This window comes from Scyliorhinus canicula, chromosome 8 (assembly GCF_902713615.1).
Source record: "Scyliorhinus canicula chromosome 8, sScyCan1.1, whole genome shotgun sequence".
NCBI lineage: Eukaryota > Metazoa > Chordata > Chondrichthyes > Carcharhiniformes > Scyliorhinidae > Scyliorhinus > Scyliorhinus canicula.
This window is the reverse complement of record NC_052153.1, coordinates 187,238,207-187,310,295: the sequence shown is the minus strand read 5'-3', so window position 1 is coordinate 187,310,295 and position 72,089 is coordinate 187,238,207. Positions and strand designations below refer to the sequence as shown.

General features: G+C 47.8%; 2 protein-coding genes across 3 annotated transcripts in view; one reads left to right on the top strand and one right to left on the bottom strand.

Annotated features, from left to right (window-relative positions):
* Positions 1 to 15,761, bottom strand: part of lrpap1 (low density lipoprotein receptor-related protein associated protein 1) — a 16,761-nt gene extending 1,000 nt beyond the window's left edge. The window contains exons 1-7 of one of the 2 annotated variants that reach the window (XM_038805844.1): positions 15,540 to 15,761; positions 9,570 to 9,714; positions 8,885 to 9,015; positions 4,980 to 5,100; positions 3,211 to 3,366; positions 1,606 to 1,688; positions 500 to 676 (exon numbers count right to left, since the gene is read on the bottom strand). In XM_038805844.1, the coding sequence (XP_038661772.1) occupies positions 500 to 676; positions 1,606 to 1,688; positions 3,211 to 3,366; positions 4,980 to 5,100; positions 8,885 to 9,015; positions 9,570 to 9,714; positions 15,540 to 15,710 (984 nt within the window). In that variant the 5' untranslated portion in view covers positions 15,711 to 15,761. The remainder of the gene's footprint in view (positions 1 to 499; positions 677 to 1,605; positions 1,689 to 3,210; positions 3,367 to 4,979; positions 5,101 to 8,884; positions 9,016 to 9,569; positions 9,715 to 15,539) is intronic. The other variant, XM_038805845.1, reaches the window with a different exon arrangement.
* A 14,546-nt stretch (positions 15,762 to 30,307) lies between these two features.
* LOC119970035 lies at positions 30,308 to 45,825 on the top strand. Its single transcript, XM_038803979.1, has 2 exons — positions 30,308 to 30,750; positions 45,427 to 45,825. The coding sequence occupies exons 1-2, from the start codon at positions 30,514 to 30,516 to the stop codon at positions 45,793 to 45,795; spliced, it is 606 nt and encodes a 201-aa protein (XP_038659907.1). The 5' UTR covers positions 30,308 to 30,513; the 3' UTR covers positions 45,796 to 45,825.
* Positions 45,826 to 72,089: the final 26,264 nt, after the last annotated feature.

Here is a 72,089-nt window from a genome sequence, read left to right as displayed (position 1 = left end):
ATGTAACTGTTGGGACACTAAGGACAATTTAGCATGGCCAATCCACCTAACCTGCGTATCTTTGGACTGTGGGAGGAAACGGGAGCACCCGGAGGAAACCCACGCAGACAGGGGGCGAACGTGCAGACTCCACACAGACAGTCACCAAGGTCGGAACTGAACCCGGGTCCCTGGTGCTGTGAGACAGCAGCACTAACCACTGTGCCGTCTTCAGATGGGACATTAAACTGAGGCCAGATCTGCCTTGCAGGTGGACATAAAAGACCTCATGGCTACTAGTTTGAAGAAGAATGGAGAGTTTTCGCCAGTTATCCCTTAATCAACATCATTAAAGACAGATTGTCTGACCATTATCACATTGCTGATTCTGGGAGATTACCGTGCACATATTGGGCTCCTATCCCCAGCACAGCAAACAAGAAAAGTTACAATTCCTCCCCCCACCAAAAAAAGAGCTGAAGCTCTTAAAAAGGGGCACAGAAAGAGGGCACTCATTTACCTTGTACCCAAGTTCTTTAGTCTTTTCCGTTAGCATTGCATATTTTTCTTTGTTCCTGGACAAATGCTCCTTGTCCCCAATTGTCTCCACATGTTTAAGCTTTTGGTGGGACAAGTCCAGCTGTTCCTTATAATGTTGGTGCTTCTCAATCTTTGTCTCAAAGTGCTTCAGTTCCTCCTGCCATTAGCCAGGTACAAAAACCAAGCACAAAATATAAGGTTAAATATAGAGTAGTTAAATAACAAACAGCATAGTCTAGGACACTGAAAGCAGCAAGTTCCTTGTGATGATGTCAGCACGGATAAAACTGCTTTGTTCAAGAGTTCTGAACATTTCTGGATACTATCTTGCTATCAGCTGCCCCATACCAGGTAAAATAAAACCAATCTTGTTCTTACTGAATTCAAAATGGCCAGAGGAGTTCTAATGGGCTCCAAGATCTTTGTCACCCAGGTCGGTCACCACTCTAGATTTACACTCCATGCAACATCAAAACAATGCGTATTTATACAGAGGCTTTAATGTACTAAAACATCCCAATATGCTGCACAGGAAGGACTCAGTAAAATTTGTTGATTCTGAGCCACATATGAGCTACTAGGACAGATGACCAAAAGCTTGGACAAAGAGGTAGATTTTAAGTATGGCCTTAAAATGAGAGAAGTGGAGAGGTTTATAGAAGAATTTTTAGAGCTTACAGTCTAGGCAGCTGAAGGGGTGACAGTCAAGGGTGAGGCAATGCGAAAAAAAATAAAAAATTTGTTGATGCAGAAGAGGCCAGGATTGGAAGAGTGCAGAGTTCTGGGAAGGCTGTAGGAAGTTACAAGGAAGGTGAAGGATGGGGCCACGGAGGGATCTGAAAAGAGAGTTGAACAAGAGACAATCAGTGAGCACGGATGGGTGAAATGGGACTTGGTCAGATTTAGAATACAGGCAGCAGTTTTGACTGCAACCAAAGTAACACGCGAGTGCCACCTTCAGGGAACTTTTACTTCAGTTTATTTCCCAGAGGATGTGGAGAGAGGTCAGCGGAAATCTCTTTTATGTATAAAGTTTGTTGGAGAGTGAGCGAGTGAACAACCCCACAAGCCTGAGAGAGGGTTTACCTTAATGGAATCCAGTTCATCTGCTGTGAAGTTCGACTGCTTTGCCATATCCCACAGTTCAAGAACTCTTGGCTCAGAAAATTCTGACGAGATCAGGAAATTCAAACAATGTCACTCAAACACAGCAAAGAAAACACTTGTTCTTTTCTACCGATAAAAAGGAAAGTGAAAGTACTGGAAAGGCACAAGAGGCCAGACAGCATCACAGGCAGGTTCTTTATCCAAAACTTTAACTTGGCTTTCTCCCTTTCAGATGCTGACAGGCAAGACGGGTATTTCCACTACATTTTATTCTTATAGCTTCACTAGGTTTTTCACGAATGCAGGACATAAACACCCTGCAAAATTGAAAATAATAAAACTTGCCACGAGATTTTGAATTCTTCTTGAAATCATAGAAACCTGAAGCATAGGAGACGGCCATTTGGCCCATTGCAACTGTGCTGGCGCTTAGCAAGAGCAATCGTGCCGTGGCGGTCAGCACATTCGGGTCCCTGGTCCTGTCAAGTCCTTTGGGCATCTGTGCAATTCGTTTTGAAACCATTTATGGAATCCACTCCCATCCTATTTTCAGGGACAGTGTTCCAGATTGCAACGAGTGAAAATATTCTCCATCACCCCTCTAGATCTTTGACCAGTGATTTCAAAATGATGACCTCTGGTTATTGACCCACTCATCAGAAAGAGTAGAGAGCGGAAACACTGTTCTTATCAAAACTTCGCATCGCTTTCTCTGCTCCAAGGACAGGTTTTTCCAACCTCTCCTCGTATCGGAAATATCTCCTCCCTGGTAACATCCTGGTAAATCTTCCATGTCTTAAAATTCATAAAATAAGATGTACAGGACCTAAAGGAATCCTATCCTGTCCTTTTCCTGCTCAGTAGCCCCCTTGCCTGGATTCTCAGATGAATAGATAGAAATAGTTTCTCTGTACCAATCTTGTTGAATCCTTACACAGTACATATGTAACAGAGCAATGGTAGAATCACAAGCAGTTGGCTCGCGATGGCTCAGCAATAATATAATAAAATGCAAACAGAATACTTCTATGGTCAATTCAAATAGATCTTGCAGACTGGCAGCTGATTGCCAGAGTTGATCAAATCCTGGCTTTCGAAGGGAACACCTGATAACTGGTTTGACATGCATTTTCAGTCAGCACCTTGGAGTAAAACACTAGTAAGGGAGAGATATTCGACATAAATGAAGCAGATGTAAAACCAGTGCATTCCATTAGGACCCTCCAGTCTTACTGCTCGGTTACGTTTGGTCCAATTACATCATTAGCACCGTTTCCATAGAAAACAAACAGACGGTTGTCCTTCCTCTTATGTTATTTTCACGCCCATGGGTCTCCTGGGAGGGATGACTCTCTCCCCCAACTCTTCCCCCGCCCCCCCCTCAAAATCTACCAAGGTGCTGAGATGCCGGCGTTGGACTGGGGTGGGCACAGTAAGACGTCTTACAACACCAGGTTAAAGTCCAACACGGTTGTTTCGAATCACTAGCTTTCGGAGCGCAGCTCCTTCATCTGGTGAGTCACACTGTGCCCAAATCTACCATGGAAACAATGTACTGTTTGATCAAAGGGAAAGGAACATTACCACTGTCCTTGTCATAACCTTGGTTGATGAGTTTGCGCAAACGCTGAAAACTTGCTTCAACATTACGGTGCTTATCCTTAAGCTGCGTGTGCTTGGAGTGTAATAAATCTTCCTTGACATGGGCTTCGGATGGGCTGATCACATTCTGATAAATGTCTGGGGGAAGCAAAGAGTTAAGCTGCATTAAAAAACCCATTCTGCCTGTATGCGAGAACTATATACTTGAGTGCAGAACCATATATTCGAGTACATAAGAAAATAAGAACTAGGAGCAGGAGTAGGCCATCTGGCCCCTCGAGCCTGCTCCGCCATTCAATTAGATCATGGCTGATCTTTTGTGGACTCGGCTCCACTTTCCGGCCCGAACACCATAACCCTTAATCCCTTTATTCTTCCCCCAGAGTACAGAACCATTCAGCCCTCATAATTGGGCCTGCGCTAATTCTATGTTGGAGTCGAACACACAAATCCCATTCCTCTACTCTTTCCCAGCTCTCATTAACGTTTTGGTACTAACCAGAGAGTTTATGTCTGTCACTACAGATCAGACTCGGAAGAGTTATCGTGCACTGAACCAGCTTCATAATTTAAAATTTTCCGTGTTTCTTAATATTTTTATTACGATCCCCTTAACATCTGCCGTTCCAATCTTAGAATTTCAAATCTTATCATAATAAAATTGTAAAATATTCAAAATAGAAGGGCAGGAAATGGCCTGCTGACCCATCAAGTCCCCCACACATGCTACCCTGGGGCAGCAGGGTAGCATGGTGGTTAGCATAAATGCTTCACAGCTCCAGGGTCCCAGGTTCGATTCCCGGCTGGGTCACTGTCTGTGTGGAGTCTGCACGTCCTCCCCCTGTGTGCGTGGGTTTCCTCCGGGTGCTCCGGTTTCCTCCCACAGTCCAAAGATGTGCGGGTTAGGTGGATTGGCCATGCTAAATTGCCCGTAGTGTCCTAATAAGTAAGGTTAGGGGGGGGGGGGGTTGTTGGGTTACGGGTATAGGGTGGATACGTGGGTTTGAGTAGGGTGATCATGGCTCGGCACAACATTGAGGGCCGAAGGGCCTGTTCTGTGCTGTACTGTTCTATGTTCTACATGGCAGTTGGGAGAATCATGACGAGACAGTTCCTATTTCCTCCCCCTGTAGCTGCATAAGCTGCTCACGGACAGGCAAAAACCCCAAGGTCAATAAGGGGATTAGGACAGTACGGTAGTATAGTAATTAGCACTATGGCTTCACAGTGCCAGGGTCCCAGGTTTGATTCCCGGCTTGGGTCACTGTTTGCCGAGTTTGTACGTTCTCCCGTGTCTGCGTGGGTTTCCTCTGGGTGCCGGTACCGGTTTCCTCCCACAAGTCCCTAAAGACGTGCTGTTAGGTACTTTGGGCATTCTGAATTCTCGCACTGTGTACCCGAACAGGCGCTGGAGTGTAGCAACTAGGGGCTTTTCACAGTAACTTCATTGCAGTGTAAATGTAAGACGACATTGTGACAATAAAGATTATAATAAATATTCCTCAAAATTCCTCCACGACTTCCTCAGGGCCAAGTGGTAACTCTGATATTCAAAAGCAACTGCTTTTGTGCCCCCTTAGTGATTACAATTTGCAACGGTTGTCCATTTAACAAATTTTAATTAACTTAGGGCCGTGACGAAGTCCCCGGTAACTCTGAAGTTGTTTGGTGAGCGACAAAATGGAGAACAACTTCCTTTTCTGCAAAAGTCTGATCTGGACTAATTCAGTCAGTGGTTTTAACTGCAATACCTTCATTTCTGCTGACCGTCTCCCTCAGAATGTGATACTCCTGAATTTTATCCTGGTGGTGTTGGAACTCTCGGCGCAGTTTTCGGACCTCATCATTGTTAAATTTCCCAGATGTTGTCGCCTATCAGGAAGTCCAAGTTAAAGGTGCCATTGGTTACAATTGGGTACGACATGTACTTGGAATTTATCTGGAAAATTTTCATATTTGTGTGAGAAGATTGTAACATCAGCTACAAGTAATTGGAAACCTTTCTCCATCAGTTTTTCTAAGCCCGCGTAAATGAAGTACTAATACCCTTCCTGCCATAGCCTATTTCACAACTATCAGGGAGAAATTTAAATCTGTTACCGTGGTTAAAAATAATCCTCAATTTGGCATATAGCTGGTGAAAGTAAAGAACAAACCCAAATTCATCACTACGAACTCTGTATTCATAAAATTTACAGTGCAGAAGGAGGCCATTCGGCACCGGTCCTTGGAAAGAGCATTCTACCCAAGCCTACACCTTCACCCTATCCCCGTAACCCCACCCAACCCAATCTTTTTTGGACACCATGGGCAATTTAGCATGGCCAATCCACCTAACCTGCACATCTTTGGGACTGTGGAAAGAAACCAGAGCACCCGGAGGAAACCCACGCAGACACGGGGAGAAAGTGCAAACTCCGCAAAGACAGTGACCCAAGCTGGGAATCGAACCTGGGATCCTAGAGCTGTGAAGCAACTGTGCTAACAATACCACCTCTTAGGGTGGATGTGACAACATTGGAGGGTATAGAGAAAGTTTATCAGGACGATAAACTTCCAGGGCACCAGGGTAGCACAGTGGTTAGCATAGTTGCTTCACAGCTGCAGGTTCAATTCCCGGCTTGGCTCAATGTCTGTGAGGGCTCTGTACATTCCTCCCGTGTCTGCGTAGGCTTCCTCCGGATGCTCTGGTTTCCTCCCAGTGTGAGGTGATTCATTTTGGTAGGAATAATGTGGAGAGATAGAATGAAATAAAGGGAGAAACTCAAATGAATACACAGGAAGAGGGGGACCTTGGTGTATACGAACATAAGTCACTGAAGATGGCAGGGCAGGTTCGGAGGTTTCAGGCAGGTTCGGAGGTTTAAGGGCAGTACGGCAGCACAGTGGGAGTCTGCACGTCCTCCCCGTGTCTGCGTGGGTTTCCTCCGGGTGCTCCGGTTCTCCCCCCCACAATCCAAAGATGTGCAAGTTAGATGGATTGGCCATGCTAAATTGCCCTTAGTGTCAAAAAAAAAAGTTTAGGTGGGGTCACTGGAATAGAGTGGAAGTCTGGGGTTAAATAGGGTGCTCTTTCCAAGGGCCGGTACAGACTCGATGGGCCGAATGGCCTCCTTCTGCAGTGTAAATTCTATGGAATCTATGGAGAGCAGTGAATAAAGCATATGGTATCCTAGGTTTTATTAACAGGGGCATTGCGTACAAGAATAAGTGGATGAGTACCAGCGCTAATAATTTAAAAATATTTGGTAAAAGAACTACTGGGAGTCTGAAAATAAAACCGAAAAATATTTAAAGCTCAGAAAATCAGACAGCATCTGTGGAGAAAGAAAGAGTTAACATTACACATCTGTGACCTTTCATCAGAACTGGGAAAAGTTAGAGATGCAGGATGTTTTACGAATATACGAATTAGAAGCAGGAGTAGGCCACTCAGCCCCTTGAGCCTGCTCCGCCATTCAATGAGCTAATGGATGATCTGACTGTGGTTTCAACTCCACTTTATGCTTTTAAACAAGGGGTGGGTTGGACAAGTGAAGTGATTGTCTTGAGGACAGGAGAGATTGAATGACAGAAGAGATAGTTTGACTGGGTCAAAAGGGTGATGAGGCAAGAAAATGAACAAAAGATGTGTGCAGAAATGAGGCTGTTAAGAACTGAAGAGTTAGAACATAGAACAGTACAGCACAGAACAGGCCCTTCGGCCCTCAATGTTGTGCCGAGCCATGATCACCCTACTCAAACCCACGTATCCACCCTATACCCGTAACCCAACAACCCCCCCTTAACCTTACTTTTATTAGGACACTACGGGAAATTTAGCATGGCCAATCCACCTAACCCGCACATCTTTGGACTGTGGGAGGAAACCGGAGCACCCGGAGGAAACCCACGCACACAGGGGGAGGATGTGCAGACTCCACACAGACAGTGACCCAGCCGGGAATCGAACCTGGGACCCTGGAGCTGTGAAGCATTTATGCTAACCACCATGCTACCCTGCTGCCCCCAAGTTCTATCTGAAAGAGTTTGTGGATTTGAATCCCATAAGAATGCTCAAAAGGCACGTGTGTTCGCATGAAACTAATTTGCAGGCGCATGGGACTGAATTGAGCCAGCACAGGTGAGCCGGATTGAATGGTCTCCTTCTGTGCAGTATGATTCTATGATATTAAAAAATTGTGTCTGTGTTGAATTGTTAAATGTGCGTGGTTTAGGCTAGACTGGTGGGCAAGAAGAGGGTGGAGCTGAACATGGTCAGTATTTCTGAGGCAGAGATAAACGAGATTAACAAAAATGCAGCTTGTCTAATTGACTGAAATTGTTACATTTAAATTGAAGGCTTTCCGTTCAATAAACTATGTCATTGCTTGACCTAATGTCATTGGAAGATACAATCTCACTGACTTGTTTCGAAAGTCATAGACTCTCCCCGTGACATGGTCAAAGAAGATAAAAACCCAGGCGATTTTGGGGAAAACAATCTGGCGAATTCCTCTCGGACTCATCTAGGTGATTGAAACTAGTCCAGGAGAACACACTGGTGTCAGGATATTGGAGTAAAAGGGAGATTCAAGAACGGAGTAAGATAAAGATTAAAAATAAAATCTGGATAAAATGATGTGAACAATGGAATTGATAAGAGTGCAGCCGTTTGAAGGGGTGTTTTTGATATCTTTTTGCGGAGCAGCAGGAAAACAAGTGTTTACCTAAGTGACCAGGGGATGAACAATGATGTAGAGAAATAAGTGTAAGAAGTGCAGAAGAGGTGATTTCAAAGTGGAGAGAGAATAATACAATTTGCACCTATATGTCAAAAGCCTGGTCCAAGGGATTATCTAGGTAGGGTAACATCAAAGGAGGCAAGCAGTAAATCCATAGCAGGGTAACTGAGTACAGCTGGTGAGCATCCGCAACCATCGCCACACCCAGCTGGAAAGGCAGTGCGTCTCCTGAAACCAAGTTGGTGCCAAAAGCTGCAGTTTTAAGAACTCGCAAGGGAGGAAACGCCACGTTGGATTAAGAAAGGTTTTATAGGCTGGACGTATCTCAGTTATATGATATTGTATGTTGTTTGGGAAAGGGGCATTTCTCGAAGGTTAGGAACATAGGTAGCTGGGAACGGGGTTAACATCATAAAATAATGTGTGTATATAGCTAGCCATTATTATTGTTAAGTGTACTGTTGTAATGTATTGCAGTTGTTATTGTGTGTTTCCTATAAGTTAATAAATATTATTTATTCATAACACGACTGGACTGTTCCTCACTGGTTTACATATCTTTCCTCACATTATACCAAATTGAAAATATACACTACTAAGCACTGGAGTTCCAGGTTACCCTTCTGGGTCTTGGAATACCCTCGCATTTAACATCAACACGGTTCTTAACATCTAGCCCTGAACTCCTAATTTTTGTAATGGCCAATATGTGCCCTCAACACAAAGATGTCCACCTCATAAATCACTCTATGGCAAAAAGCTAATTCATTGTATTGGAAGCACAAAGGTAGTGAGATCTAATGCTAGATTTCTTTGAGGCTGTGTACAAACCTCCTTTTGAGGAGTGATAACTGCCCTCTTGTTTCTGGTTGCTTTGATTAATTGAGGGGGCCGTGTCTTTTGAATCAGAGCCACAAAAGGCAACCACCAACCTTATTCCACAATTTCTCCAGTTTTGGATCATCAAACACATCATTTTCAGAGTCCATCGAATCTTTCAGATAATTTGTGTCCATAGCAGCAGCATCCTTTCTTCCATCAAGTCTGTACTTGGTGAGGATTACTGAATTGAAAACAAAAATAGTGAAGTTTACTGGCTAAAGTTGCTTTATCTTATAACTGTGTCAACCATGGCTCAGTTGGTAACAGAGTCGGAAGGTTGTGGCTTTAAGTCCAGGCCTTGAGCACAAAAATCAAAGAACTTACACTCCACTGTAGTACTAAGAAGTTCTGCAGGGTCAGAGACATTAAATCAAGGCCATGTCTGCCCTGTCAGGTGCATGTAAAAGATTCCATTGTAATTTGAAGAGTGGTGGGGTTATCCTCAGTGTCCTGGCCAATAATTATTCCTCACATCAATATCATCAAATCAGACAATAAAATTATTCACATTGTGGCAGCTTACTATGCACAAAATGGTTGACCCGTTTCCTACATGACCAGGCTTCAAAAGATATTTCACTGGTTCTGAAGCTCTTTGGATTTCCGGAGGTCAGTAAAGTCGCTCTATCAATGCAAGTGTTTCTTTTTCTCTGTTTGCGTGCCTCACTCTGTGCCTGTCAGGGAATCCAGTAATTACAGACCCACTTCAGAGTTTAGAAGACACTAAGAGTTTACCATTGAAGTTACGCCGCATCATGGCTTCCTTCTCACCGTCCTCATCGAGCCCGTCAGCTTTCAACTTTTTCCAGTTCAGCTCGTCCTTCTCCTGGATTTTCAGGTCACTGTGAAGCTCAGCTAGTTTCACAGGAGAGAACTGGAGCTGCAGAAAGAAGCAGAGGGAAACGTACATTGACACGTCTTAACATCTGGTGGAATTGGATGTAGGAGATGGAGGATTCCCTCTGGTGCAAGAGATTGAGAGGGCTGATCAGACCAAAGTGTGCAAAACGTTAAATGGAATCAGTAGGGTAGATACAAATAAATTATTTCATCTGGCCAGGGTGAAATAAGAACAAAGAGGACATCAACTTTTCCACGTGATAGGTAGTGGAAATCTCAAATTCCATCTCCCACAAAAGCATTTTGGAGCATTGGGCAAATAGAGCTTTCAAGACAAGGCCGAAAGTATGGTTTTAGGCAAAGGTATTAAGAGAAATGGAAACAAACACAGTAAGTGGGACTGAAATACTGACCAGCCAAGTACTGTACTTACAACAACAACTTATATTCAGATAGCACCTTTAATGCACAGAAAGAAGGCAACCAAGAGATAAAAACAAAGAGAACTGGATAACTAACTATAAAAGCGAAAATGTAAATAAGATAAAGCTTCAAAGCACACCAACTTACTAACAGCAATAATGGTCAGTGTTGATGTGCAACTGAAAAAGTCAAGACTCCCGTTAATAATAAATACCACTTGAAAAATTTGAAAGATCAGGGCTTAAATGATTAAAAGTCATGGTTAACTAAAATCAGCAATTATTTGAAACAAAGTCAAATATTCATCATTATTTACTAATTAACAGAAAACAGTTGTGATCAAACGGGTCATTTTCAGGTTAGCAAACAGTAACTGGCGGAGTGCCACTGAGATCAGCTATTTACGGCGTATGTTAGTAATTTTGATGAAGGGGCTGTATATATTGTAGCCACATTTATTGATGTTACAAAGACAGGCTGGAGAACCCTGGAATTCTCTTCCCCAGAGAGCAGAGGAGGTCAGTCCATTGAATATATTCAAGGCCGAGTTAGGTTTTTGATCTACAAGGGATCAGGGGGTCAGGCAGAAAAATGGAGTTAAGGCCACTATCAGTTCAGCAGAGTGGACCTCTGGTCCTACTCCGTCTCAATTATCAGCAGGAGCCGCAGTGTTAGCGCTCCCTGGACTACTGCAACACTACAGTGCTCTGTGACCCAGAGGAAGCAATGCTTCAGTTGGCTGGTGAGATTCAGTGGACAGAGCATAACATCGATCTATTTCCCCAAGCTGAGGTGCCTGCAAGTTTCATTTGCAAGAAGCTGACACGCAAAGAAAATTCTAGGGAGTTAACCATTTCAGCAGGGACCCTACAACTGGCTTCACCACATCTGGGCTGGGGAGAAGAGGAATTTTAAAAAAAACTGGATGAGCAATAATTTCTTTCCTTCATGAACTGAATCGCACTGAAATAAACAAATGCAATTGACAAAACCCAAATGTAACAGATATTTACAACTCAGCTTTCTTATCTACAGCCCTTGAGCATGATTTCTTTAAACTCTCCCATTTTGAGTCAGATTTTCTAAAGACATTTGTTGGTTCTACATTTTTTACAATTCATTTATGGGCTCTGGGCGCCATTGGCTAAGCCAGCATTTACTGCCCATCCCTAGTTGCCCTTGGCAGTGGTGAGCTTCCTTCTTAAACCACTGCAGTCCCCAAGGTAGAGGCAAACCCACAGTGCTGTTTGAGAGGATATTCCATGATTTTGACCCAGCGACAGTGAAGGAATGGCGATATATAATAAGTCAGGGTGGTGAATGGCTTGGAGGGGAACTTGCAGGTGGTGGGGTTCCCAGCTATCTGCTTTCCTTGCCATTCTAGATGGTAGCGGTTGTGGGTTTGGAAGGTGCCACATAAGAAACCTTGGTGAGTTCCTGCAGTGCATCTTGTAGATGGTACACGCTGTTCCTTGGTGTGGAGGCATTAAATGTTTGTGGAAGAGGAGCAATCAAGTGAAAGACTGCTTTGTCCTGGATAGCGCGAGCTTGTGTAGTTGAAGCCGCACTCATCCAGGCAAGTGGAAAATATTCCATCACACTCCTCACTTGTGCCTTGTGAACAGGTTTTGGGGAGCCATGGCATTTATATGGCTAGTCTAATTTTGTTTCTGGTAATGGTAACCCCCAGGATGTTAATTGTGGAGGACTCAGCAAGGGTAATGCCATTAAATGTTATGGGGCGTCGGTTAGATTCTGTCATTGAAGGTTTGGCTGTTGTGTGGCATGAATGTTACTTGCCACCTGGAGCCCGAGCCTCGATGTTGTCTCGGTCTTGCTGTATTTGGACATAGACTGCTTCAGTATCTGAGTTGCGAATGGTGCTGAACATGCAGTTATCAGCAGAGACCCTCAATTCTGACCTTATGATGGAAGGAAGGTCATTGATGAAGCTGCTGAAGAGATCACTCTCACCTCACCTCTGGTATTCAGCACTTTTGTCCAAGTTTGGACTAAGGCTGTAATGAGGTCAAGAACTGAATGACCCTGTTGAAACTCAAACTGAGTGTCAGTGAGCAGGTTATTGCTAAATAAATGCCACATGATAGAACTGATGCCCCCTCCCATGACTTTACTGATGATCGAGAGGAGAATGATTGGGCGGTAACTGGCTGGGTTGCATTTGTCCTGTGTCTTGTACAAGACATACCTGGGCAATTTTCCACACTGCCAGGTAGATGCCAGTGTAACTGTACTGGAAGGGCTTGGCTAGGGGCGCGGCAAGTTCTGGAGCACAAGCCTTCAGTACTATTGCCGGAATATTGTGAGGGTCCATAGCTTTTGCAGAATCCAGTGCCTTCAGCTATTTCCCGATATCATGTGGCGAGAATCGAATTGGCTGAAGGCTGACATCTGTGATGCTGTGGATCTCCGGAGGCGACCAAGATGGATCATTCACTAGGAACCTCTGGGTGAAAGTTGTCCCGAATGCTTCAGCCACATCTTCTGCCCTGGGCTCCTCCATCATTAAGGATGGGGATATTTGTGGAGCCTCCTCCTCCAGTGAGTTGTTAAATTGTGCACCACCATTCACGGCGGATGTGGCAGGACTACAGAGCTTAGATCTAATCCGTTGGTTGTGGATTTTCTTAACTCTGTCTATCACTTGCTGCTTATGTTGTTTGGCATGCAAGTAGTTCTGTGTTGTAGCTTTGACACCTTATTTTTAGGTATGCCTGGTGTTGCACCTGGCATGCCCTCCTTCACTCTTCATTCAACAAGGGTTCATCCCCTGGCTTGGTTGGGATGGAAGAGTGGGGGGTATGCAGGAATCAGGTTACAGATTGCGGCTGAGTGCAATTCTGCTGTTGCTGGTGGCCCACTGTGCCTCATAGATGCTCAGTCTTGAGTTGCTAGATCCGTTTGAAGTCAATTTAGCCACGGTGGTGGTGTGAAGTTGGGACTTTGTCTCCACAAGACCTGCATAGCGTTCACTCCTACCAATACTGTCATGCACAGTTGCACCCCTCACCATCTGCCACTGTCCCAGTCTAGCAGCTATGTCCTTTAGGACCCGGCCAGCTCGGTGTGTGGTGGTAATACTGAGACAACTTAGTGATGAACACTGAAGTCCCCCGACCAGAGTACATTCTATGCCCTTGCCACCCTCAGTGCTTCCTCCAAGTATGTACATAGAACAGTACAGCACAGAACAGGCCCTTCGGCCCTCAATGTTGTGCCGAGCCATGATCACCCTACTCAAACCCACGTATCCACCCTATACCCGTAACCCAACAACCCCCTCCTTAACCTTACTTTTTTTATTAGGACACTACGGGCAATTTAGCATGGCCAATCCACCTAACCCGCACATCTTTGGACTGTGGGAGGAAACCGGAGCACCCGGAGGAAACCCACGCACACAGGGGGAGGATGTGCAGACTCCACACAGACAGTGACCCAGCCGGGAATCGAACCTGTGACCCTGGAGCTGTGAAGCATTTATGCTAACCACCATGCTACCCTGCTGCCCCTATGTAGTACTGTAGTACTTATTATCAGCTGAGGGGTGGGGACGGAGTTGATGTTTGAGGACTCCCAGAACAATTCTCTCCCAACCGTTTACCATTGTACCCCCACTGACACTGGACCCCAGCCATCTGGCCCCTCCCCCCAGACACTGGACTCCAGCCCTCTGGCCCCTCCCCCACTGACACTGGACCCCAGTCCACTAGCCCCTCCCCCAGAGACTGGACCCCAGCCCATTGGCCCCTCCCCCCACTGACCCTGGACCCCAGCCCACTGACCCCTCCCCCCACAGACACTGGACCCCAGCCCACTGGCCCCTCCCCCCAGACACTGGACTCCAGCCCACTGGCCCCTCCCCCACAGACACTGGACCCCAATCCACTAGCCCCTCCCCCAGAGACTGGACCCCAGCCCATTGGCCCCTCCCCCCACTGACCCTGGACCCCAGCCCACTGACCCCTCCCCCCACAGACACTGGACCCCAGCCCACTGGCCCCTCCCCCCACAGACACTGGACCCCAGCCCTCTGGCCCCTCCCTCCAGACACTGGACCCCAGCCCATTGGCCCCTCCACCCACTGTCCCTGGACCCTAGCCCACTGGCCCTGGACTACAGCCCACAGGCCCCTCCCCCCACTGAAACTGGACCCCAGCCCACTGGCCCCTCCCCCACAGACACTGGACCCCAGCCCACTGGCCCCACCCCCCACAGACACTGGACCCCAGCCCACTGGCCCCTCCCCCACAGACACTGGACCCCATCCCACTGGCCCCTCCCCCACAGACACTGGACCCCAGCCCACTGGCCCCTCCCCCACTGTCCCTGGACTCCAGCCCACAGGCCACTCCCCCCACTGAAACTGGACCCCAGCCCACTGGCCCCTCCCACACAGACACTGGACCCCAGCCCACTGGCCCCTCCCCCCAGAGACTGGACCCCAGCCCACTGGCCCCTCCCCCACAGACACTGGACCCCAGTCCACTAGCCCCTCCCCCAGAGACTGGACCCCAGCCCCCTCCCCCCACAGACACCGGACCCCAGCCCTCTGGCCCCTCCCCCCAGACACTGGACCCCAGCCCATTGGCCCCTCCACCCACTGTCCCTGGACCCCAGCCCACTGGCTCCTCCCCCTCAGACACTGGGCCCCAGCCCACTGGCTCCTCCCCCACTGTCCCTGGACTCCAGCCCTCTTGCCCCTCCCCCCCAGACACTGGACCCCAGCCCATTGGCCCCTCCCCCCACTGACCCTGGACCCCAGCCCACTGGCCCCTCCCCCACAGACACTGGATCCCAACCCACTGGCCCCTCCCCCCAGACACTGGACCCCAGCCCACTGGCCCTTCCCCCCCACAGACACTGGACCCCAGCCCTCTGGCCCCTCCCCCCACAGACACTGGACCCCAGCCCTCTGGCCCCTCCCCCAGAGACTGGAATCCAACCCACAGACACTGGACTCCAACCCACAGACACTGGACCCCAACCCACTGCCCCCTCCCCCACTGGACCCCAGCCCATTGGCCCCTCCCCCCACTGTCCCTGGATCCCAGCCCACTGGCCCCTCCCCCAGAGAGACTGGACCCCAGCCCTCTGGTCCCTCCCCCAGAGACTGGACCCCAACCCACAGACACTGGACCCCAACCCACAGACACTGGACCCCAACCCACTGCCCCCTCCCCCACTGATACTGGACCCCAGCCCACTGGCCCCTCCCCCCACTGACACTGGACCCCAGCCCACTGGACCCTCCCCCCACTGACACTCGAACCCAGCCCATTGGCCCCTCCACCCAGACACTGGACCCCAACCCACTGTCCCCTCCCCCACTGACACTCGAGCCCAGCCCATTGGCCCCTCCCCCCCACTGACACTGGACCCCAGCCCACTGGCCCCCTCCCCACTCAGTCAGTCACTCACCCGTTGCGCCTTCTCCCAGACCTGGTTGAGTTTAGCCATCCTGAATTCAATCTCCGCCTTCCCGTCTGCGTCCACCTCATTTTTCTCCCGGGAGTATTTGCCGCCCGCCTGGGCCGGGCAGGGCAGCAGACAGACGGTGATGAGCGCCAGCCTCACCCAACAGCCCGCCATCGCTCCGGCCGCGCACTGAGGGAGCCGTCACCCCGGCAACCGGGCCAACACTCCCTGCGCCTGCGCTCGCGCAGGGCATGCTGGGTTCCAAGGCTCCGGCAGAACTGGAACTACAACTCCCGGAGGCCATTGCGGTGCGACGAAGTCTCCAGCGAGCGCCGAGGTGCTGAGAACGGCGCCAACAGGTGGGGCTCGGTATTGCACCACAGAAGCACATGGTGATTGTGGGGATCTAGTCCATTTTAGACCATTAGGGAAGGAAATCTGCCATCCAACATGTGACTCCAGACCCACAGCAATGTGGTTGGCTCTTTACTGCTCTCTGGAATGGCCTAGGGTAATGTCTCAGACCAGTGACCACTCGGAAGTGATGACTGGAGAGAAGTTTTGATTAATTTTCCTTACAAATCTGATCTGTTCCCTGTAAGAACACTATTCACCATGTCCTGTGCTGCTCATGCTTATGTATTTGCTTTGTTTGGCCCCCTTGTACCGCACTGTAACCAATCACTGTCGATGTACCATTTGGCAATCAGTAAGAAGTCTTACAACACCAGGTTAAAGTCCAACAGGTTTGTTTCACACACTAGCTTTCGGAGCACTGCTCCTTCCTCAGGTGAAAGAAGAGGTATGTTCCAGAAACATGGGTCCTCACTGTCCACGGGGATAGTGCCAGAGGACTGGAGAGTGGTGAATGTTGTTCCTCTGTTCAAGAAAGGGAATAGGAATGACCCTGGTAATTATAGGCCGGTTAGTCTTACTTCAGTGGTCGGTAAGTTAATGGAAAAAGTCCTGAAGGATAGGATTTCTGACCATTTGGAAAGATGCAGCTTAATCCGGGATAGTCAACACGGATTCGTGAAGGGTAAGTCTTGCTTCACAAATTTGATTGAATTCTTTGAGGAGGTAACAAAGTGTGCAGATGAAGGTAGAGCAGTTGATGTTGTATACATGGATTTTAGTAAGGCGTTTGATAAGTTTCCCCATGGTCGGCTTATGAAGAAAGTAGGAGGTGTGGGACAGAGGGAAATTTGGCCAATTGGATAAGTAACTGGCTATCACATTGAAGACAGATGGTGGTGGTGGATAGAAAATTTTCAGACTGGAGACCAGGTTACCAGCGGTGTACCACAGGGATCAGTGCTGGGTCCTCTGCTATTTGTGATTTTTATCAATGACTTGGAGGAGGGGGCTGAAGGGTGGGTCAGCAAATTTGCTGATGACACCAAGATTGGTGGAGTAGTGGATGAGGTGGAGGGCTATTGTAGGCTGCAAAGAGACATTGATAGGATGCAGAGCTGGGCTGAAAAATGGCAGATGGAGTTTAACCCTGATAGTGCAAAGTGATTCACTTTGGTAGAAAAAATTTGAATGCGGATTACAGGGTCAACGGCAGGGTTCTGAGGAATGTGGAGGAACAGAGAGATCTTGGGGTTCATGTCCACAGATTTCTGAAGGTTGCCACTCAAGTGGATAGAGCCGTGAAGAAGGCCTATAGTGTGTTAGTGTTAGGCTTGCGTTTAAGAGCTGCGGGATAATGCTGCAACTGTACATGACCCTGGTGAGACCACATTTGGAGTATTGTGTCCAGTTCTGGTCACCTCACTATAGGAATGATGTGGAAGCATTGGGAAGGGTGCAAAGGAGATTTACCAGGATGCTGCCTGGTTTGCAGGATAGGTCTTATGAGGAAAGGTTGAGGGAGCTAGGGCTTTTCTCTTTGGAGTGGAGGAGGATGAGAGGCGACTTAATAGAGGTTTATAAAATGATGAGGGGGATAGATAGAGTGGACGTTCAGAGACTATTTCCTCGGGTGGATGCAGCTGTTACAAGGGGGCATAACTATAAGGTTCAGGGTGGGAGATATAGGAGGGATGTCCGAGGTAGGTTCTTTACTCAGAGAGTGGTTAGGGTGTGGAATGGATGCCTGCTGTGAAAATGAAAAAAAAAAATGAAAATTGCTTATTGTCACAAGTAGGATTCAAATGAAGTTACTGTGAAAAGTCCCTAGTCGCCACATTCTGGCGCCTGTTCGGGGAGGCTGGTACAGGAATTGAACCGTGCTGCTGGCCTGCCTAGTCTGCTTTCAAAGCTAGCTATTTAGCCCAGTGTGCTAAACCAGCCCCATGTGATAGTGGAGTCGGACACTTTAGGAACTTTCAAGCGGTTATTGGATAGGCATATGGAGCACACCAGAATGACAGGGAGTGAGATAGCTTGATCTTGGTTTTGGACAATGCTCGGCACAACATCGAGGGCCTAAGGGCCTGTTTTGTGCTGTACTGTTCTATGTTCTATGTAAACATATATATAGACAAAGTCAAAGATGCAAGACTATGCTATGAATGCAAGCATTTGCAGGTAATTAAGTCTTTAGAGATCCAGAGATAGGGGTAACCCCAGGTTAAAGAGGTATGAATTGTCTCTAGTCAGGACAGTTGGTAGGATTTCGCAAGCCCAGGACGCTCAACAACGCATAATCCCTGAGCAGAAACGTATAGCCAAGTTCCGCACGCATGAGTACGGCCTCAACCGGGACCTTGGATTCATGTTGCATTACATTCACCCCCCATCATCTAGCCTGGGCTTGCGAAATCCTACCAACTGTCCTGGCTTGAGACAATTCACACCTCTTTAACCTGGGGTTACCCCTATCTCTGGATCTGTAAAGACTTAATTACCTGGAAATGCTCGCATTCAAAGCATCGTCTTGCATCTTTGACTTTGTCTATATAGATGTTTCTGGAACCTACCTCTTCATTCACCTGAGGAAGGAGCAGTGCTCCGAAAGCTAGTGTTTGAAACAAACCTGTTGGACTTTAACCTGGTGTTGTAAGACTTCTTATTGTGCTCACCCCAGTCCAACGCCGGCATCTCCACACCATTTGTCAGTGTTCTCTGTTGATTATTCTTTTTTTCTACATATGTACACACTTCACTGTACTTTGGTACATGTGACAATAAATCAAATCAAATTTAAAATCAAATCAAATCAATTTACACCTCCTGCTCCCCGAAAGGTCACCCGTGCCCAGCCCACATCCGGGCCGGGGTATTTATGTCCCAGCAGTCCTAGAAAAGGGAGTAGCCCCCCCCCCCCCCCCCCCTCCACCCCCCTCATCAAGGTAAATCGTACTTTGATGAGGCCACAAGGACTCTGAAGGTGCAGATACCTGAGTCGTCTGTACGGGTATAACACCCCTCCCTTCCAAGTCCAAAACATCGTCCATTTCAACGGGGGGGGGGGGGAAATTCCATCCTCATAAATTCTCAGGCAAATGACCACGAAAGTGATGACCAGAAAAGTTTTTATTCTCCTTACAATTTTCACCTCCTACTCCCCGAAGGGTCTCCCGTGCCCAGCCCACAACCGGGCCGGGGTAGTTATGTCCCAGCAGTCCTAGGAAAAGGGGGTGAGGGTAGCCCTGACCCTGCCCCCTCCAGCCCGCCCCCCCCCCCCCACCCCCTCATCTGGTAAATCGTACTCAGGCGAGGCCACAGGGACTCTGAAGGTGCAGATCCCTGGGTCTCCTGTAGGGTTATGACACCAAACAAACCATTTAATTCAAGCGGCAATTAGGGATGGGCAACAAATGCTGGCCCAGCCAGCGACACCCATAACCCATGAAAGAGTAAAAGAAACTCTCTATTCCCATTTGGCTAACAAAAAAAGCTATCAAACACAGATTTCAAATGAACATTGATCGAGCAACAATTATGTTAAGACGGTTTTGAACCTCCACCTTTTTGTGTATAGAAATGTTTCCCAGTTTCACCATGTCAGCACTCCAGAGCTGCAAATGAACGGTCACACATGATGACCGATCAGTTGTTTTGGGCCCTTCTTTATAATAATAATATCCTTTATTAGTGTCACAAGTAGGCTTACATTAACACTGCAGTGAAGTTACTGTGAAAATCCCCTAGTCGCTGTGGTGATTGTATATCAGTGTAGATGCAATACAACTGAGCAAGCACTAGAGGGAGCACGGGAGAGCTATAAATACAGAGGAACAGGAAGTGAGGACACACTTCACAGAAGGGGGAATTGGTAGCAGGACATAGGCAAGCAGCATCGAGGTAACTGTAAGTTAAGCACTGAAGACAGAACAAACTCACAATAAAGCATCTACTTCAACTTTGAGACTACGAGCTTTATTAAGACACAAGGATCAACACATGGTACCAGCACTGGCTTCAGACGCTTACTACAAGATTACACCAGCTGCAGACACAGAAAGACCAAAATGGCATGGAAACCTCCTACCGGACATTCGACTTGGGAAGACCTCGCTTATTCGATGAGGTGGGTTGGAACCCCACCTCAGCTGAACATAACCGGTAATGTAAGTAATGTCTGGAAAAGATTTAAACAAGTGTTTGATATATATATCATAGCTAATGATTTAGCAGCAGCCTCAGACGAAATGAAAATAGCACTGCTCATTGCAGGACATGAAGCTAGAGAAGTATATAATGGCTTTAAATACTCGAAAGATGAAGACAGCAACAACTTAGAAATAATACTAAAAAACTTTGAAGAGTACTGTATGAAATGTGAACAGTACTGTATGCTCAAAGACCAAACTGCACAGGGACTGAGTGATGCAAAACTCAAACAATCACTATTAGAACAGAAAGGGTTCAGTCTAGAAATCGAGAGTGAAAAGTCCAGATCGAAAGGAAAAAGTAACTTGAACTTTTCACAAAGACAAAACGCTGAAATGCAGTCCAGATCGAATGGAAAAGGTAACTTGAACTTTTAAAAACAAAGAAACGCTGAAATCCGCTGTAAAATGGCGTCTGAGCACATTTCACGGTCCCTGGGGAACAAAGAACGAAAATCTGTGTCTGCGCATGCGCAGGAGACTGAAGCCGCGCATGCGCAGTTAAAATCAGCCGTTTTGCGTTCTGCGCATGTGCAAGCCGCGTATGCCCAGTTGCAAGGAACGATTGCACCATTTGAAGATGGTTATGCGTATGCGCAGTGGACACAAAACTGCACAGTAAAGGAAGGTCGATTTGCGCATGCGCAATCGATTCCTACGCATGACGTCACGAGCATCATGACGCTTGAGGATCCGGACCACGGCCACTTAAAAGGGAAATGCCCGAAAATTAAAAACAAGATACTTAAAGCTGTAAAACCCAATTTTCTTACCTCAAAAGACAGAAAATCGCCTGAACTTACACCAGCAGTTGGAAATAACTCTCACAACACCCTGGAACAAGCAGTCTGCACCACCCAAAGTGAAGAGAACAAAAACAATTCCGAAACAAAAAAAATGAAGAAAACGATACCAAATCCGAAACAAAAAAAGATGATTTGTTTTTCGAACAATACTACTCCGACATGGCTGAGTTATCAGGATATGCTGATCACAGCATCAGCAACACGGTCGCAAAGCTCAACACGACTCTACTCGTGGTAGATGAATCCAACACCATGGTGCCAAGGCAGATCGCCGATACATTGGATGACAGCAATACCCAAGACGAAGACGACGCCACACAGAGAGCACAGAAAGACTCCACAGAGAGAGCGATGGCAGTCTCCACAGTGAGAGTGATGAAAGACTCCACAAAGAGAGTGACGCGAGCCTCCACAGACAGCTCGTTGAAAGACTCCAAAATGGAAGCAAGCAAACACTCCCTGGCGAACACCATGCATGAACAAGACCATGAAGGTCAGCCCATCGTCTCTGAGCAACCGCAAGCAGACTATGAAAGTCGACCAAGCTCACATAATCAAGAAGAAGACAATGTAAATCTACCCACTGCATGCGAAAACAGTGACAAGGTGATCACACTCGACATACAGGAGGTGCAGTATCACAGTGAGACTGACAGTTCTCAGCTCGTATGTTCAGAAGCACAGAGTAGGGCCACCCAAGAGTCCAGAGAGACCACGTCAATAGAAACCATGAAGATTTTGACTCCAGAAGAGGAGCACCAAGAGTCCAGAGAGACCACGTCAATAGAAACCATGAAGATTTTGACTCCAGAAGAGGAGCACCAAGAGTCCAAAGAGACCATGTCAATAGAAATCATGAAGCATTTGACTCCACAAGAGGAGCACCAAGGAAGCAAAGAAGAGGAATCAAATCCACCACAAATGACTGATGTCACCAGCACCAATGCAACATCAGATCATTCTCTAGACAAAACGTTCAATGTAACAGATACCACAAAGGACACTCGCACCAATAACTGTGACAATGACTCAAATTATCCATACGGAACACTCATTGAGCACAACAAGAAAAACAAAAGCCACAAGAAGCACAGCAGAAACAAGAACAACAGCAACAACAAAAGCAACATGAAGCGCGATAAGAACAACAAAAATCGCAAGAAGCACAGCAGAAACAAGAACAACAGCAACAACAAAAACTACAAGCACAACAACAAAAACTACAAGAAGAACAACAAAGACAACAAGAAGCATAACAAAGACAACAACAAGCACGACAAGAACCAAGACAGAAACGCCAAAAACAGCAACAAGAACGACAATGAAAACAACAAAGACAGAAACAACAACAATGAAACTACGACTTGTACAAAATGGTACAACTTTGCACATGAAGGACAATGCCACAGCACACAGCAAAACAATGACAAGACTACAAACATGCCATGGGATGACAATGAATCTCACAAACTCACATCTGCTCCAGAACAAGCAAGCACACCAGCTTTCAAGGCAGATGACATAATAAATCGATACCACAAGCACAGAAAAAAGTCCATGTCAGTCAACATCAGTGGTTCGACCATTCAAACACCTCGGGATGACGTATTGGTTACTTAAAATAACAAGAACACCGACAACATTCACAACGGAGTTGCAATAGCAATATCACCACGTCAACAACGAAAAAGACAAAAACTCAATGAACAAATTCATCAAGTTTGGACTCCTAAATGTTTTTATGAAGATTAGACTCATCAATATAAATTGGCTTTGTAAAATATGCAATAGCACCATCACTTGTATAGATACACATATCGTAAGTAATCTAACTGTTTTGTACAATTTTCTTTAACAATGTACAGAAAATATGTAAAGAAAAAAGGGGGGTGTGGTGATTGTATATCAGTGTAGATGCAATACAACTGAGCAAGCACTAGAGGGAGCACGGGAGAGCTATAAATACAGAGGAACAGGAAGTGAGGACACACTTCACGGAAGGGGGAATTGGTATCAGGACATAGGCAAGCAGCATCGAGGTAACTGTAAGTTAAGCACTGAAGACAGAACAAACTCACAATAAAGCATCTACTTCAACTTTGAGACTACGAGCTTTATTAAGACACAAGGATCAACACAGTCGTCACATTCCGGCGCCTGTTCGGATACACGGAGGGAAAATTCAGAATGTCCAATTCACCCAACAAGCACGTCTTTCGGGACTTGTGGGAGGAAACCCACGCAGACACGGGGAGAACATGCAGACTCCGCACAGGCAGTGACCCAAGCCGGGAATCGAACCCGGGACCCTGGCGCTGAGAAGCAACAGTGCTAACCACCGTGCCACCCTGCCGTCCCTACACAGAGCGTCGTGAGACTGTGGAATGCACCATCCTTGTTTGTGATTGAAGCAGTGATCATATCAATGAGCTAACCCTGATGAAATAGGCATCAGCAATCTACTCCAGTGTCCCATGGTAACACGAAAACACCATGAGGAAAGCCAGCCCCCTTTTAAAGATATCTCAGGGCTCCTGCTGCAAGTAAAAAGAAGAAAGTAGGTTTCCTCCGGGTGCTCCGGTTTCCTCCCACAGTCCAAAGATGTGCGGGTTAGGTGGATTGGCCATGATAAATTGCCCGTAGTGTCCTAAAAAGTAAGGTTCGGGGGGGGGGGGGGGGGGGGGTTGTTGGGTTACGGGTATAGGGTGGATACGTGGGTTTGAGTAGGGTGATCATTGCTCGGCACAACATCGAGGGCCGAAGGGCCTGTTCTGTGCTGTACTGTTCTATGTTCTAAAGTCTCTCAATTTCTTTTTACTACTTTAATATATCCTCAGGATGTGCCACGGTATCTGGTGCATTACTCTGTGAAGTGCATTAATGGTTCTTGTAGATCAATGTGACAGCCACTATGTGCAATGCAAAGGCCCAGGAAAAGCAATGACTTGTTTTTGGTTGGCTGAGGGAGGAACGTGCATGAAGGACTCTCTTTGTTCCTTGAGCAGCCCACACCACAGATCACTGCGGCAGTGTTTGATGGTGGCATGGAGGTAACATCACCGATTTAGTAACCTCGTGGCCCAGGTTAATCACAAGTAGATTATTGTCACAAGGCTTACATTAACACTGCAATGAAGTTACTGTGAAAAGCCCCTAGTCGCCACACTCCGGCACCTGTTTGGGTACACTGAGGGGGAATTCAGAATGTCCGATTCACCTAACGGGCACGTCTTTTGGGACTTGTGGGAGGAAACCGGAGCACCCGGAGGAAACCCACGCAGACACGGGGAGAACGTGCAGACTCCGCACAGACAGTGACCCAAGCCGGGAATCAAACCTGGGACCCTGGAGCTCTGAGGCAACAGTGATAACCCCTAATCAATGGACTTAAATCCCCTTATGGTAGCTGGTCGAGTTTAAATTAAATTAATATCTGGGAAATAAAGGTGTCAGTAATAGAAACATACATATCAAGACACAGAAAAAATAGAAGCACTCCCTCCATAGCAAGAACACCCTTCCTCAGATAAGGACACCAAAGCTACACACAGTACTCCAGGTGTGGCCTCACCAATGCCCTATAGAAGCGCGGCACGGCGGCACAGTGGTTAGCACTGCTGCTTCACAGCTCCAGGGTCCCGGGTTCAATTCCGGCCTCGGGTGACTGTCTGAGTGGAGTCAGCACTTTCTCCCGTATCTGCATGGGTTTCCTCCGGGTGCTCTGGTTTCCTCCCACGTTCCAACGATGTGCAGGTTAGGTGGATTGGTCATGCTAAATTGCCCCTTAGTGTCCAAAAGGTTAGGCGGGGTTACCACGTTATGGAGATAGGGTGGACGCATGGGTTTACGTGGGGTGCCCTTTCCAAGGGCCAGTGCAGACTTGATGGGCCGAATGGCCTCCTTCTGCACTGTAAATTCTATGATTCTATGAGTCTGCCCTTCGAGCATGCTCAGCCATTCATTGTGATCAAGGCTGATCATGTTCAATATCCTGATCCCGCCTTACCCCCAAATCCCTGGATTCCTGTGGCCCCAAGAGCTACAGCTAATTCCTTCTTGAAATTACACAATGGTTTGGCATCAACTACTTTCTGTGGTCGTGAATTCCACAGATTCACCACTCTCTGTGTGAAGAGATTTCTCCTCACCCCAGTCCTTAAACGATGACCCCTAGTTCTGGGCCCCCACCATCGGGAACATTCTTTCTGAATCTACTCTGTCTGATTCTGTTAGAATTCTATGAGCTTCTATGAGATTCCCTCTCACTCTTCTAAACGCCAATGAATATTATCCTAACTGACTTAGTCTCTTTTCCTATGACAGTCCTGCCATCCCAGGAATCAGCCTGGTAAACCTTTGCTGCACTCCCTCCATAGCTAGAACATCCTTCCTCAGATAAGGACACCAAAACTGCACACAATACCCCAGGTGTGGCCTTACTAATTCCTACACTCAAATCCTCTCACTATGAAGGCCAACACACCATTTACCTTCTTTACTGCCTGCTGTACCTGCGCGCTTACTTTCTAATGGTTAATGGTTACCACAAACCCACTATCCATGGCCTTAAAAACCATTCACGTTTACTAATGCCCTTTACAGAAGGAAATCTGCCAACCTTACCTGGCCTGGCCTACATGTGACTCCAGACCCACAGCAATGTGGTTGTTTCTTAACTCCCCTCTGAACAGACGGGGTGTAGAAGGATACAGGCGGTTGGTCTAGAAAGGACACATGATCAGCGCAGGTTTGGAGGATCCGAAGGGCCTGGTCCTGTGCTGTGTTGGTCTTTATTCTTTGTTCTTTGAAATGGCCCAGCAAGCCACTCAATTCAAGGACAATTAGGGATGGGCAACACATGCTGGCCTTGCCAGTGACGTTCATATACCATGAAAGAATAAAGGGAAAGGAAAGTAAAAACAAAGCAATCCCAACAAAGAGAGTTGGGAGGAGGCTGTCTAGAGCACAGACACCAGCACAGACAAACAGTACTGTAGGTTGTACAAAATTCCATGTCATATTCAATGGTAATGTGGGGTCTTATAGTTTACACATTGTAATTTTAATACATTAATGGGGTGCCCCTGAACACCATTTGATACTAACTTATTTTTTTCCAAGCCCGTAGTTCTGAAGTGAACAAAGACCAAAAACAATACTGCACAGGAACAGGCCCTTCGGCCCTCCAAGCCTGTGCTGATCACGTGTCCTATTTAGACCAACCGCCTGTATCCTTCTATACCCCCCCCTGTTCATGTGTCTATCCAGATAAGTCTTAAAGGTTGCTAACCTCAACCTCTGCCTCAACCATCTCATTTCAGGCCACCACCACCCTCTGTGTAAAAAGCTTCCTCAGCACATCTCCACTGAACCTTTCTCCCTCACCTTGAACTTGTTGCCCGCTTGTAACAGTAATTTCCCCCTCTGGCAAAAAGTCTACAACTGTTCACCCTATCTATACACCTAATAATTTTATAAACTTCTATCAGGTTGCCCCTCAGCCTCCGTCTCTACAGGGAGAACAATCCCATTATATTCAATCTCTCTTCATAGCTAATACCCTCCATACCAGGCAACATCCTGGTAAACCTTTTCTGTACTCTCTCCAAAGCCTCCACATCCTTCTGGTAGTGCGGTGACCAGAATTGGACACAGTATTCCAAATATGGCCTAACCAACATTCTATATAACTGTAACATAATCTTTCAGCTTTTATAATTAATACCCCGTCCTATGAAGGCAAGCATGCCATATGCTTTCTTTACCACCATTTCCACCTGTGCTGCCATGTTTAAGGATCTGTGGACCTGCACGCCCAGATCTCTCTGTGTGTCTATGCTCCTGATGGTTCTGCACATTTATTTTATAGCTCCCATCTGAACTGGATCTACCAAAATGCATCACCTTGCATTTGTCCAGGTTAAATTCCATCTGCCATTTCTCTGCCCAATTTTGCAGCCTATCTATATCCTGTTGTATTCTCTGACAATCTTCATCACTGTTCGCAACTCCTACAATCTTAGTATCCTTCCCGCAAGCTTCGGGTCTCGTAGTTCTCTGTGGGACATCGCTGTATGTTAGACGGCTGCCATGACCTCTTTATGTAACAGTATACATGCGAAACAAAAGCGGAGAATGCTGGAAATACTCAGCTGCCTGGAGGCATAGATGGAGCAGAATTTGTACGGAGCACCCAGGAGAGTTTTTTTAGAGCAGTACATAAAAAGTCCAACTCGGGAAGGGGCCATACCGGACCTGGTATTGGGGAATGATCCCGGCCAGGTGGCTGAAGTTTCAGTCGGTGATTACTTTGGGAATAGCGATCACAATTCCGTACATTTTTGAATACTCATGGACAAGGACGAGAGTGGTCCGAAAGGAAGAGTGCTGAATTGGAGAAAGGCCAAGTATAACAAAATTCGGCAGGAGCTCGGGAATGTGGATTGGGAGCAGTTGTTTAAGGGTAAATCCACATTTGAAATGTGGGAGTCTTTTAAGGAAAGATTGATTAGAGTGCAAGACAGACATGTCCCTGTGAAAATGAGGGATAGAAATGGCAAGATTACGGAACCATGGATGACGGGTGGAATTGTGAGACTAGCTAAAATGAAAAAGGAAGCCTACATAAGATCTAGGCGACTTAAAACTGCTGAAGCTTTGGAGGAATATCGGGAAAGTCGGACAAATCTCAAACGCGCAATAAAGAGGGCTAAAAGGGGTCATGAAATATCTTTGGCTAACAGGGTTAAGGAAAATCCCAAAGCCTTTTATTCGTATATAAGGAGCAAGAGGGTAACTAGAGAAAGGATTGGCCCACTCAAAGACAAAAGAGGGAATTTATGCGTGGAGTCAAAGGAAATGGGAGAGATTCTTAATGAGTACTTTACATCGGTATTCACCAAGGAGAGGGACATGATGGATGTCTAGGTCAAGTCAAAATAAGGAAGGGGGAAGTTTTGGGTATGCTAAAAGGCATTAAGGTGGACCAAGTTCCCAGGTCCGGATGGGATCTATCCCAGGTTACTGAGGGAAGCGAGGGACAAAATAGCTGCGGCCTTAACAGATATCTTTGCAGTATCCTTGAGCACGGGTGAGGTCCCGGAGGACTGGAGAATTGCTAATGTTGTCCCTTTGTTTAAGAAGGGTAGCAGGGATATTCCAGGGAATTATAGACCCATTTCAGAAGATCTAATTCAAGAGCGGACTATATGGTCAATGGAAGAGTCCTGGGGAAAATTGATGTACAGAGAGATATAGACATAGACATAGAACAATATCTGGAAGTTCAGGTCCATTGTACCCTGAAGGTGGCAACGCAGGTCGATAGAGTGGGCAGGAAGGCATACAGCATGCTTGCCTTCATTGGACGGGGTATTGAGTACAAGAGTTGGCAGGTCATGTTACAGTTGTATATGACTTTGGTTAGGCCATATTTGGAATACTGCATGCAGTTCTGGTCGCCACATTACCAGAAGGATGTGGATGCTTTAGAGAGGATGCAGAGGAGGTTCACCAGGATGTTGCCTGGTATGGAGGGTGCTAGCTATGAAGAAAGGTTGAGTAGATTAGGATTGTTTTCGTTGGAAAGACGGAGGTTGAGGGGGGACCTGAGTGAGGTCTACAAAATTATGAGAGGTATGGACAGGGTGGATAGCAACAAGCTTTTTCCAAGAGTGGGGGTGTCAATTACAAGGGGTCATGATTTCAAGGTGAGAGGGGGAAAGTTTAAGGGAGATGTGCGTGGAAAGTTTTTTATGCAGAGGGTGGTGGGTGCCTGGAATGCTTTGCCAGCAGAGGTGGTAGAGGCGGGCACGATAGCATCATTTAAGATGCATCTTGACAGATATATGAACGGGCGGGGAACAGAGGGAAGTAGACCGTTGGAAAATAGGCGACAGGTTTAGATAAAGGATCTAGATTGGCGCAGGCTGGGAGGGCCGAAGGGCCTGTTCCTGTGCTGTAATTTTCTTTGTTCTTTGTTTTGTTTGACTCGGATACGTTTGCTGCTATTCCACGCTCAGTTCAGCGTTGATTGGCAACGGGTGGCAATTCCGTCCGCCCTTGGACAGAAGCCCCGACTCGGAGAGCTGTCGGTCAATCAGATTGGCCGCCAGCTTCCCAGACCCTCCAGGCACAGCGCTGCAGTGGCCAGATCTCAGGTAAGTACCAGAGGTCCTGGGGGGGGTGGGGAGGGGAGGGGGAGGGGGGATAGGTGATGCCCTGGGATAGTCGGGATGAATTTAGGGGTGGATTTGGTGTTGGCCTGTTGGCCGACGATGGGGGTGGGGGGGGTGGGGAGGTGAGGGAGGATTGGGGATGCCCTCGGATGGTTGGGGGTGGGGTGGGGGTGGGGGGTATCCTGGTGTTGGACTGAATGGGAGGGAGCGTTGGAACTGCCAGGTTCCTGAGGAGGCACCCCAAATCCGTGGCCACTTTAGGTTATTAATAGGGGTGTAGGTTGGCTCCTGGTCCGAAGCCCTGTCTGCCTTACCATGAAACTGCCACTGGGTTGGGGGTGGGCACCACGTCCATGCAATGTTACACTCACCCCCCCCCCCCACCCCCTGCTTCCCCCACCCCGGCTTGGGAACCCATCTGGGGAGTTGGGGAGGGGGGGGTGGCGCGAGCGTTCAATTCTGGCCAGCAGGCCTGGGGGGAGAGAGAGAGGCAGAGTTAACATTTCAGAAGTGGGAAAAAGTTTGTGATTCAACTGGTCCTTGGCAAATAGGGAAAGAGGGGGGCAACCGAGGCGGGTGGGGGGGGGGGGGGGGGGGGGGGGAGCAGAAAGTTAGGTCTGTGATAGGGTGGAAGTAAGAAGAGATGAAACGGATAAAGGGATGATGGTGGGAGGCGAAAGGAGGTGGAAAGGAGACAAGTGAAGGTACAGTAGACACGTGCGGAGGAGTTGTGAAATGGGAAGAGAATACAGGCCAATTTGTCAAAACACATGGTTAGAAAGCCGGTTCAGTCCGTGATAAATGTGAACAGCAATAGTATAAAAGGGGGCTTCAGAACCGTAATAGATACACGCAGAATCCCTCCACCTGCACTGACAAGAGAGCTCGCATTTACAATGCGTGTCTCACATTCTCAGGACATTGCCAAGCACTTTGCAGCCAAGTAAGTACTTTTGAAGAGCGGTTACCATTGTAATGTCGAGAAACACGGCGACCAGTGTTTATCCATTTGCCCCCGACAGGAGAAGCTCATTTTGTTTGATAGGGCTTGGAGTGAGAAAGTTAGTCTGTGCAATAATTAACAAGGAATCGTCCCCAAATTTCTGTTGACGAGTGCAGATTTGATTTAATTCCTGTTGCCATAGCGTCGGAACACGGCCGAAACTGTTGTGCAGAATTGAGAATGCTGCTGTTTCAGGGCAGGTTCCAGCAGCAGGGCACAGAACCAGGTGTAAAAAAACTCTGTCACATTCATAAAAGGCATCTTACATCTGCGGCACTGGGTTGACAGTCAACGTTGAGAGTGGAGCAACAGCAATAATTAGGGCGACGAACCCTTCGGACAGATTTATTTTCAAGTATATCCCTCAGGGAAAGGGCGACCAGGCACCCAAGGCTTCCAGGTCAAGCGCCAGCCGTTCCCCGAGGCGAGATGGACAGTCTGGCGAATGATGCTGCTCCTGCTTGTTTGGTTCGAGATGGCCGGCTGCTCCAGGATGAAGACACCGCTTACTCAGTCTCCACCGCCTCGGAGTGCGGGGACAGGGAGGAGTTGAAGACGGGCAGGAGGAGCCTCAACAAGCAGGCGAACAAAGGGAAACCCTGGCGCAAACACGACGCTGCGTACGGTGACGGCGACGGGGTGAAACTCACCAAGGGCAAGAGCAAAGTAAGATCCCACACTGCAGCCCACCATCAAAGTAATATCAGAAGGAAGATCTTGCATTGATACCACTGCATTCCATAAGGCTACATTTTGATCTTTCTATTTGCATAGCATCATAGAATTTAGAGCGCAGAAGGAGGCCCACTTAAGCCCACACCTCCACCCCATCCCCGCAACCCCACCTAACCTTTTTACAGATTAATGCTCTTTTACAGTCACCATCGCATTGAATAAGTGGTTTTGGATGCGTATGAATGCAACATGTGGCTGTATAACTGGGCCCTGCACTGGCATTCAGAAAAAAGAATTTCCATTTATACATCACCGTTTATGACCTCAGGACATCCCAAAGTGCTTCCCATCCAATGAAGTGTAGTCTCTGTTATAATGGGGTGAGGCAGTGGTGTAGTGGTATTATCACTGGACTAGCAATCCAGAGACCCAGGATAATTCTCTGGGGCCCAGGGTTCGAATCCCACCAGGGCCGACGAAACCATTGTCAATTGATGTAAAAGCCCATCTGCTTCACAAGTGCCCTCCTGTCCTCCTGTCCGTACTTTGGCCTGGCCTACACAGCACTTAAATGGTCCACCCTCACTTCTAATGCAATTAGGGGTGGACAATATCATAGCATCATAGAAGTTAGAGCGCAGAAGGAGGCCTACTGAAGCCCACACCTCCACCCCATCCCCGTAACCCCACCTAATCTTTTTCGGACACGAAGGGTAATTTAGCATGGCCAATCCACCTCACCTGCACATCTTTGTGGGATTTCGGGAGGAAACCGGAGCACCCGGAGGAAACCCACGCAGACACGGGGAGAACGTGCAGACTCCACACAGACAGTGACCCGAGCCGGGAATCGAACCTGGGATCCTGGCGCTGCGAAGCAACAGTGCTAAACATTGTACTACTGTGCCGCCCTATTAACATTTTTTAAATGTATTTTTGTGAGGCCCCCAAAGCAACCTCCAAACCCTTCCCGCCCCTGGGAAAGGGCACCATCGACCCGACCGCACACACATAAAAAATTCCAGTTTGGCACCCTGGCAGTGCCATCTGGGTGCCAACAGACTGGCACCCAGGTGGCACGGCCAGGGCCCCAGGAAGGCATTGCCAGGGTGCACAGGTGGCACCAGCAGTGTCAGGGTGTCACCCTGGCCAAAGGGTATGCAGCTGAGGGCCTTCAATCCCCTGGGACACCCCCACAAGTGCCATTCTATCTGATCCCCGTCTGTGGCGACCAGGGCTGAGCGGCACTCGCCTGAAGCCTCCAAGGCCGAACACTCACATTAAATTAATTTTTTTTTAAATGTAGGAAAGGTACAGACCAATTTCTGCCCGGACCACCTCACCTCATCCCTTCGAAATGTTTGCTTGTGTTGGTGAGGAGATAAATATTGTCCAGGGCTGCGTTCTTTGGCTGGCGCTGTGGGATTATTACGACCATCCAGAGTTTTAATGTCTCATCGCAAAGGTGACAGGGAGTTCTCCCGCCATGCTGCAATGGACTGTCAGCCTAGATTGTGTGCTCTCGTGTCCGGCACCGAGCTATGGATCCGCCACATTCTGACAGAGTTATGAGCTATGGCTGACACCCGGTGTATGAAAGCCAATGGGACCCCATTGCAATATTCGGGTTTGGCATAGGTGCAGAATCACAAAGTCATAGAATGGTTCTCAATGGTGAGGTCAGAGTGACTGCCCTTGATGTCAAGGCAGCATTTGACCGATTATGGCATCAAGGAGCCAATGGGAATCAGGGGGAAACCTCCACTGGTTGGAGTCATGCCTGGCACAAAGGAAAATGGTCGTGGTGGTTGGAGATCAGTCATCTCAGTCCCCGGCCATCACTGCAGGGGTACCTGAGGGTAGTGTCCTAGGCCCAACAATCTGTAGCTACTTTGTCAGTGACCTTCCTTCCATCATCAGGTCAGAATTGGGGATGTTCCCAGATGACTGCACAATGCTCAGCACCATTCGCGACTCCTCAGATACTGAAGCAGTCCATGTCCAAATGCAGCAAGACTGGGACAATATCTAGGTTTGGGCTGACAAGTGGCAAGTAACATTCACACCACACAAGTGCCAATAAATGACTATCTCCAACAAGAGAAAATCAAACCTTGCTGATCAATGGCCTTACCATCACTGAATCCCCCACTATTAACATCCTGGGGGTTACCATTGACCAGAAAATGAACTTGACCCAGCCACATAAATACTGTGGCTACCAGGGCAGGTCGGAGGCTGGGAATCCTGCAGGGATTAACTCACCTCCTGACCCCCTCAAAGTCTATCCACCTTCTGCAAGGCACAAGCCAGGAGTGTGATGGAATACTCCCCACTTGCCTGGCTGAGTGCTGCTCCAACAACACTCAAGAAGCTCGGCACAATCCAGGACGAAGTAGCCCATTTGATTGGCACCTCTTCCACAAGCATTCACTCCCTCCACCACTGACGCACAGCAGCAGCCGTGTGCACCATCTACAACAGGGATGGGCAAACTTTTCCATGCAAGGGCCACATTCAGAAATTCACAATTCACAAAGAGCCGCATAGTATATTAAGTAAAATAATTACTTCACCCGGTTATGATTCTGGGCGCCTCATATAGAACATAGAACAGTACAGCACAGAACAGGCCCTTCGGCCCTCGACGTTGTGCCGAGCAATGATCACCCTACTCAAGTCAACGTATCCACCCTATACCAGTAAGTAACCCAACAGCCCCCCCCATTAACCTTAAAAATTTTTTAAAAAAAAAAAAATAATTTTTTTTAAAGAAAATTATTATTTTTTTTAATGACTTGGTGGGCCGCAGAAATACCTTTGGCGGGCCGCATGCGGCCCGTGGGCCGTAGTTTGCCCACCCCTGGTCTACAAGATGTACTGCAGGGACTCACCAAGGTTCCTTAGACAGTGCTTTCCAAATCCAAGATTGCTACCATCTAGAAGGGCAAGGGCAGCAGATACCTGGGAACCCCACCACCTGGAGGTTCCCCTCCAAGTTACTCACCACCCTGACTTGGAAATATAGAACATACAGTGCAAAAGGAGTGAATTTTGCAGCTTGCCACAGGCGCATTTGAAGGCAGGTGGGTTCGTAAAATAAAACAGGCGGTTAGCCAGCCACCTACCCACCCACTGCCCAACTGTGGGCCTATTGAAACCTTTGTGTGGCCAACTAATGATCATTTGAAGGCCTCGTTCTGCTTCAGCCACTAAATAACCTGTGGCAGGGGAAGACATTTAGGGGAGTGGTAGCGTAGTGGTATTGACTGGACCAGAAACCCCGGGTAATGCTCTGGGGACAAGGGTTCAAATCCCGCCACTGCAGATGGTGAAATTTGAATTCAATAAAAATCTGGGATTAAAAGTTTAATGATCACCAGGAAACCATAGCCGATTGTCGTAAAAACCCATCTGGTTCACTAATGTCCTTTAGGGAAGGAAATCCGCCGTCCTTACCTGGTCTGGCCTACATGTGACTCCCGACCCACAGCAATGTGGCTGACTCTTACCTGCCCCCTCAAGGGCAATTAGGGATGGGCACCCACTTCCCACTAACAAATCAATAAAAACAGGCAGCTTGGGATGGTGGGCAGGAAAGGGGGGTTTCCTTTGAGAGGGTCTCCAGCACCGATCAGAGGTATCCACTAAGATTGTAACCCTTTCCCCCACCACTTTGAGCCACGCTCCGGCCTCTGAAACACAGCCACTAAATAACCTGTGGCAGGGGAAGACAGCCTTCCCCTGTCTTGCTGAGGACTCTCCGTCAGGCCTGTCTGGAATTACCTGATGCCCAACCCACCATCAATGATTCTTCTTCTCTGTGGACTGCTTGCAGTCCCAGCAATGGCCACCATTTGATCCTGGGACTAATAATAATAATCGCTTATTGTCACGAGCAGGCTTCAATGAAGTTACTGTGATAAGCCCCGAGTCGCCACGTTCCGGCGCCTGTCCGGGGAGGCTGGTACGGGAATTGAACCCGTGCTGCTGGCTTTGTTCTGCATTACAAGCCAGCTGTTTATCCCACTGTGCTAAACCAGCCCCTACACACAGTCCCCGCCCAATCAGATTGGCCAACAGCTCTCTAGCGTGGAGCTTCCTCCCAGTTGGAGCGGAGGTGCCACTCTGAAACAATCAAGGCTGTCCCCACCCCCAGGAAAACCCACCCCCGAGTCAGGATGTTACGTGGCTTGGAGGGGAACTTGCAGTCGGATGGTGTTCCGTTGCACCTGCTGCCCATGACCTCCCAGGTGGTAGAGGTTGCAAGTTTGGAAGGTGCTGTTGTGTCCCGGTGAAGGACAGAGTAAATATTTAAACGGGTGGATTCAATGCTGATAAAGCGGGGCTGCTTTGTCCTGGATGACGTCGAGCTTCTTGAGTGTTGTTGGGGCTGCTCTCATCCAGGCAAGAGGAGAGTATTCCATTACACTCCTGACTTGTGCCTTGTAGATGCTGGTCTGACTTTGGGGAGACAGGAAGTGAGCTACTTGTTGCAGAATTCCCAATCTGCCCATGTAGCCACTCTATCCACGTGGCTGGTCCATTTCAGTCTGCTTTAATAACCCTTGCAGACAGCACATTCCAGATCAGGGACTCATAGAATTACATAGCACAGAAGGAGGCAATTTGATCATAGCATGATAAGAAATTGGAGCAAGACGAGGCCATTTGGCCTAGCAAGCCTGCTCCGCCATTCAATAAGATCATGGCTGATCTGACTCAGGCCTTAACTCCACTTTCCTGTCTGTCCCGTATATCCATTCACTCCCTTGTAAATCAAACTGCTGGAAATGCAAGTACATCCTTCCTTAAACAAGGAGACCAAAGCTGTACACAATACTCCAGGTGTGGTCTCAACAATTCCCTGTACAATTGTAGCAAGACCACCCTGCTTTTATACTTCATCCCCCTTGCAATAGAGTCCAACATTCCATTTGCCTTCCTAATTAGCTGCTTGGATCTGCATGCTAAACTCTTGTGATTCATGCACAAGGACACCCAGATCCATCTGTATTTCAGCATTCAGTCTCTCTTCATTAAAATAATGGTGATACTTTTACATTCATCCTGCCAAAATGGATAACCTCGCATTTTCCCACACCGTACACCATCCGCCAATTTTTTGTCCACTCGCTTAACCTACCCATATCCTTTCGCAGACATTTTGTGTCCTCCTCACAGTTTGCTTTCCTATCTATCTTTATATCAGCAAATTGGGCTACAATACAAGCGGGCTCTTCATTTTTAGTCATTAGTGTCAATTGTGAATAGTTGAAGCCTCAGCATTGATCCCAGCATTCCATTAGCTACATTTGGCAACTTGAAAATGACTTATTTATTCTGACTCTGTTTCCTGTTAGTTATCCAATCCTCTGTCTATGCTAATATGCTCCCCCCTCATGGCGAGGTCTTATCTTGAGGTGACACCTCTTATGTGACAGCTTATTGGAAATTCATGCACCCGCAAAGGATTCTTACAATTGGCCGCACAAGAGTTCCCTTTCACAAAACCATGTTGACTCTGCCCGATTGTATTCTGATTTTCTCTCTGTCCTACTGCACCAAACTTAATAATAGATTCTGGTATTTTCCCAATGACAGACGTTAGATGTCTCGGATCATGTTTTTGGGATCCTTAAGGGGGAGGGGGAGCAGCCCCAAGTCGTGGTCCACATAGGTACCAACGACATAGGTAGGAAAAGGGATAGGGATGTAAGGCAGGAATTCAGGGAGCTAGGGTGGAAACTTAGATCTAGGACAAACAGAGTTATTATCTCTGGGTTGTTACCCGTGCCACGTGCCAGCGAGACGAGGAATAGGGAGAGAGAGCAGTTGAACACATGGTGACAGGGATGGTGCAGGAGAGAGGGTTTCAGATTCCTGGATAATTGGGGCTCATTCTGGGGTAGGTGGGACCTCTACAAACGGGATGGTCTACACCTGGACCAGAGGGCTACCAATATCCTGGGGGGGGGGGGGGGGATTTGCTAATGCTCTTCAGGAGGGTTTAAACTAGTTCAGCAGGGGATTGGGAACCTGAATTGTAGCTGAATTGTAGCTCCAGTATACAGGAGGTTGAGAGTAGTGAGGTCATGAGTAAGGTTTCAAAGTTGCAGGACTGTACCGGCAGGCAGGAAGGTGGTTTAAAGTGTGTCTTCTTCAACGCCAGGAGCATCCGGAATAAGGTGGGTGAACCTGCGGCATGCGTTGGTACCTGGGACTTCGATGTTGTGGCCATTTCGGAGACATGGATAGAGCAGGGAAAGGAATGGTTGTTGCAGGTGCCTGGATTTAGATATTTCAGTAAGCTTGGTTTGCCTTTTATGTCTTCTGTTGTGTATTTATGTTTGTTCCTAGTTGGAACAAGGTCACTTTAAGAGTCTGATCACGTGATGTATTGATGACATCACCGGCCATTTGTGTGGGCAAATGGGCAATCTATCCTAACACCCTGTAGAGTAAACACCTTTCCAATACATAAAGCTCTTGTTGGTTTGTACCTTTGTGGTCTTCAAGTCTATCCTTTAAAAATACCACAAAGAAAACTGGCGATGAGGAGGTCGGAACCACGATATCAGACACCCGGAAAAGTAAAAGAAAATATAGAAAAATCGTCAATCTGTGCACAGGTATTCGAAAAGGGACAAAGAAGCTGAAAACTTCACAACACCAAAGCTGATGATTGAGGGGTGTCAAATATCGCTAGCAGCCATCGAAGGATCCAAAATGTAACTGTAGATTTTGGAGGTAACAACATTGAAAAGAAGCTCGCCATGTGCTCTGCCCGGAAAGATCGGGAACAGTTCAGGGAGCACTGTAAGTAGCAAGTACCCTGCAACAATAGTTTAGAACTGGGGTGTTCCAAAACCTGGAAGGAAACAGGTTGAGCTCAGGGGTACCTTGTTTGAAATAAGAAGCAAAGTAGTGCTAAAAGTTTTGTAACACATCGTGCTTACGCAAGCCCCTGTATGATGAGAACACCAAGCGGTGCAGCTCATTTACTGAAAGATTTGATTATTTTGTTCAAGCTAACAAAATTGCTGCTGTAGTCCCAACTTTTCTCAGTACAATGGGGGTGGGTGGGAGGAACAATCAACCTCCTGCGATGTCTGGAGCAGCCAGAAAAACCAGGCTCGAAAACCTATGATGAGATTGTGAAGATACTGCAGGGCCACTTCTGACCTAAACCTTTACTCATCGCCAAGAGAATCAAGTTCTATAAGCGGAACCAACAAGAAGGTGACTCAATTACATGAATTGTAGGTACTTTTAAAGTATTAGCTGAATACTGTGAATTTGGAGATGTCTTGAACGACACCATTAAAGACAGACTAGTGCGTGGGTTAAGAAGTGAAGCTATACAAAAAGGGCTGTCAACAGAAAGCAACTTAAACCTAAAGAAGGGTTTAGAAGTCACAATCTCTATGGAATTAACAGCTAAGGAAGCCCAATTAAGTTTGAGCACTGGAGACCCTAAAACGTTGACTGAGACCCGAACAGGGGGCTGGTTTAGCACACTGGGCTAAATCGCTGGCTTTGAAAGCAGACCAAGGCAGGCCAGCAGCACGGTTCAATTCCCATACCAGCCTCCCCGAACAGGCGCCGGAATGTGGCGACTAGGGGCTTTTCACAGTAACTTCATTAAAGCCTACTTGTGACAATAAGCGATTTTCATTTTTATTTTCAACACAGATACAGGTTTGAAATTGCCACCGACGTGCAAAAACTGGGCACACAGCAGCTGACTGCTGGAGCAAAGATACAAAATGCAGGAATTGTGGTAAAAAGATTATGGTGTTCGGGCCGGAAAGTGGAGCTGAGTCCACAAAAGATCAACTATGATCTCATTGAATGGCGGAGCAGGCCCGAGGGGCCAGATGGCCTACTCCTGCTCCTAGATCTTATGTTCTTTACTAGACGGACAGCCATGAAAATGGAGGTGGACACTGGAGGAGCAGTTTCGTTGCTAACTGGAAATGTTTACAAAGAGAAACTACCAACAAATCATCCTAAAACTGAAAGATAACACTTAAAACTTACACCGGGGAAGTGGTTCCTTTGAGGGGCCATATCGATGTAAATATGCAGCTAAACGGACAGACCGCAGACTGCACATCATTGAATGTAACTATGCAACCTGAATGGGGAGAACATGGCTGGAGAGACTCAAACTAAACTGGGTCGAGGTGAATCTCATGTTGGAGTTCGAAGCAAGTCTACTGAAGACTTTAAAGAAACATACGGCTTTCTTTCATGACGAGCTGGAAAGCATTAAATGGATCTCAGTCAAGCTAAGGATTAAGGTAGAAAGCCAAGCAAGATGCTTAAAGGTTAGGTCAATGCCAAACACCATCAGGCCGAAGGTCAAGGAAGAATTAGAGAGACTGGTCTAGACGGGGATCCTTGAACCCGTTAATGTTCGCAAACCCGGGGTTAAAGGCATGTGTCACGCAAAGACTCGAAGTGTCCGTACAGGCTGATTGTCTCCTCTGGGGAATGAGGGTCGCCATTCTGCCATTGTGAAGTAACCAACTTCATGAAGGTCGTTGCGGGATAGTAAGGATGGAGGAGATATCCAGAAGCTATTTTTGACAGTCAGGTCTCGATAGCAAAATCGAGGAGAAGGTGGGTATTTGTTCGACTTCTGCAAAGTGTCAATACCTGCCGCCACGAGCACCATTACACCCCTGGGAATGGCCAGAAGGGCCGTGACAAAGGGTTCATGCACATTACGGCGGATCATTCGGCATTGTAGTAGATGCGCATTCAAAATTGTCTGAAGTCATCATTATGAAGACTACGTCCTCGGAAAGAACAATAGAAAGACTGGGTGAGACCTTTGCAAGATGTGGGTACCCTGAACAACTCGTCAGCATCAATGGGCCACAGTTCATTTCACAGGAATTCACAAATTATCTAAAGGGGAAGGGACTCCAACACATCCGCTCCTTACCATCCTGCCTCAAATGAAAAGATTTGTTCAGACAATGAATCATTCATTAAAGGTCATTCATGAGCGAGGATCATTGTCAATTCCTGATGACACACAGGAATACAACACATTCGGCAACCCAAAGTTCTCAGATTACTCGCAGGTAAAATGTGTTTGATCTGCTGAAGCCGCCTCAGACAAGAGAAATTGTTGAGAGGAAACACCAAAATCATGTTTGTGATGTGAGAACAGGGCTAAACGCCGTGTTTTTCAGAAAGGTCAGGGTGTATTGGCAAGGAACTACACCGCCAGTGAGAAGTGGATACCTGTCATTGTGTGAGCTCAGACAGGACCGGTCTCCTACACCATTCAAACTCAGGGTGATACAGTGCTGAGGAGACATACTGACCAACTTTTAGCAACTAGAACTAGTCTGTCAGAGACAGAGTCAACCGAGAGTCCGCAACAAACTGTGCCAGGTGAAGACCTGGAGATTCCTGAGAACCTGACAATAGCAGAAACAACTGTGGAAGACAGTACCCCAGATGAGAACACTTCAACACAAAGCCAACCTCTGAACACCATGTCTACTCCGCTTGAGGCAACTATGGACAATGTCCAAACCAGTCTTAGGATAAGAGGTAGAAAATTTAAAACAGAGTTGAAGAGAAACTACTTCTCCCAAAGGGTTGTGAATCTGTAGAATTCGCGACCCCAAAGTGCAGTCGATGTAGGGACAGTGAGTAAATTTAAGGAGGAGTTAAACAGATTTTTAATTGGTAATGGGTTGAAGGGTTATGGAGAATGGGCAGGACAGTCGAGTTAAGGCCAGGATGAGATCAGCCATGATCGAATGGCGGAGAAGACCCGCTGGGCCAAATGGCCTAATTCTGCTCCTTATGAATTAAAAACAACAGAGATTCGCTGGCAACCATACAGAAATTGACGTCCTCCGAAATGTCTAACTTATTGACTGTTGTGTTTATTAATTATTCACATTGTAAATTTAACGTTAAAGTTATATTGTGTTTCATGGCAGGAACCTATATATATAAGGGGAGGAAAGTATTGTGTATTCATGTTTGTTCTTAGTTCTTAGAACAAAGTCACTTTCAGAGTCTGATCACATGACGTATTGAAGATATCATCGGATGGTCTATCAAACAGCCGGTAGAGTAAATACCTTTCCAATAAAGCTCTTGCTTGTTTCAACCTTCGTGGCCGGCAAGTCGATCTTTTGAAAATACCACATCTTCTACTGTGAAGGTAGCTACAAAATACTTGTTGGATGTCTCTACCATTTCCTCAATTCCCCAGAATCACACTCTAAGGGATAATACTCACTTTAGATCCTTTTTTGCATTTACATTGTTGCCGAAGACAAGACGGGGGAGATGGTGGTGTGATGTAATTGAGTAACCCGGAGGTCCAGGCTGATGGTCTGGGGACGTGGGTTTGAATTAAATTTAATTATCAAAATCTGGAATGGGAAGCTGGAAACAGAGGCCTGAATTTATTGCATTACTGTGCTTGGATGAAAAATGTCCCAAGGTGGTTCACTGAAACACAATCAAGACAAGGAGATTGAAACGAAGATGATGGGCGGGATTCTCCGCCGGCGGGATGGGACCGGCCGGCGTAACAGAGAATCCCGCTGGCCGGTCGGGGTTAGAAATGTGACGCGGTGGGGTGGAGAATCCAACCCGATAATCTCAAAGCGTGACCAAGTGCTGAATCGGAAATTGCCTGTTCCAAATGTCAGCCACGGCTAAGTTATACTCCTCCCTGAGTCAGAAAGTTCTGGTTTAAATCCCAGAAGACCATAAGAAATAGAAGCAGAATTAGGCCACTCGGCCCATCGAGTCTGCTTCCGCCATTCAATCATGGCTGATATTTTTCACATCCCCATTCTCCTGCCTTCTCCCCATAACCCCGATCCCCTTATTAATCAAGAACCTATCTATCTGTGTCATAAAGACACTCAGTGATTAGGCCTCCACGGCTTCTGCGGTAAAGAGTTCCACAGATTCACCACCCTCTGGCTGAAGAAATTCCTCCTCATCTCTGTTTTAAAGGATCGTCCCTTTAGTCTGAGATTCTGTCCTCTGGTTCTAGTTTTTCCTACAAGTGGGAACATTCTATCCACATCTACTCTACCCAGGGTTTGAGTCCAGAAATGTACGCTGACACTCCTGTGCAGCACTGAGGGAGCCCTGCACTACAATGATGATTGTATGTGGATTCTAAAAAGTGAGGTGAGGAGGCCGAGGCGATTTACATTCTGCTTAAATGAATGTAAAAGATCCTATTGCACTACTTTGAAGAAGAACTTGTGTCCTGACCAATACTAACCCCTTCAGCAACATCACAAAAATCAACTGATAATCTGTTCATTATTGCATTTCTGTTTGTAGGGGCCGGCTGTGCGCAAATTGATGGCTGAGTTTCCTCAATTACAATGATGACTACACTTTGAAAGTACTTCCTTGGCTGTAATCTGCATTGAGACTTCTGAAAGGTGCTATATAAATGCAAGTCTTCCTTTTCTGTACGATTGTCTTCTTTTTAGCCATTCCCTTGGAGTCGAGGATGACTCAATGATGATTGTATGTGGATTCTAAAAAGTGAGGTGAGGAGGCCGAGGCGATTTAAAAAAAGTTAATTTACGGGATGTGGGCGTCGCTGGTTAGGCCAGCATTTATTGCCCATCCCTAATTGCCCTTCAGAAGATGGTGGTGAGTTGCCTTCTTGAACTGCTGCAGTCCCTGAGGTGTGGGTACACCCACTGTGCTGTTAGGGAGAGAGTTCCAGGATTTTGTCCCAGCGGCAGTGAAGGAGCGGCGATATATTTCCAAGTCAGGGCGGTGAGTGACTTGGAATCAACCTCCAGGTGGTGGATTCCCAGGTATCTGCTACTCTTGTCCTTCTTTGGAAGGTGCTGTCTAAGGAACCTTGGTGGGTTGCTACAGTGCATCTTGCAGATGCCACTGTTTGTCGGTGGTGGAGGGTTTGAATGTTTGTGGAAGGGGGAGAAGTCAAGTGGGGCTGCTTTGTCCTGGATGGTGTTGAGCTTCTTGAGTGTTGTTGGAGCTGCACTCATCCAGGCAAGTGGAGAGTATTCCATTCCACTCCTGCCTTGTGCCTTTTAGATGGTGGACAGGCTTTGGAGGGGTCAGGAGGTGAGTTACTCGCCGTATATTCCAAGCCTAAGGAAGGACCTCCAGAGTATGGGACCTTCTCGCTGACGGCATGAGCAGCAATGGTAGGATGAAGGCAATGGGGTTCCTGCACAATGACCAGAACTGAACTTGCACTAGAAGCTCAACTGGTGACCGAATTCCGGGATATGGACAGTCTGGTTCAGTCTTAGACAATGGCTGTAATTTACTCCCCCCCACCCCCTGGCCAGCTGCCAGCCTTTCAAATCCTTGTTCGGGGGGCGCGAAGGGCTGGAAAGTTCTGGCCAATGACTGGGGAAAGGGATGAAGTCGGTGGGTAGGATACTGAGTTTGTGGCAGGTTTGGAATTTCAAAGCTTCAGTCCTCCCAATGGTTAATTGGAGGACATTTCAGCTCATTCAGCAACCCGGAGAGTCAGTGGGTGCAATCGAATGGAAAGTGCCTTTTAGTGGTAGGTTTTGCTGGGCGTTTCTCGTCAGCTCAGTCAGTGAGTTTCCCACTTCTATCTAACCACACCTCGTCACTTTTTTGGGCCCTGGGGCGTTTCTCCCCAGGTCGGCCCCCACTTAGAATTATTTTCACCATTGGGGAGCTGAACTTTCTGGCCAGACCGGCTCCTCATTTTGAAAGGGTGTCCTGATCTCTAAGTGAGTTTGTGGGTCCCCTACACCCCACATCCATGGGCAATGTCACCCCCACACACACGCATGGGAATTCTCCACTGGATGAAAGCAAATTACTGCGGATGCTGGAATCTGAAACGAAAGGGAAAATGCTGGAAAACCTCAGCAAGAAATCTCAGAGAAAAGAGCTAATGTTTCGAGTCCGATGACTCTTTGTCATCTCCTCCCATCCACCCCTCCCAAGTGATGACCTTCTGTTATGAGGTCCCTGGGGGTCCCCCCTCTTCAACCCCCAACCTTTCAGGCCCCCCACCCTTCTACCTCCTCAACCTCCCAGAGGCCCTTTTCTTACCTACCCCGCACCAGCCCCACCCTTCATACACCCCTCCACCTTCTTTCATGGGCATGGCCGCTCTCACGTGGACATCCTCGCACTGCCACCCGGGACCCGGGCAGTGCTAGTGTGGCAGTGCCAAGGTGCCAGCCTGGCAGTGTCAAGGTGCCCACATTCCAGGAGGAAGGCCAGGGACCACTCTGCCTATCCCAGACCACTCAGGGGCCTCCGATGGCCTGGGATGCCTCCCGGGTGCCGTTCTATTTGTGTGAAGCCGTACTGAACGGCGCCCAACTCGGGCTTCCCTGGGAGCCAGTAGATGCCAGGTGAGCTCGCAGAAGTAGGTTTATAACTGACTTAAGTGAGTGCTTCTTGGCCAAACCCATTGTGGGCAGGATCCTGATCTCGACGCCTCTGGGTGGATCTCACGAGATGTACTCGGTGCCGGGAAGCCCGCGGCCGGCAGGTCGCGCCCAATGTAGTTAGTGATGTAGTTCAACATTTAATTTGCCTTTGTTAATTGCACCTTCAGAGTGATTGGTCATGTTTAATGGTAGGCCTTTCTCCATCTCATAATCCAAAATAGTTGTTAATTTTTCTCTTTTAATGTGGTGTACCCTTGCAATGACTCCCATCTCCCACTGTTCCCTGATCACTGAAGTTGATAGGGTAGAGAGGAGAGAGACAGAGAGAACTAATCCTCTGGCTAGGCAGTCAGGAACAAGAGGTCATAACCTTATAATTAGAGCAATCGGTCATTCACAGGTGATGTCAGGAAGTATTCTTCACAGAAAGGCCAGTGGAAATCTGGAACTCTCCTTGAAAGCTCGTTGAGGTTGGGCGTCAATTAAAAATTTGGGATCTGAGATCGATGGACGTTTGGTCGGAAGGTTATTCCAGGATATGGAATTAAATGGAGTTAAGATACAGGTCACAGAATGTTTCAAAATGAGGCCATTCAGCCCATCATATCTGCACTAGCTCTCTGCAGGAGTAATTTCCCTCGTGCCACTGCCCTGCCTTCTCCCATAACCATTCGCACTCTTCCATTTCGGTTATCAATCCAATGCCCTCTTGAATGCCTAGATTGAACCTGCCTACACCACACACTCAGGCAGGGCATTCCAGTCCCTAACCACTCGCCACGTGAAGATTCTCCTCATGTCGCCATTGCATCTTTCGGCAGTTACCCTAAATCTGTGACCTCTTGTTCTTGATCCATCCGCCAATGGGAATAGTTTCTTCCCATCAACTCTGTCCAGGCCCCTTGTGATTTTGAATACGTTTATCAAATCTCCTCCCAACCTTTTCTTCTGCGAGGAGGCCAATCCTAACTTCTCCGATCTGAGGTTCCTCATCCCTGGGACACGAGCAGCCGTGATCTAATTGAATGGTGGAAGAGGCTTGAGGAATTAAATAGCCTCTTCCTGTCCCTATGCGCTAGAGGTAGAGAACACCGATGTATCTTGTGCACGGTTGTACTTGAGTAGAATACACCTACACAGCCTGTGCACTGCTGTACGCTCGGGGCCAAGGTTTCTCTCTCTCTCTGAAGGTCTGAAATACTGACTGCCAGCCTCTTTTGTCATTTGCCAGACGCACCTCTCCAAGCCGTACCTGAAGAGGCCGGAGAAAACCAAGAGCCGGAAGAAGGTGGTGGCCGCCAGGAGGAAGTACCGCCGCCGGACCCCCAAGCAGAAATGGAACACCAGCTCAGCCAGCGACGAGGACGGTGACAGCCTGGGTTTCAGGCACCGGCGGCCAAACGCTTCCAAGTTCAGCAAGATCGGCCCCAACTCCTGCGTGTTCCTGCCTGTGCCGGAGGACATTTTCATTGAGGACATGCTGTCCGACAACCCACAGTACAGAAGTAACTCGCAGCTCAAGTCTGTGGAGTACTGGAGCAGTGTTGCTGCTGAACTGCCTCCCTATCAGGGTCCGTGGAGACCAAGAAGATATTATTGATGAGATTTTTATTGGACGAACATAGGTAGCAGGGAATTTGTCATAAAGACGGATTTTTCACCCCCCCCCCCCCCCACAACCCCCACCCCACCCCGTGAACAGATATGTATTAATAAAAAAAAAACTTTTCATTTTACTAAATCTCTTCCCAAATTGGAATTAAATATTTGTCTTGCATATAAATACCCACAGATCGTTGAGCAGGATAAACAAAAGGATGTGGGGGAGTGGGATCTGAGATTAGAGCAGGTACGTCCAGTTACAGGCCTCGCACCCATACTGATGCACTGGATCCAGTGACTGGCTAGGCTGTAAGTACTTTAGTGTTAACCTCTTTTAAATGGGTTTTTTATTGTTGTCCGTCGGGTGACAGGCTTAAGAAAGGCCAGACGACACGTCTGTTATTGAACATTCGCAGCAGGCCATTCAGCCTCCTGAGCCGTCCCACCTATCAGTTAGTTTACCTATTGCAGGAAAGGGAGCCAGGTTGCCGAAGCTTTTAACCTTGCACTCATCGGGACAAACACAGGAATGCCAAATTTCAAAGAGAAACCACAACGTTTCATACCACGGGGGGAAAGGTTGCGAAACGCAAAACGAAACGTTTACTCTCAGAAGCGATTCCAGGGTTGGGCAGCGCCCGCTGAGCAATCCCGAGTGCGGCGCTCGCTACACTAACAGCCAATCTGAAATGATCAGTCGAGCTCGTAACGTGGGTCATTCAGGCTTGCGAAAAGCCACGTACATTTATATGCAGGGACTCGTCGTCTATAAACGAAAGGAGACCTTGCATCTTTTTTGAATTACCTGGGAGTATGGGAGCCTATGTTCTCTATCTTTCTCCATGGTAACATGCTAGCTAATCCGAGTCAACTCAATCCGAGTCCAAAGATGTGCGGGTTAGGTGGATTGGCCATGCTAAATTGCCCGTAGTGTCCTAATAAAAGTAAGGTTAAGGGGGGGGGGGGTTGTTGGATTGCGGGTATGGGGTGGATGCGTGGGTTTGATAGGGTGATCATGGCTCGGCACAACATTGAGGGCCGAAGGGCCTGTTCTGTGCTGTACTGTTCTATGTTCTATGTTCTAACCTGCTAACCAATCAACCAAAATGTTTTGATTGTTTGAAATTTGGCATTCTTGTGTTTGTCCTGATGAGTGCAAGATGAAAAGCTTCCACAGCGTGTCTCTTTTTTCAACGATATTCAAGTTCTGTATTACTAAGCGACAGATTATAGCTGATCTGTACACCAGTTCAATTTTCTTGCCTTTGATCTTTATCGCTTGATACCTTTACCCAACACAATTCTCCATCTCTCAGTCTTAAAATATTTGACTGTTCCCCCTGCCCCAAAGCATTTTGAGTACCAGAATGGAGGACCATGCCTCCAGGCACCAATCCCCCTCCAGTGACCTCGCTGATGAATATGGGCACTGGGTGTTAGAAAGCTGGGCGGGAGCAGAGATAATTTGGGCCCAATCACTGTGTGCGCACACATACTGTGGAAGTGTTCCTGGCTTGTCACCTTTGACAGGAGCCTAGATTGTTTCCTCCTCCCAATGTTGAGACCAATTGTAATGGCCCCTGAGGTAATATTTGAAGTGTTCACCTTGATCAAGGATTGCTATGGCATTGGAAGGTCCAGAAACTTCTGATAGCTCAGAAATAGGAGTCCTTGCTAATGGTCCCACCTGCGAACGAGAGCAATTAGCTCTGTACTTACCCAGATTCTTACACGGATTTACATAGAGCTGCATTGGGCAGGTGAGGGGGTCTTGCCGCCCGTTCCTCTGGCTGGGTTCAGCCAAAGGTTATCCAACCAAGCAGCACTGAAACAGGCCAACTCATCGTGCTGGCTCTTTCTAACACTGCATAGAATTTACAGCACAATAGCAGGCCCAACTGCCGGCACAGTGGTTAGCACTGCTGCCTCACAGTGCCAGGGACCCGGGTTTGATTCCCGGCTTGGGTCACTGTCTGTATGGAGTGTGTACTCTCTCTCCGTGTCTGCGTGGCTTTCCTCCGGGTGCTCAAGTTTCCTCCCACAGTCCAGAGATGTGCAGGTTAGGTGGATTGGCCATGCTAAATTGTCCCTTTGAGTCCAAAAGATTAGGTTGGGTACTGGGTTATGGGGTATGGTAGGGGCTTAGGTAGTGTGTACCTTCAAAGGATTGGTGCAGACCTAATGGACCGAATGGCCTCCTTCTGCACTGTTTGATTCTATGGTATATTCCTCTCATCCTATCTTTCTCTTCCTCTCATCCTATCTGCTTCTACCTCATGTAGTTATCTCGTATCACCTTCAATGCATCAATGCTATTTGTCTTTGTGATATTGAATTCCATAGTCTAACCATTGTAGTTCTTTCTGAATTCCTTAAGGGATTTATTAGTTTCAATCTTATATTTACATCCACTAGTTTTGGATTTCCCCCCTGGGCTCATGTTTTATTTGAGAAAATATAGGGTCACTCTCAATCTCCTGTGTTCCAGGAAAAGGCTCAGGGTCTCGTGGTTCTGGAATCATCTTCGCGAATCTCTTTTTGAGACTTCTCCAATGCATGAATATCCTTTTGAAAGAGCTGTCCATTCAGAACCAGCCTCCCAGCTCTTTCCCTGTGGCCTTGCAAATTGTTCCTTGTCAATATCTTGAGTTCCCTTGGACGTTACTGTTGAGATCAGGTGACCCAAACTGTCTCCAACTGTCCAGGAATATAATACCTAATACAGTTGTTTTTTTAGTGTCTGGTGGTAAGGAAATACTAGGAAGCAAATCGTCTACAATAAATAGCAGCTAAGAGAGGATGGATGGACACAAATTGAAGACTTTCTGCCCATAAAGATATTGGGGGGTGGGGGGTTGGAATGTTACATAGAAACATAGAAAGTAGGTGCAGGATGGGCCATTCGGCCCTTCGAGCCTGCACCACCATTCAATATGATCATGGCTGATGATGCAAATTCAGTATCCCACTCCCGCTCTCTCTCCATTCTTCTTAATCCCTTTAGCCGCAAGTGCCACGCCCAGCTCCCTCTTGAATATATCCAACAAACTGGCCCAATAGCTTTCTGAGGTAGAGAATTCCACAAGTTCACAACTCTCAGAGAAGGAGTTCTTCCTCATCTCAGTCCTGAAAGGCTGACCCCTTATTCTTAGGCTGTGATCCCGAGTTCTGGACATCCCCAACATCAGGAACATTCTTCCCGCATCTAGTCTGTCCAGTTCCATCAGGATTTTATATGTTTCTATGCGATCTCCTCTCATTCTTCTGAACTCAAGTGAGTACAAGCCCAGTCGATCCAGTCTTTCTTCATCTGTCAGCCCTGCCATCCCGGGAATTAGTCTGGTGATCCTTCGCTGGACACCCTCAATAGCAAGAATGTCCTTCCTCAAACTCGGAGACCAAAACTGCACACAATACTCAATATGTGGCCTCACCAAGGTCCTGTATAACTGCAGCAAGACAGCCTTACTCCTATACTTAAATCCTCTTGCTATGAAGGCCAGCATGCCATTAGCTTTCCCCACCGCCTGCTGTACCTGCATGCCAACCTTCAGCGACTGTTCCACCATGACACCCAGGTTACTTTGCATTTCCCCTTTTCCTAAACTGCCATCATTCAGATAATAATCTGCCTTCCTGTTTTAGCCACCAAAGTGGATAACTTCACATTTACCCACATAACATTGCATTTGCCAAGTATTTGCCCACTCAGCCAGCCTGTCCAAGTCACCCTGCGGCCTCTTTGCATCCTCCTCACAGCACACACTGCCACCCAGCTTAGTGCCGTCTGCAAATTTGGCGATATTGCATGCAATTCCTTAGTCCAAATCATTAATGTATATTGTGAACAGCTGGGGTCCCAGCATTGAACCCTGCGGTGCCCACTAGTCACTGCCTGCCACTCTGAAAAGGACCCGTTTATTCCCACTCTCTGCTTCCTGTCTGTCAAATGAAGTTACTGTGAAAAGCCCCTAGTTGCCACATTCCGGCGCCTGTTCGGGGAGGCTGGTACGGGAATTGAACCGTGCTGCTGGTCTGTCTTGGTCTGCTTTCAAAGCCAGTGATTTAGCCCAGTGCTAAAACAGCCCCCCTGTGCTAAAAAAAAGCCCCTGTGCTAAAACTATTCACATCAATACCATAAGCTTTAATTTTGCTCACTAATCTTTTGTGTGAGACCTTGTCAAATGCCTTTTGAAAAACCAGATACACAACGTCCACTGGCTCACCTTTGTCCACTCTACTGGCCACATCCTCAAAAAACGCCCAGCAGATTTGTCAAGCATGATTTCCCTGTAGTGAATCCAGGCTGACTTGGACCGATCCTGTCCCCGCTTTCCAAATGCTCAGTTATTTCACCCTTAATAATTGTGCCCTCCCCTGTGGCAGGTTTGCTGGTGATGAGGCATTCCGTCGGGAAGGAGGGCGGCAAATGGTCCTTGCCATTCCGATAAAGTCCATTCTGGGAAGGCTCCCACCACTAATTTAGACCCCTATGTGGCCAACTAATGTCCATCATGGATCTCACTCCGTCGCTGCTGGTGTTAATCCAGCGACGGGAGGGGGTGGACATGTCATGCAGGGAACATGTAAAGCAAATCCTGCCATGCTTGCTCACTGTCAATTGTCTGGAAACAGGGGCGGGTTCAAGCTCTATTGTCTCTTCGCGGAATATTATGCAGCAGTGGCAGGCTATAAATTGTCAACCATCTTTAGAGTGTGTGCCCATGTCAAAATATAAAACTCAGGTCATTTTTAAAGTTTAATATTTGAGACGTAATTCCGTAGTCTTTTTTCCCCAACATCATGACAATTTACAAAGGAAATGGATAGATTTCAGGACACTAAAGATGAAAGGGGTATGGGGAGAGCGCTGGAATAGCCATGATAATATCGAATGGCGGAGCTGGCTCCAAGGGCCAAGTAGCATACTGCTCCTTTTCTCTATGTTTCTATGTGTCTCTTTGAGGCCGCAGAGTCTGCCTTTTGTGAAGTAAACCCTATCTCAGGTCAATCAGAGTTTAGATTGGATTGGAGTTAGATTTATTGTCACGTGTACCGAGGTCCAGTGCGTTCAAGTGATGATCAGTATGGAAATGAAAATTGCGTATTGTCACGAGTAGGCTTCAACGAAGTTACTGTGAAAAGCCCCTAGTCGCCACATTCTGGCGCCTGTCCGGGGAGGCTGTTACGGGAATCGAACCGTGCTGCTGGCCGGCTTGGTCTGCTTTCAAAGCCAGCGATTTAGCCCTGTGCTAAATCAGTTAGATGTCTCCTGTTGATGTGGTGCATCAAATGTGTTAGTGTAGGGGGTAGTCTGCTGGTCACCTCTGGCAAGAAGAGAACCCTCTGGTCAGCACATGGCCTCTTCATCGGCAAGCCCTATACAGTTCCTCTCCGTGGCAGCACAGGTAAACTGGGGTATTTGGGAATCCAAGCAAGCAGGAGGACCGGCTCCCAGACACGGGACATGCAGGCTCACTGACATGTGGGTTTGCCCCGGCGCTCACGAACCATACCCCCAGCTGTGGGTAAATAGCCCTACTGCCTTGTGATTGGTTGGCTTGGGAGCGACGAAGGCTAAAGGAGGAAAACCTGGACAGAAAATCCGGAGTGGACTCCCCAAGGTGGTACGATTTCCGTCAACTCCTCCAGCAGAGCTGGTATCAAACAGCGCCGATTTCATCCTTTCCATCGAACAATCCTCACATCCTGCTGCTTGGACAACTCGGGGTCTCCATAGAATTTGCCCAGGCCTGTTCCCTGGAGGATGCTCCAGATTCCTGATTTGCGTGGGCACGGAATGGGCAGCAAGGCACCGGTGATGAGCCCCCACTCAATTGGTGGAGAGCAGATTGAGTTCTAGTTTAAATCTGATCGGGGGCAGCCCCCAGTCAGTTAGATGCTGCCTCCTCACGGTCTGCTGGCCTGAATGGGCGATTGGACTTCAGAGAGTCATCTCTTGTGAGGTGGGATGTTAATCTATGCACCAGTCAAGATGAGGTTGATGTATGGGGAGTGCTCACTGCTGCCTGGAGACAAACAGTCAGGAAGGATGTGGAAAAACAGAGGACAAAGGGAATGACCAGCCCGCAGAAAGAAGATCCCAAGACAAGGAAAAGAACATCAGCTCATCTCGGGCCGACGCCTTTGGTCAGTGCCAACTGCGGAAAGGACTGCCGCTCATGAATCCTCCTCCACTGCCTTGCCAATCCAGAAGTGACAGACACCCTGGGCACATTGTCTCCAAATATGGAGAGATACCATCATCAGTCTGTAAATGATGCTTGTGTCTGTGTCCACTCAGAAACTCAGTTCCAGGTCATTGTCAATTCTTTCTTTGAAGTGTTGCCTTCTTTACTTTGGGGTGAACCACAAGCTGTTTCTTATATCGACCAAATGACCACACAACCAATATGTTAGCTCAAAAACACAGTTTATTAATAACACAAGACTTGTATCTCTATGCAGTAACACACATGGCTCCGTACTAAACTACACCTAATGACTAAGATGACCTTTACTTGACTTCGAGTGACCGTCACTGTGCGAGGTAAGGCCTTTATCCGGGTCCACGTGGTCGGTTTGGAAGTTGTTGGGTTCGTCTCAGCTGGGCTCGTCCTTCAGGAATGGTCGCGGGTCCTTGAACTTGGTTGTTTTGCTGCAGTTGGTCGCACACAGGCCGGTCCCAAAAGAGATCAATCTCTAGTGCGCAGAGCTTTTTATCCTTCGTCTCTTTCGCGCCCTTTTGGACGGTCCTTACTCCGGGTCCAATGGATCGATAGGGTTTTCAGTCACCCTCATTGATCTCAGCCAATTAGGAGGCAGATACCTCAATAGTTGGGCAGGTCCTAGCTATCATTGTCCCAGGCACGTAGGCCCTTCCAAATAAGGTGGGGTGGCGCCGGTTAGTGTGCTACTGTTGTAGTTCCTTGATTCAAACTCTATTGTCCTGGGGGAAATGGTGATAGACTCTTAATGGATAGAAGTTTCAGCCAAGTCTGGTTTCTTTGCGCAATACACAGAGGCTGTGCACCTGTCTGTGTCTGAAATTGACCACAGTTTCCATGGTCCTTTGCAGGTGGCCATTTTACATGGCTACAGAAGTATGAGAAAATGTGCCTTCAACTAAAAACCTGAAAATATAAGACCCTTTTCAAGCCAGATCCTACTGCATAACACCTCCCCCCATCAATTAATATCAATGGCGAAATCCTGGAAAATATGAACCACTTTCCGCATCTTGGGAGCCTCCTTTTAATGTCTGGCAGACAAAGCTGACGCATTTCATCATCATCTCGAACCTGCCAGCTCAATCTTTGGCCAACTGAGGTCAAGAGTATCTGAGGACCAGGATCTCAAAGCGGAGACTAAGGACCTGGTTTACCATGACAACCGCTCTGCTCCAAACTTCGTCATGGCAGGAGACGCTCGGGAGGTCAGCGGAGACACTTCAGGGATGTCCTCAAAACATCATCGAAGATATCAGAGATCCCCGCTGACTGATGGGAGACTTTGGCTTGTGACTGAGAAAGATGGCCTAATTTGGGAAAGAAACGAGAGACTTCATCGAGAACACGCAGAGGCGAGGTTGAGGCACTGGAAACGCAAATCTCCAAATACCCTCATCTGTCCAACCTTTCAAGCAATACCTTCCTGCAGAGCCTACAGATCATGCAAAGGATTTATCAGAGGAGTAGCAGGTCACCCTCAATCCCAAAGGAGAAGAATTGATGAGAGAGTGGTACAGATTGGCGTACACAGTGAACGGTAGGGCGCTGGAAGTACAGAGGACCAGAGGAACCTTGGGTGCATGTCCATAAATCCCTGAAGGCAGCAGGATAAGTAGATAAGTCCAAAGATGTGCAGGCTAGGTGGATTGGCCATGATAAATTGCCCTTAGTGTCCAAAATTGCCCTTAGTGTTGGGTGGGGTTACTGGGATAGGGTGGAGTTGTTGACCTTGGGTAGGGTGCTCTTTCCAAGAGCCGGTGCAGACTCGATGGGCTGAATGGCCTCCTTCTGCACTGTAAATTCTATGATTCTATAAGGTGGTGAAGAACATGGGATACTTGCCTTTATTAGCCAAGACATAGAATATAAGAGCAGGGAGGTTATGATGGACATGTATAAAATGCTCAGTTCTGTTCAGTTCTGGTCACTGTGATTGCACTGGAGAGGGTGCAGAGGAGATTTACCAGGAGGTTGCCTGGACTGGAGCATTTCAGCTATGAAGAGACGTTGGTTAGCCCGGGGTTGTTCTCCTTAGACATGGAAGGCTGAGGATACCTGACCTAGGTATAGAAAATTATGAGGGACATAGATGGGTCGATAGGAAGGAACTTTTCCTCTTAATAGAGGAATCAATAACCAGGGGGCACACATTTAAGGTAAGGGGCAGAAGATTTAGAGGAGATTTGAGGAAAAACCTTTTCTCCCAGAGGTGTGGTGGGAATCTGGAACTCGCTGCCTGAAAGGCTGGTAGAGGCAGGAACCCTCACAACATTTAAGAAGCATTTAGATGAGCACTTGACACGCCACAACATACAAGACTCAAAGCTGGAAAATGGGGTTAGAATGGATAGGTGCTTGATGGCTGGCACAGACATGATGGACTGAAAGGTCTCTTTCTATGCTATAAAACTCTGTGACACAATGACTGTGACACTACTGAAGTCAATCTGAGTTACAATGTTACATGTTACAATGCAGAACCCAGGACAAAATGTCTGACCTAATTATTTCAAAGCTAATGGTGACAGAACTTCTGATTTCTATGTTAATGTTTGCTATTAATGGGAGAGAGTTAGGCCATTTTGTTTTATATTCTTTCACGGGATGTGGGTGTCCCTGGCTAGGCCAGCATTTATTGCCCATCCCTAGTTGTCCTTGGGAAGGTGGTGGTGAGCCGCCATCTTGAACTGCAGTCCGAGTGGTGTAGGTACACCCACCATGCTGTCAGGGGGGGGGGGGATTTGAGCTTGTTCCACCATTCACTTAGATCATGGCTGATTGTATTTGAGCCCCAGCTACCTGCTGTGATTCTGTCACCTTCAATACCCTTACTTAACAAATACTGTAAATAACTGCCATTTTTTTCTTTTTTTGAGGATTGTTGGACATAATTTGAATACGAATAAATCAGCCATTGGACCCGAGATTTGCCTGGAATGCCTTTGTTTATTAATAAGTCTGACAGTAGAATATTGCTGAAGATATGCAATGTGACAGGCAGGAGATGTGCTCACATTTTTACAATAGGTAGTCATAAGTGACTTATATGGGAGGCGTCAGAAATCTGGGCATTAAATTAAGGGGCAGGTTTAGCTCACTGGGCTAAATCGCTGGCTTTTAAAGCAGACCAAGCAGGCCAGCAGCACGGTTCGATTCCCATACCAGCCTCCCCGGACAGGTGCCGGAAATGTGGCGACTAGGGGGCTTTTCACAGTAACTTCATCGAAGCCTACTCGTGACAATAAGCGATTTTCATTTTTAATTTTTCAAGATTAGTGGAAGAAAATAGACTCCATTGAAATGTTGAAACTAAGATCTAGGCTTAAAATTTCATCTCCAGACCATGATGCAAATGGAGAAATTGCAAGTGGGAAAAGAAGGCTAGAAAATGACATCCAGAAAAATAAAATGTCACTACTTAGGCAATTTGCTCAGACCCGGCGTGATAATTCAAGGATGGGTGATCACGAAGGCAGCATGGCAGCACAGTGGTTAGCACAGTTTCTTCACAGCTCCAGGGTCCCTGGTTCGATTACCGACTTGGGTCACTGTCTGTGAGGAGTCTACGCGTTCTCCCCGTGTGTGCGTAGGTTTCCTCCGGGTGCTCCGGTTTCCACAATGGCTCTCTGAACGAGCATTTTACAGGGCCCCATTCTTCTGCCTTCTACAGCAACCCTGAACATTGTGCCTTCTCAAATAATCATCATACTCCCTCTTGAGTTCCTCGAGTAAAACTGCCTCCACCACACTGTGGTGGTATGATTAGCATAGCTGCCTGCCATTGGTGCAGAACACCGGCTTACCATTGGCCCTGGTCGGTCATGTGCCTCTCGACCGATTGGTTGAGACCAGTCATGTGACGGCTCCCCGATTGGTCAAGAGGCTGAGTTAACCCCGCCTCCAGGGCGGGGTATAAATACCCAGTACTCCCGGCGGTCGTCCTTATACTGTAATCGACTGCAGGGCTAACATCTAGCTGATTAAAGCCATACTTTTGTACTGCAACTCGTCTCGCGTTCAATTGATGGTACATCACACACTCTCGCTCCTTGCCTGAACTACACGCTGTGTGAGAAGGGTTTTCCTCAGGTCGCTTTTGCTTCTTTTGCCAACTATTTTATATCCATGCCCTCACATTCCCGTACCAGCCTCCCCGAACAGGCGCCGGAATGTGGCGACTCGGGGCTTTTCACAGTAACTTCATTTGAAGCCTACTTGTGACAATGAGCGATTTTCATTTCATTTCATTTTCATTACTCGATCCTTTCATGAGCGCGGACACGTTCTCCTTATCTGTTCTATCCAGATGCCTCCTAATTTTGAGCGCCTCTATCCGGTCTCCTCTCGGGCTTCGCTTCTCCGAGGAAAACAGGCCCAACCTCTCCGATCTTGCTTCTCAACTGAAGTTCCTCATCGCCGGGACCATCCTCGTAAACCTCTTCTGCACTCTGTCCAATGCTTTCACATCCTTCCCAAAATGCACAATGTTCCAGATGAGCCCTCACACTTTTTTTTTTGCAAGTTGAACATAACCCCCTTGCTCTTGTGCTCCAGGACCCTATTAATAAACCCTAGGATACTGTATGCTTTATTAACTATGCCCTCAATCTTCACCTTCAATAACTTGTGCATAGGGCCCCCGTTTAGCTCAGTTGGCTTGACAGCTGGTTTGTGATACAGAGCTGAGGCTGGGGTTACCCATGAAGGCCCCAACTTATCAACCCTGCTCCTCGTCTGAGGTGTGGTGACCCTCAGGTTAAATCCCCACCAGTCCGCTCTCCCTCTCAAAGGGGAAAGCAGACTGTGGTCATCTGGGACTATGGCGACTTTATTGCACATGTAACACCCAGGTTCCTCGGCCCCTGCACGCCCTTTAGCCTTTATTTTATACTGTGTTTCCATGTGCCTCCCACCAAAATGAATCACTTCACATTTCTCTGCATTAAGCATCATCTGGTCTGTGTCCTTTAGAAGTTCTACACGGTCTGCCTCGGAGTGTGGGCAGCTATACTGAATGGAAGGTTTCGGAGCGGGCTGTGCAAGAAAGGAGACTTGGAAATGAGTGCTGAAGAATTATAGAAACCGTCAGCACAACTGACAGATGCTGGAGGAAAGACACACAGTGAGGAGTTCTATTTATACCGTGCCTTCCGTGGTGCAAAATGCCTGACGCACATCACAGGCCAAGAAGTGGTGGACGGCAAGCAGGAAGGGGTGGCAGGTGGGGAGAGAGAATTTAATATTGAAAGAGGATGTTGAAGGTGGGGGAGGGACTGATTTCGGGAAGAATCTCCAGAGACTATTGCCTCCCCTGATGAGTAACATGGTATGTGAATTCTAGTGTTGGTGTGATGCCCGGTATGTGGGCTGTATGTCCCAATGACTGGCAGATCATACCAAACAGCACACCGCATTGGCTGTTCCCAAAGGCAGAGTATTTACCATATTTAACCAGCCTGCATTTGCAAAAATAATACTATAATATCTAATGTCAGAGATCTTTTAATAATGGGGCAGTATTTGCTGAACAATCCTGAGTGTGCTGAGAACTACACGAACAACTTACTGGTGGACAACAGCTCCCTGGTGCATTTGCCATGGCAATATCTCAACCAATCAGAGCCCACTTGCCAACTAATCCGCATACCTTCGCTCAGGTAGCATAAATTCCCTTTGAAATTTGACATTCTTGTGGTTGTCCTGATAAATGCAAGATGAAAAACTTTGACGGGAGTTGAGGTTTTACCAGTGCTTGTATGGAGGGTGGGGAGGGGAGGGGGAGTTGCCCGAGTGATAGTGTGGGGGGAGGGGAGGGGTGGTGGTGGTGTCCCCGTGTCCATAGAGGTGCAGGGGTGGCTTCTTTTTAACGCCCTTGATTGTCCCGCTGCCTCAGGAAGGCAGACAGCATTGCAAAAGAATCCCCTCCCACCCAGGCTTTGCCTTCTTCCAGACCCTTCAATCAGGCAGAAGATACAGAAGTCTGAAGACCCGCACAGCCAGACATAGGAACCGCTTCTTCCCCACAGCTACTAGACTCCTCAACGACTCCCTCTCGGACTGACCTGTTTCCTGTAAGAACACTATTCACGACGCCCTATGCTGCTCTTGCTCATGTATTTGCTTTGTTTGGCCCCTTGTTCCGCACTGTAACCAATCACTGTTTGTCGATGTACCATTTGTCAATGTAATCTGTCGATTATTACTATGTCCGTCCCGCGTACGTTCCCTTGGCCACAGAAAAATACTTTTCACTGTACTTGGGTACATGTGACAATAAATCAAATCAAATCAAATCTGTGAGCCGGCCTTGCTGGCTCTATTAGGCCCCGTCCCACCTCGCATGACAGCGGAAATGACACCCCCAGATTCTCTGTGCACTGGGTGCCAGAAAATCTGGAGAAAATACTCCATCTGGAAGGCCACACGCTGGCTCTCTCGCCTCAGCCACCACTCTGTGCACAGAGAGCATGATTCAGCGCAATGTTTTACAATTGCAGACATTAACGTCTGAAGGGACCAATCCGAAGGTATGCCGCAGCCAGAGAACATCCAATTCCAGAACCCCATTGATGAGGATTACCAGGGATCTTCCCCACAAAACTTTCATTTAAAATTCAATCTTTAAAACTTTAAGGAGCGAATCCTCTAAAACACGTGAATCACGATTTTCACAACTCCACTTCTGCAGAAAGTATCTCTGCCTTGAGATAGTTCAGCTCACAGTCATCGAGGTGGAGTGTGAGTGAGAGACCTGAGGCCTGATTGGTCTCCCAGGTGGAGGACACTCTGTGAGGAGGGGGGAGCAGCCAGAAATCATGGTGCACCTTGGAACCATTGATACAGGTTGGAAAATGTTGGGGTCTCACAGGCAGAGTTTCAGGAGTGAGGAGTTAATGAAAGAACATTAATTCAGGGATGATAATAGTCAGATAAAGGGTTAATGGATGTTATGCTACTGGCTAGAGTGCATCATTAATGATGTCAGATCATGTCACATCACATTTCTTTTTATTATTTCAAGGAATGTGGGTGTCGCTGGTTAGACTGGCATTTGCTCCCATCCCTAATTGTCCCTTGAGAAGGTGGTGGTGAGCTGTCTCCTGGAACTGTGTTGGGGGCTGGTTTAGCTCACTCGGCTAAATCACTGGCTTTTAAAGCAGACCAAGCAGGCCAGCAGCACGGTTCGATTCCTGTACCAGCCTCCCCGGACAAGCGTCGGAATGTGGCGACTAGGGGCTTTTCACAGTAACTTCATTGAAGCCTACTCGTGACAATAAGTGATTTTCAACTGCTGCAGTCCATGAGGTGAAGGTGCACCCGCAGTGCTGTCAGCGAGATAGAACAAAGAACAAAGAAAATTACAGCACAGGAACAGGCCTTTCGGCCCTCCCAGCCTGCGCCGATCCAGATCCTTTATCTAAACCTGTCTCCTATTTTCCAAGGTCTACTTCCCTCTGTTCCCGCCCGTTCATATGCCTGTCTAGATGCCTCTTAAATGATGCTATCGTGCCCGCCTCTACCACCTCCGCTGGTAAAGCGTTCCAGGCACCCACCACCCTCTGCGTAAAAAACTTTCCACGCACATCTCCCTTAAACTTTCTCCCTCTCACCTTGAAATCGTGACCCCTTGTAACTGACACCCCCACTCTTGGAAAAAGCTTGTTGCTATCCACCCTGCCCATACCTCTCATAATTTTGTAGCCCTCAATCAGGTCCCCCTTCAACCTCCGTCTTTCCAATGAAAACAATCCTAATCTACTCAACCTTTCTTCATAGCTAGCACCCTCCATACCAGGCAACATCCTGGTGAACCTCCTCTGCACCCTCTCCAAAGCATCCACATCCTTCTGGTAATGTAGCGACCAGAACTGCACGCGGTATTCCAAATGTGGCCTAACCAAAGTCCTATACAACTGTAACATGACCTGCCGACTCTTGTACTCAATACCCCATCCGATGAAGGCAAGCATGCTGTATGCCTGCTTGACCACTCTATCAACCTGCATTGCCACCTTCAGGGTACAATGGACCTGAACTCCCAGATCTCTCTGTACATCAATTTTCCCCAGGACCCTTCCATTGACCGCAGAGTCCGCTCTTGAATTTGATCTTCCAAAATGCATCACCTCGCATTTGCCTGGATTGAACTCCAGCTGCCATTTCTCTGCCCAACTCTCCAATCCATCTATATTTTGCTGTATTCTCTGACAGTCCTCCTCGCTATCTGCAACTCCACCAATCTTAGTATCATCTGCAAACTTGCTAATCAGACCACCTATACCTTCCTCCAGGTCATTTATGTAGATCACAAACAACAGTGGTCTGAGCACGGATCCCTGTGGAACACCACTAGTCACCCTTCTCCATTTTGAGACACTCCCTTCCACCACTACTTTCTGTCTCCTGTTGCCCAGCCCGTTCTTTATCCATCTAGCTAGTACACCCTGAACCCCATACGACTTCACTTTTTCCATCAACCTGCCATGGGAAACCTTATCAAACGCCTTACTAAAGTCCATGTAAATGACATCTACAGCCCTTCCCTCATCAATTAACTTTGTCACTTCCTCAAAGAATTCTATTAGGTTTGTAAGACATGACCTTTCCTGCACAAAACCATGCTACCTATCACTGATAAGTCTATTTCTTCCATATGTGAATAGATCCTATCCCTCAGTATCTTCTCCAACAGTTTGCCTACCATTGACGTCAAGCTCACAGTTCTATAATTCCCTGGATTTTCCCTGCTACCCTTCTTAAACAAAGGGACAACATTAGCAATTCTCCAGTCCTCCGGGACCTCACCCGTGCTCAAGGATGCTGCAAAGATATCTGTTAAGGCCCCAGCTATTTCGACCCTCGCTTCCCTCAGCAACCTGAGATAGATCCCATCCGGTCCTGGGGACTTGTCCACCTTAATGTCTTTTAGAATACCCAAAATTTCCCCCTTCCGTATGACAACTTGACCTAGAGTATTTAAACATCCATCCCTAGCCTCAACATCCGCCTTGTCCCTCTCCTTTGTGAATACCGATGCAAAGTACTCATTAAGAATCTCACCCATTTCCTCTGAGTCCACGCGTAAATTCCCTCTTTTGTCTTTGAGTGGGCCAATCCTTTCTCTAGTTACCCTCTTGCTCCTTACATACGAATAAAAGGCTTTGGGATTTTCCTTAACCCTGTTAGCCAAAAATATTTCATGACCCCGGATAGTTCCGGGATTCATACCCAGCGACAGTGAAGGAGAGGCAAGATATTTCCAAGTCAGGGCAGTGAGTGACTTGGAGGGGAAATTGCAGGTGGTGGTGTTCCCATTTAGCCGCTGTTCTGGGTATCACATAAAATCAAAAAATTTACAGTGCAGGATGCGATTCCACCCATTGCTTCGGAACCAGCCCTTGGAAAGAGCACCTCATTTTTTTTTAAACAGATCAATTAGTCATTATTTTTTTTTTTTAAATTGAGTACCCAATTCATTTTTTCCAATTAAGGGGCAATTTAGCGTGGCCAATGCATCTACCCTGCACATCTTTTGGGTTGTGGGGGCGAAACCCACGCAAACACGGGGAGACTGTGCAAACTCCACAAGGACAGTGACTCAGAGCCGGGATTGAAGCTGGGATCTCAGCGCCGTGAGGCAGCAGTGCTAACCCACTGCACCACCGTGCTGCCCTAGAGCACCTCACTTAAGCCCACGCCTCCACCCTGTCCCCGTAACCCCAACTCACCTTTTCTTCACTGAGGGACAATTTAACCTGACCAAGCCACCTAATCTGCACATCTTTGGACTGTGGGGGGAAACCGGAGCACCCGGAGGAAACCTACGCAGATATGGGGAGAACGTGTAGACTCCACACAAACACCTGAGGCTGGAAGTGAACGTGGGACGCTGGAGCTGTGAGGCAGCAGCGCTAAGCACTGTGCCACTGTGCCACCCTAGAGTCATAGAGTCCCTACAGTGCAGAAGGAGGCTATTCAGCCCTTTGAGTCAGCGCTGACCCTCTGAAAGTACATCCTACCTGGGCCCACTCCCCCGCCATCTCCCCGTAACCCCACACATTCATCATGGCTAAACCATCTTTGGACTGTAGGAGGAAACCGGGCCAGACAGTCACCCAAGGCCGGAATTGAACCTGGGACCCTGGGGCTGTGGGGCAGCAGTGCTAACTACTATGCCACCGTGCTGCCCTGTAGTCCTTCTATTAGTTGTGGGTTTGGAAGGTGCTGCCTCAGGAGCCTTGGTGAGTTCTTGCAGTGAACCTCGTATATGGTAGACCTGGAATGTGAGGGAAGAAGCTTCGAATCCTGCGGAGATCAGTCTCTGTTATCAGTGTAAATAAGCAATACACGTTCATTAGTTTGTAACAGTATAAAACCATAAGACATAGAAGCAGAATTAGGCCAATCAGCCCATCGAGTCTGCTCCACCATTCAATCATGGCTGATATTTTCTCATCCCCATTCTCCTGCCGTCTCCCCATAACCCCTGATCCCCATATTAATCAGGAACCTATCTATCTCTGTCTTAAAAACACTCAGTGATTTGGCCTCCAAAGCCTTCTGCGGCAAAGAGTTCTACAGATTCACCATCCTCTGGCTGAAGAAATTCCTCCTCGTCTCTGTTTGGTTCCAACCAATCTTTTATCAAAGGCATCTGGAGTCCGGATGTACTAATAAGACAATGATCACTGGGTCATTCCCTGTGTCACAGAGGGTAGCAGTGGAAGGGTGTTTTTCCAAATGGAGGTCTGTAACTAGTGGTGTACCGCTGGGATCAGTACTGGGACCTCTGCTGTTTGTACAGCGCCGGCCCTAGGGTTGCTGGCGCCCAGGGCAAGCTGAACATCGGCGCCCTTCGGGGGGGGGGGGGGGGGGGGGGCGGGGCCGGGGGGGGGCGCCGAGGGGGGCGGGGCCAGGGGGCCGAGGGGGGGCGGGGCCGAGCCCGAGGCAGGGGCGGGGCCGAGCCCGAGGTGGGGGGCGGGGCCGAGCCCGAGGCGGGGGGGGGGGGGCCGAGCCCGAGGCGGGGGGGGCCGAGCCCGAGGCGGGGGGGGCGGCGGGCCCGAGGTGGGGGGGGCCGAGGCGGAGGCGGGGTGGGCGGGGCCGAGGCGGAAGCGGGGTGGGCGGGCCCGAGGCGGGGTGGGTGGGCCCGAGGCGGGGTGGGCGGGCCTGAGGCGGAGGCGGGGTGGGCGGGGCCGAGGCGGAGGCGGGGTGGGCGGGCCCGAGGCGGGGTGGGCGGGCCCGAGGCGGGGTGGGCGGGCCCGAGGTGGGCCCGAGGCGGGCCCGAGGCGAGGGGGGCGGGCCCGAGGTGCGGGGGCGGGGCCGAGGGGGCCGCCCTGGGGAGGGCGGCCACCGCGCATGCGCATTTGGCACCGACCCAACTGCGCATGCGCGGGACCCGAGTCTGGCGCCCCCTAGCACATGGCGCCCCAGGCGACTGCCCGAGTTGCCGGTGCCTTGGGCCGGCCCTGTGTTTGTAATATATATTAATGACTTGGAAGAAAACGTAGCGGGTCTGATTAGCAAGTTTGCAGATGATCCTAAAATTTCAGGAGTTGCAGATAGTGATGAAGATTGTCAGAGAATACAACAGGATATAGATAGGCTGCAGAATTGGGCAGAGAAATGGCAGATGGAACTTAACTCAGACAAATGCAAGGTGATGGATTTTGGTAGATCCAATTCAGGTGGGAGCTATAAAATAAATGGCAGAACCATCAGGAGCATAGACACACAGAGAGATCTGGGTGTGCAGGTCCACAGATCCTTAAACATGGCAGCACAGGTGGAAATGGTGGTAAAGAAAGCATATGGCATGCTTGCCTTCATAGGATGGGGTATCGAGTATAAAAGCTCGAAAATTATGTTGCCGTTATATAGAACGTTGGTTAGGCCACATTTGGAATACTGTGTCCAATTCTGGTCACCGCACTACCAGAAGGGCGTAGAGGCTTTGGAGGTAGTACAGAAAAGGTTTACCAGGATGTTGCCTGGTCTGGAGGGTATTGGATTGGATTTGTTTATTGTCACGTGTACCGAGATACAGTGAAAAGTATTTGTATTTTTCTATGAGCAGCTCAAACAGATCATTTAGTACATGAAAATAAAATAAAAAGAAAATACATAAAAGGGCGACACAAGGTCTACAATGTAAATACATAGACATCGGTATCGGGTGAAGCATACAGGAGTGTAGTATTAATCAGGTCAGTCCATAAGAGGGTCTTTTAGGAGTCTGGTGACAGCAGGGAAGAAGCTGTTTTTGAGTCTGTTTGTGCGTGTTGTCAGACTTCTGTATCTCCTGCCCGATAGAAGAAGTTGGAAGAGTGAGTAAGCCGGGTGGGAGGGGTCTTTGATTCTGCTGCCCGCTTTCCCCAGGCAGCGGGAGCTGTAGATGTTGTCAATGGATGGGAGGCAGGTTCGAGTATTAGCTATGAGGAGAGATTGAATAAGCTGGGATTGTTCTCCCTAGAGAGATGGAGGCTGAGGGGTGGCCTGATAGAAGTTTATAAAATTATTAGGGGTATAGATAGGGTGAACAGTTAGAGGCTTTTTCCCAGAGCAGAAATGACAATTACAAGGGGGCACAAGTTCAAGGTGAGGGGGGATAGGTTCAGTGGCGGTGTACGGGAAGCAGGTTTGGAACGATGAAAGGTGATGGCATAACCTTTGATCTTCCTTCCCACTTCCCCCTCATCCTACACGCTATTCTGATTTACAAGCTCGCTTTTCTTGGCTTTCCTCACCGCAACCCGAGTGGCAAGTGGCAGTGGCTCGGTGGGCCAGGAACTGGCTGTCCTCTCACCCTTGCTATTCCCTGTCAGGCTGCCAGCTCAGATAGATGCCGGCCATGCGGGGGTGTTGCAATCCAAAGCTGGGTGTTTGCGATCACCGAGGTGCTCAGGGTTCCAGTCCAAGGCCAGTTGCAATCTCTCCCAGTGAAAGTCAACAGCCTTCCAGCAGCAAAGGTGTGGGGGCATTATGACAGCCAAGGGCACACGGATGACAGGCGCCAGCTGAATGTAATGGGTGACTAATTGTCTTGTAAATGGTTTGCTTGATAAAGTTTGTTTAAAATTTTGCTCTGAGGTGCCCAGGAGAACTCTCTGGTGGTCAGTGAGAGAGGAAGGTGAGGTGTAGAATGGGAAACTGGGGCTGAGCAGTCGAATGAGCTGATTATGGACTAGCCGGGCTAAAGAGGATGTGTTGGTTTCCTCCTCCATTCCTTCCCTTCCTCACCCGCTGTTGTCATTAACCCGCACCCAGAGCTTTGCCCTCATGATGGCAAGGATGTAGCAGACCGTGCCTGCTGTGTGGCCCTTCGGCCCAGCTTGTCCATGCCGCCCAGTTTCTATCACTAAGCTAGTCCTAATTGCCTGTATTTCGCCCATATCCCTCTATACCCACCCTGCCCATGTAACTGTCTAATTGCTTTTTAAAAGACAACGTTGTACCCGCCTCATTCCAGATGCTCACCACCCTCTGTGTGAAAACATATTAACAATAATAATAATCCCTTATTGTCACAATAATAATAATAATCCCTTATTGTCACAATAATAATAATAATCGCTTATTGTCACGAGTAGGCTTCAATTAAGTTATTGTGAACAGCACCTAGTTGCCACATTCCGGCGCCTGTCCGGGGAGGCTGGTACGGGAATATGAGCCCGCGTTGCTGCCTTGTTCTGTATTACAAGCTAGCTACTTAGCCCAGTGTGCTAAACCAGCCCCTATATGTTCCCCTCTGGTCTCTTTTGTATCTCTCCCCTCTCACCTTAAACCGATGTCCTCTAGTTCTAGACTCCTCTACCTTAAGATGAGGACTATCTACCTTATCGATGTTTCCTCATTATTTTATAGACCTCTATAAGATCACCCCTAAGCCTCCTACGCTCTCGGAAAAAAGTCCCAGTCTATCCAGCCTCTCCTTATAACTCGGACCATCAAGTCCTGGTAGCATCCTCGTAAATCTCTTCTGCACATTTTCTAGTTTAACAACATCCTTTCTATAATAGGGTGGCCAGAACTGAACACAGTATTCCATGTGTGGCCTTACCAGTGTCTTGTACAACTTCAACAAGACGTCCCAACTCCTGTATTCAATATTCTGACCAATAAAACCCAGCCTGCTGAATGCCTTCTTCACCACCCTGTCCACCTGCGACTCCATCTTCAAGGAGCTATGAACCTGTACCCCTAGATCTCTTTGTTCTGGAACTCTTCCCAACTCCCTACCATTAACTGATTAGGTCCTGCCCCGATTCGATCTTCCAAAATGCAACACCTCACATTGATCCAAATTAAACTGTATCTGCCATTCATCGGCCCACTGGCCCAATTGGTCAAGATCCTGTTGCAATTTTATATAACCTTCTTCACTATCCACTATGCCACCAATCTTGGTGTCAGCTGCAAACTTACTAACCATGCCTCCTACATTCTCATCCAAATCATTTACAGATATAACAAATAACAGTGGACCCAGCACCGATCCCTGAGGCACACCGCTGGTCACAGGCCTCCAGTTTGAAAAACGACCCTCCACAACCGCCCTTTGGCTTCAGTCGCCAAGCCAACTTTGTGTCCAATTTTGTATCCAACCTAACATCTTGCGTCAAACGCAGTGCCTGTAACAGGGAACAGAAGTGAGAACCAAGGTTGTAGGCACTTGCAGCAGAATTTCTTTAATATACAGCAACTTTACCTAGCAGCAGGAACCTTCAGCAAACCCAGAAGGATCCAGTAGAACTCAATCAGCAAATGAACCTGAGAGTGATTGTTGATCTTCTAAGTAGTGCTAATGAGGACCCTTCCTGTTGTGGTATGCATACTGAGCTGTGCGTGTTTAAGAGAGAGTATTAGATGGGGCAGTGAGGTCAAAAATAGTTGTGCACACTTCTGCTGCAAAAACCGGGGCCCAGGCTAACACCCTGACCAAAATGGAGCCAGGCTTTGGGGGTCATTTTGCACACAAAACAGCACCGAAAATACAGCTTGAAGCCCACACTTCCACAATGTGCAATGCTCCAGATGTGGGTGACTGTTACCACAGGAGGGCACTCTTTGCCAGGTCTTTCCTCTCTGTTTCGAATTATAGAATCCCTACCATGCAAAAGGAGGCCATTCGGCCTATCGAGTCTGCACCAACCCTCCGAAAGAGCACTCTACCAAAGTCCACTCTCCCTTCCCACCCCGTCCTATCCCCATAACCTCGCCTATCCTATATGCCTAACGGGCAATTTAGCGTGACCAATCCACCTCACCCGCACACCTTTGGACTTGTGGGAGGAAACAGGAGCACCTGGAGGAAACCCACGCAGACACGGGGAGAATGTGCAAATTTATTTCTTGTGCATGAGAGCAACCAGCTCTATTAAATCTGTCACTAATGTTGGTGTATCCTGTTGGATTGATCACAACAAAAAAGAACAACATTTAATAAAAACTTGCATTTATAGAGTACAAAGATACAAATTAGGAGCAGGCATAGGCCAATCAGCCCCTCTGGCCCCTCGCTCCACATTCCTGTCTACCCCTGATAACCTTCTACCTCCTTGCTTATTGTGGTACTAGAACAAAGAACAAAGAACAAAGAAAAGTACAGCACAGGAACAGGCCCTTCGGCCCTCCAAGCCCGTGCTGACCATGCTGCCCGAGTAAGCTACAATCTTCCACACTTCCTGAGTCCGTATCCCTCTATTCTCATCCTATTCATGTATTTGTCAAGATGCCCCTTAAATGTCACTGTCGTCCCTGCTTCCACTACTCCTCCGGCAGTGCGTTCCAGGCACCCACTACCCTCTGTGTAGAAATCTTGCCTCGTACATCTCCTCTGAACTTTGCCCCTCGCACCTTAAACCTATGCCCCCTAGTAATTGACCCATTTATCCTGGGGAAAAGCCTCAGACTATCCACTCTGTCTATGCCTCTCATAATTTTGCAGACCACTATCAGGTCGCACCTCAACCTCCGTCGTTCCAGTGAGAACAAGTTTATTCAACCGCTCCTCATAGCTAATGCCCTCCATACCAGGCAACATCCTGATAAATCTCTTCTGCACCCTCTCTAAAGCCTCCACATCCTTCTGGTAGTGTTGCGACTAGAATTGAACCCTATACTCCAAGTGTGGCCTAACTAAGGTTCTATACAGCTGCAACATGACTTGCCAATTCTTATACTCAATGCCCCGGCCAATGAAGGCAAACATGCCGTATGCCTTCTTGACTACCTTCTCCACCTGTGTTGCCCCTTTCAGTGACCTGTGGACCTGTAAACCTAGATCTCTCTGACTTTCAATACTCTTGAGGGTTCTACCATTCACTGTATATTCCCTATCTGCATTATGTGGCCCCTTTAAAGGGCGATACTTTGTGGGCCACGTGATGGCCCTGAGCCTATGGAGATGGAGTGCGCAAACGCTAGCCTATCAGGTGTTTAGGCGCAGATCTGGCCATTGGGGTTTGGCCAGAGTTAGCCCGGGAGTCATGGGAAGAAGACCCGTGCGGTAGTTGTGCCATCCTGTGTATAAAGTTCTTCTTAATTCAATAAACCTCGATTATGTTTTAACATCGCCTCGTTGATCACCTCAGAATATAACATTGGCGACGAGAATAAATCAAGCCAGTCGAAGGAAACTCATCGGAAAATTAGAAGTGGGGGGAAGAGTCTCTTACAGAACTGGCCGTCTCTTACAGAAAGGCCGTCTGCAGTTGAATAGCGATGCCAGTGTTCTGAAAAATTGATCTGTTTGATCCGGATGTCGAAAATTGGGGCTAGTATGTCGAAGGGCTTCAATACCTTTTCGGCGGCAATGAAATAACGGCAGAAAAGAAGCAAAAAGTAACATTACTGACTATTGCAGGCCACAATCATCCAACCTCGTGTTTAACAAGTTTAACATGTCTGAGAGTTCCAGACTCCAAGTCATTTGTTCAATTGGTGCAATTGGTGAGGGACCATTATAACCTCTAACCCTCCGTTATTATGCAGTGTTTTAAATTTCATAATGCCACCAGAGGTCCGGGGTGAAACAGTATCTACTTTCATAGCCAGACTTTGACAAATGTTGGAACATTTTGAATTTGGTATTTCTCTCAGCGATACGCTGTGTGACCGGTTGGTCTGTGGGACCAAGGAGTTAAATGTTCAGAAAACAAGCTGGCAGAAAACAAGATGTCCTTGGACAAGGCAGCTGAGTTGGCTCAAGTGATTGAAAGCTCTGAGCAAAGCACTTTTGAATTGTAAAGCGTGCAGGCCGAGGTGAACCAGTTATGGCGGGAAGTAATGGCCGCTCAAGTTTCCTAAAGCAAGAGGGCAGTGGAGCCGGTTTTCGGTTAAATGAGAGAAGTGGACGTTTCAGGCTGATGAGGTCACGTATTTAGGTTTCAAAGTTGATGAGAAGAGGTTACACCTGTTCGAAGGACAATAAAAGAGTTCCTGGAACCAAGGAATACAGCAGAATTAATGTCAGTTTTAGGGATGGTTAATTATTACTTGGCCGCTTTTTACCCAATCTGTCTACCAGTTTGGCCTTCCTGCTTCAATTGCTGGAAAACCACAAACATTGGAAGTGGGAAGATTCCTTGAGGAATCCGGTCAAACAGGCCCGGCAGTCGTTGGCCTTGCTGCTCCATTTCAACCCGAATAAACCCACCGTGGTTACTTGCGACACATCATCGTACGGCACCAGTGTGGTACTCTCACACAGAATGGAAGGTGGCGTGGAAAAGCTTGTCACCTTTGCACGCAGATCACTATCGGATACAATTATACAGAGAAGACCTCAGATTATGATCAGGGTCATTGACGCCGTCCAACAAAAGGGATGAAGAACTACCAAGAGGGAATCACTAGATAACAAAGGGTCAGGACCCAACTGTGTGTCTGTATTATCCTGGAGAAAACCCATCACCGTTGATCAAAAAGAGAAAAAAAACTGCTCGATCAAATAAGAAGGGTGGGGGCGTGGGGGGTAACTGCCATTCAACTAACGTACAGAACTCAGCTCAATACCAGCCCTCTGTGCCCAGAAGAGTTCTCTCAGGACATCCCTAAGAAAAACCTTTGAGAAAGGACATCCCAACCTCCAGCGGGCAACACGATACCAACCACAGCACCGGACCTGGCCTGGCCCAGCACTCTCTGACACAACTGGGAGAACCCCCATTGCTGAAGAAAAGAAGCATCCCGACCACAAGGGGAAATATCCCGGTGAAGGAACAGAATATCAACCAAAATGCAGGACTTGCTCAACCCCAGGCTCCCGTGCGTCCTCCCAGGATGTACCTAATAAGTGCTTTCGCGAAGGGGCATGCCTCGTTATTTTTAAACTGACCCCCCTAGCTCTAGATCCTCCCACAAGAGGAAACAGCCTCCCCCATCCACTCTGTCGAGACCCCCTCAGGATCTTGTATGTATTATTCAAGCTGCCTCTTACTCTTCTACACTCCAGTGGATACAAGCCCAGCCTGTCCAACGTTTCCTCACAAGATAACCCACCCATTCCAGGTATTAGTCTAGTAAACCTTCTCTGAACTGCTTCTAATGCATTTATGCTCTTCCTTAAATTAGGAGACCAATACTGTGCACAATACTCCAGATGTGGCCTCACCAATGCCCTGTACAACGGAAGCATAACCTCCGTACTTTTGTAATCAATTCCCCTCACAATAAATGATAACATTCTTTTAGCTTTCCGAATTACCAGCTGTACCAGCATACTAACCTTTTGTGATTCATGCACCAGGACACCCAGATCCCTCTGCATCTCAGAGATTTGCAATCTCTCACCATTTGGATAATATGATTGTTTTTCATTCTTCCCGTCAAAATAAACCACTACGCTGTGAGAAATTGTCCCACGGTGCTTAAGTGTGAGGAAGGTAACAAATGCCACAGAAAGAAAGACTTGCTTTCTCACAGCCTCGGGCAGTGCCAACTTTAAGGAATGATGCCAATCAATTGGGGTCACTGGATGTAATCTCGGAAACGTGGAAGCCAATTTACACGCAGCAAACTCCAAAAAGGCATCTCTTTCCAGATGAGGGGTACATAGATACATGCATTAAAGATAGGAGCAGGAGGAGGCCTTTTGGCCCTTCGAGCCTGCTACACCATTCATCACGATCATGGCTGATCATCCAACTCAATAACCTAATCCTGCTTTCTCCCCATAGCCTTTGATCCCATTCTCCCCAAGTCCGATATTCAGCCGCCTCTTGAATATATTCAAAGTTTTAGCATCAACTACTTCCTGTGGCAATGAATTCCACAGGATCACCACTCTTTCTGTGAAGAAATGTCTCCTTAAATCTGTCTGAAATGGTTCACCCTGAATCCTCAGACTGTGACCCCTGGTCCTGGACACACCCATCATTGGTAACATCTTCCCTGCATCTACCCTGCCTAGTCCAATTAAAATTTTATAAGTCTCTATGAGATCCCCCCTCGTTCTTCTGATCTCCAGCGAGAACAATCCAAACCTAGTCAATCTCTCCTCATATGACAGTCCCGCCATCCCTGGAATCAGTCTGGAAAACTTTTGCTTCACTCCCTCGAGAGCAAGAACATCCTTCCTCAGAGAAGGAGACCAAAACTGCACACAGTACTCCAAGTGTGGCCTCACCAAGGCCCTGTACAATTGCAGCAACACATCCCTGCTTCTATACTCAAAACCTCTCGCAATGAAGGCCAACATACCATTAGCCTTCTTTACCGCCTGCTGCACCTGCATGCTTACCTTCAGCGACTGGTGCACAAGGACACCCAGGTCCCACTGCACACTCCCTTCCCCCAATTTACAACAGTTCAGGTAGTAATCTGCCTTCCTGTTTTTGCTTCCAAAGTGAATAACCTCACACTTATCCAAATTATACTGCATCTGCCATTGGCTTGCCCACTCGCCCAACCCGTCCAGATCATGCTGTAGGATCCCTGCATCCTCATCACAATTCACCCTCCCACCTAACTTGGTATCATCTGCAAACTTTGAGATGTTATATTTTGTTCCCTATCCAAATCATTAATATATATTGTGAATAGCTGGGATCCCAGCACCGATCCC

What these genes read in the sequence shown, in the direction of transcription:
- LOC119970035 (XM_038803979.1), top strand. Translation starts at nt 30,514, where the DNA reads ATGGACAGTCTGGCGAATGATGCTGCTCCTGCTTGTTTGGTTCGAGAT. An exon ending in TCACCAAGGGCAAGAGCAAA is followed by an intron (nt 30,751 to 45,426) that starts GTAAGATCCCAC and finishes GTCATTTGCCAG; the next exon opens with ACGCACCTCTCCAAGCCGTA.